Source organism: Sturnira hondurensis, unplaced genomic scaffold (assembly GCF_014824575.4).
Source record: "Sturnira hondurensis isolate 20B ecotype Veracruz unplaced genomic scaffold, ASM1482457v3 Scaffold0004136, whole genome shotgun sequence".
Lineage (NCBI taxonomy): Eukaryota > Metazoa > Chordata > Mammalia > Chiroptera > Phyllostomidae > Sturnira > Sturnira hondurensis.
This window is the reverse complement of record NW_028076767.1, coordinates 30,570,386-30,640,937: the sequence shown is the minus strand read 5'-3', so window position 1 is coordinate 30,640,937 and position 70,552 is coordinate 30,570,386. Positions and strand designations below refer to the sequence as shown.

General features: G+C 52.8%; 1 protein-coding gene across 2 annotated transcripts; it reads left to right on the top strand.

The window, feature by feature from the left end:
* Positions 1–15,123: 15,123 nt before the first annotated feature.
* Positions 15,124–46,650, top strand: ANGPT4 (angiopoietin 4). 2 transcript variants are annotated; one of them, XM_037044266.1, is made up of 9 exons: positions 15,124–15,903; positions 29,550–29,705; positions 31,020–31,141; positions 33,966–34,207; positions 37,698–37,813; positions 39,866–39,967; positions 41,738–41,904; positions 45,445–45,575; positions 46,281–46,650. In XM_037044266.1, exons 1-9 carry the CDS (start codon positions 15,595–15,597, stop codon positions 46,439–46,441), a joined length of 1,506 nt encoding a protein of 501 aa, XP_036900161.1. In that variant the 5' UTR covers positions 15,124–15,594; the 3' UTR covers positions 46,442–46,650. The 2 variants fall into 2 exon arrangements, with proteins under 2 accessions (XP_036900161.1, XP_036900162.1); XM_037044267.1 differs by having other exon boundaries at positions 15,125–15,903; positions 33,966–34,198.
* The last annotated feature ends 23,902 nt before the right edge of the window (positions 46,651–70,552 follow it).

Genomic DNA, 70,552 nt, shown 5'->3' with positions numbered 1-70,552 from the left:
ATGAAGACTGTGGGGGAACCCTGCCGCTGGGACCCCGTGGAGAGCCCAGTCGTCTTCTTGGGGGCAGCAAATGCTTGGGGTTCCACTTCCTCCGTCCTCCCTTCCTGCCCCTTCCTGCTCCCTTCAAGGTCTCACAGAAAATCTTCGCAAGTAGCCATTTAGGCCTCAGGGAGGATTTCCTGTGCTGGCCTCTCTACCTGGAGAAGATGATCTTTTTCAGGGGAGCAAAGCTAGGGTTCCCTCAGAAGGGTGTCAGGCAAGGAGAGCCACAGAGCTGGAGCAGAAAGGAGGGGAGTCAAACCCTGTTCCCCACCCCGGCCCCAGGCAGAGCCTCCGGTAGATGGGCAAACAGCCCCTCAACACTGTCCGAGGGGTGGAGAATAGGTAACCACCAGGCTGATCTGAAAGCCAGAAGGGGCCTCAGGAAGGATCGACATTAATGCTAACAATAACAATGACAATAACAATAGCGATAGAATGGTAAAATAACAGTAATTACAGTCATTGCTAACGGTTACCGATCACCCATCACCGGGTGTTTAATTCTCACCATAACCCTGGGGCTGGGCCCTCCCTGTGGAATCTGAGGCACAGGGAGGCTAAACAGCTTGCCCACAGACAGACAGACAGACGGACGGACAGCTGGAAAACAGTGAAGCCAGACCAGCTCCCTTCTCAAACGGAGGAGGAAAGGGAGGCCCAAAGTTGGACAGTGAGGAGCACCAGGCGCACAGCAAGTTAGAGGCAGGGCCGGGCTGCGAGGGCTTGACTCTCAGGGCTGTCTGTCCCTCGGTTCTGTCGCAGGCTCAGGACCCAGGAACGCGCCTGTGCCTTTCCAAGGGTCTGTGGACTCAAGCTCGGGCTTCATTCTCCCAAGAGATCTAGCCTCCACTTGGGCGGGGGGGCCCGGGGAGAAAGAGAGAGATCAGATAGCAGGAAGGAGGTAAATTTGGACTGAGACCCCTGTCTTCTCCCCTCCTGTGAATACCCCCTGCCTGTACCCGCAGAGCTGGCACCCAGGTGAGCCCTTTCAGGTGTGTCCCTATTCCTCCCACCACTGCCCATCCAAACCTGTCCTGCGTCCCACCCCTGTGCCCTCTACAGCCTCACCACACCTCTCCCTCTCCTACTCACTCCATTCCAGCCACAATGCCCTCCTTTATGTTCCCTGAAGATCCTGGCTCATTCCCGGCTCATTCCTGCCTCAGGGCCTTTGCACTTTGCAAGTGCCTTTGCCTCTGCCAGGGACACCTCCCCCAGAACTTCCTGTCGCTCACTCCTTCTGCTCTCAGGTTCAGGTCAGGAGGTCTCCTCTGACTTTGAAATGTGTGACACCACCTCCACCTATTGCCACCGGAAGCTTCCTGACAGTGTCTGCATGTTACTCATCCTTATCCAAACCCTCAACTTCTTGGTTTGCCTGTGTTTCCCTGATGATTTATTGCCTGTTTCCCCGATGAGGGCCTGGACGATGAGGGCCTGGACGCTTGTCTGTTTTGTTCAATGCTGGGTCCTCAGCCCTATAAACAATGCCTGGCATGTAATGAAATGAAGGCACAAGCCCTAAGGAAAGGTTGTGCTGAGGGAAGGACGTTTATCTCGTGGGAATGATGCTAATCTAAGGCATATGCATTTCGGAAAGTGTCCTCAGACACCCTACAGGCCTCTGTTTTCTCATCTGTAAAATGGGACTGACACCAGCATTGCTGCCCCTGCTGGGTCATCATGGATATTAAATGAGACCAAGCCTAGACCAGCAGTAAGTACTCTGGAATATCGGCAGGGACCCCCCCGCTATTATTATCATTGTTGTTTGCGTTATTATCAGTCTCTTAGCCTGACTCTGGGCTGGGCACCATGAGTGGCTGTCTGCTGGTCCAGGGAGGAGGGCTCAAGGAGAGTCCGGTCTCAGCACCAGCATCGTCACTGGGGCTCTCAGTCCTCCTCGCCTCCCACCTGCTGTCTTTGCTCACACCCACGCAGGGTGCCCTCTCTGACTGGCCACCCATCGCTTACCCTGCAGGCCTTCCCAGGCCACCCCCTGGGTGGTGGATGAGTTAGGACAAGCTTGGGATGGGTGGGATGAGTTAGGACAAGCCCCGGAGGTGGGATGCATGAGACACCACAGCGGTTTATTTCTCACTCCCCGGAAGTCCGACATGGGTGTGCCCCGGGAGCACTTTGCCAAGCAGTGCTTTCTGGACCCAAGGTCCTTCCACCCATGGCCCTGCCACCTTCCACTGAGGCTCCCAAGGGGAGTGGAACTCAGTCGTGTGACCACTTCCACAGGTAAGAGAGGCTGGGGAATATGGCCTTGCCATGAGCCTGGGTTGACTCGATGCTGGGTGGCACCTGCCGCAGGGGGGAGCAGATTTTCTAGCTGGGGCCCTGGGATTCCCAGGGAAGGGTTAGCAGAGAAGAGCCTCCTGTGTTGCTGCTGGCCGCAGGGCCACCATGGGCCAAGCACTGGGTCCACTCTTTCTCACACTATCCTCCCCATGGAGGGTCCTTCTGTCCCCAGGGCTGGTGACACAAAGTAGAGATAAGATGACAGCCTGTGGCCACCCACGTGCTAGGGTGATGGACGTGGGTTTAAACTCAAACCTGTCTGGCTCGGAAACATTCCAGGGAAAGTGGGTGGGGGTGGTCTGAGAAGGGGGAGGTGTGTCTTCCTCCTCCTTTAGGGGGACAAGGAATGAGATGTGATAGGTTGGAGTCGGACATGAGCCTGGCCTGGCCTGGGGCACAGAAAGGACACTGTGCACACGGCATTTAACATGGACTTCACGGCTTGCCCTTTACCCCTCTCTGGACAACTCCACTGAACTGTCCCCCTCCCCTCCCCAGTAAAAAGCCTGCAGGATGAATGAGCCAAAGTCTCCGTGATCCAGGATGTGATGGAAGAAAGCTTCAGCCAAGTACAAGGTGTCTCGTCTCCATGGATCCTGGGACACAGGGAGTATAGGCCCCCATTGGCCTCCCCTGCTGACAGCCCCCCATTTTTCCACTGGGGAACCAGCCCTGCCCACTCCAAGCCGATGAGGTGCAGGCAGCAGCTGGAGTGGTCAGTTATCTTGTTCCATCTCTGCTGGCCACCATGGTCAGCTCAGCAGTCAGGTCAGGACCCCATCGGAGCCAAGGCGAGGCCCTCCATGGACTTTGTGTGAACTTGACAGAGAGGTGTAGCCACCAAGAACATTTCAGCTACAGGTAACAAGGAACTTCACCCAGTGGCTTACACAATAAAGTGTTTAGTTTTCTCTCCAAGGAAAAGTCTGACAGTAGTCGTTCAGCAGTTTGGCGATGTCAGGACTAACGCCGTGAGGATGTTCAGACTTTTCCCTCAGGGCTTCAAGATGGCCCGTGCCCCCCATCACGTTCCTGCCCCCGCCCCTGTTGTCAGAGAAGCCAGTTTCTTCTCCTGCCCACTCGTGTGAGCTCCCATCTCATTGGCTACCACTGTGTCACGTGCCCCCCAGCTGCAGGAGAGGCCGGAGAGGTGGGTATTTGGCTGCATGGCCTCTGAAGGGAGAGGAACTTGATGGGAATGGGTGCTGGATTAGCCAACACCAAAGCTTCTGGTGGGACATTCTTGTTGCCTCAGGGTTCAGTTCTTTGGGGAGGTGAGAGGGGGTGGGAGGGCTGGCATTGCAGCATTGCAGGCTGTCATCTTGCCACTGTGACTTGAGATGCCATCTGAGGATGGAGCCAGTTCTGGTGATGTTGTCTGAGACCCAAGATCCAGCCATGCCTGAAGGCCACTACTCTTGTATGTAACCATTACATGAGCAAATAATAATAATATTATTATTATATTACATTTAAATTATTTATTTTATAGGAAATTTAAAATGCAAAAATATATTTTAAATATTTTCTAAGGTATTTATATATGATATACATGATTTACTTTATATAAAACAATACATACATTTTTTGCTTGCCCCCTTAGGCTGGACTTAACTTCTTTCTCTTGGGCAAGAGAGGCCTCATGGTAGGAGAAATACACTCAGAGTTCAGAGTCAGGCCACCTGGGTCCCAGCCCTGGTTCTGCTGTGAATTTGACTTTGGGTTTGGCCAAGTCATTTCACCTCTCTGAGTTGCTGATGCTTAATCTGTAGAGTGGGCTGCTGTCTGGATCAAGCCAAATGCGATGTGCAATAGGTCCTGCCACGGAGCAGGCCCTCAGCACACGTAACTTCCTCCTGCCTCCCTTCCATTTGCTCACGTGAAGTTTGCAGCAGCTAGAGGTGAACTTCCCAGCTCTGCTGCGGCATCTGTCCAGACTTCTCTCCCCCCTGTTGACCAAGACCTCCCTGAGGGCAAACACTGTGTCCGAGTTATTTCCATATCTACAGCGCATAGACCATGGGTGCTCAAGAAATGCTTGAATTAGATTAGATAGGACAATACTCCATTCACCGGTTTAACAGGTGTTTATTGAGCACCTGCTGTATGCCAGGTCTGTTGCACACAATAGGGACACAGAAGTGGACACCTTAGATACAGTGCGTGCTCTCAGGGGCGCACAGTTGAATGGGGGAGACAGACAGCAAGTGGGCAAATGCATTAAAACACCACGTCTGATCATGAAACGGCCACGAAGAAACTACAGTGAGGAAAGGGATAGAGGTTTGTTTCACAGGGCACCCAGGGAAGAGCTCTTGGAGGCAGATCTCTGAGCCTTGTTAGTGTAATAAGGTGATAGCTAGCCACTGAAAGAACGGAGACCCAGGCAGAGGGAACACCAAGGACAAAGCCCCTGGGGTTGGCCTTCAGTGACTGACACATGGGAAGTGCCTAAATAAATGCATGACCCTCTGGACAGCAGCCCCGGCGAAGCGCATTCCTCTTACCCTGATGTGGGATGAAAAAATGTCCCAAGGCCAGTTGGCGAATATGTCACTCATAGACTTTCATCTTGCAGCCAGCTCTCAAAGAATGGTTTCTGCCAAGAAGGTGACATCTGTGCAGAACATGTGCTTGTCCTCCAGGATGTCCAAGGCTGTCGTTCTCGCTTCTACCTTCCCCATCAGCCCCACTGTGCGCCAGGCCTCGGCTCAGCCTTCCCGTCCTACCCATTTACTCATTTAACCCTCCCACAGCCCTTGTGAGGTAGGGACCATTGTCTCACCTTCTGAAGGCAGGCCCTGGAGAAGGTGCGTGGCTGGCCCAGGGCCACTCTGCGGGAAGGAGGGATGAGCCCCAGATGTCTGAGGCCAGAGGCCAGGGAGCCTGCGGCCCTCCTACAGCCACTGTGTGCAGCAGCATGGAAGCCCCACCCACGGGGGCTCAGAATAGGCTTTGTCAGGGCCCGGGCCTCGGTGCCCTGCTCATCTTCAGCGCACTGCCGGGCCCATGGTGGGCACACACTAAATAAACATGCAAGTAAAAACAACAACTAAATACTGCACATGGAGCACTAAGCATGGCACCTGGTGCACAAAAATTCACACTAAATAGACGCCGTGATGACTGTACACGGCCACCTTCACCGACTGTTGTACCAGCCAAGATAAGGTAGTACACTGGTTTCCCCAGCTGTCGTAAGGAAGTTCAGTGAACTGGGTGGCTTAAAACAACAGGAACGGATTCTCTCACAACTCTGGAGGCCAGAAAGCAAGATGTCAGCAGGGTCATATTCCCTCTGAGACTCAGCTGAGAATCCTTCGTTCTGGTGGTGGCCATCAGCCCCTGGCGTCTTTGGCTTGCAGTTGCATGACTCCAATCTCTGTCTTCATCAGTCACACAAAACTCTGCCCCCACATCTTCCCACGCTCCTGTGAGGGCATCAGGCGCACTGGGCTAAGGGCGCACCTCTTGTAGTATGACATCATCTGAACTAATTCCGTCTGCAATGACCCTTCTTCCAAAGAAGGTCATGTGCTGGGCATTAGGATTTCAACATATATTTTGCGGGGGGACCGAGTTCAACCCCAAATAATTAGGTTGAGCTGCCATGACAAGCAGCTCAACACGACAAAGATTTTTCTTTCTTTCTCATGCTTCTTGTCCCCAGTGGGGAACATCAGGTAAGTTTGTTGGAATCACACGGGAACCAAAGATTGTGCCCATTGGATGTTGTGGGCATCTCAGCACAAGTCTCCAGCTCTCTGCAGTCAGGGGAGGAAGTGTAGACGGTCCTTCAAAGTGTCCAAATTCAGCATCAGAGCAAGTCGTGTGGCCAGGTGCAACCTCAAGAGGGAGTACTCTGGAAGGAGATCTGGAAATCTAGCACTAGGGATGTTCCCACCACTGCCCTTAAACCCTTACGTCTTCATGTGCGCATCTACGTTTAAATATCAATACCTTCCAGAAAACCTGCAAAGATGAGTGGGTTATGGATAAGGCAGGGGGCAGTAAGGAGAAGCAAGGGGAAATGAGCAAAATCACATCTGAGACCATCAGGATGTCAAAAAGGAGTCCCCCTGTGTGATGCTGTCCTCCTGTCTCCTCAGGTCCTCATGACTTTGAGAGACAAGGATTATCCCCCATTTTACCGAGGAGGAACCTTGCTACACAGCCAGGAATGAACTGAGCACAGGAAGACCTGACTGAAGCTGTGTCAGCTCTTAGTATCCAACAAATTATTCCCAAACTCGGTGGTTTAATACCACAAACATCTATTATCCCCCACCTCCCGTGGGCCAACTGGACGATTCTTCTGGCCTGGGCTGGGTGGTCTAGGATGGCCTCACTCGTGGATCTGGGGGTTGGTTCAATGTCAGCTGGGGTGACAGGATGGCTTGGTCATATGTCTCTCACAATCCAGCGGTCTAGCCAGGGCGGCTTTCACACCAGCGAGCGCAAGAGCCAGTATGCAGCCCCTTTAAAGCCTGGGGAGACTCACATTGGAAAACATCCCATTGGCCAAGCAAGATGCACGGCCAAACTCAGATTGGAGGAGTGGACGCATAGACTCTGCCTCTTAATAAGAGGAGCTGCAAAGTCACATGGCAGAGGCTGGTGTTTACAGGGATGGCAGAAGCCTGTGCTCCGTTTTGCAATTCCCCACGATTCACCACAATAACAAAGCCCCGTGTCCAAACACAGCGATCCAGTTAAGAAAATCCCAGCAGTGCCTCAGCGGAGGCTTAGGCTGCGTTTTATCGTGCGCTTACGGAAGAATTTCTCTTGCTGAGAAAAGTAGCTGATAAATAAAAAAAAAAACAGGCTTTAAAAATACGCTGTTTTTATGCACTGTTTCACAGCCATCCCACTGCCACAAAAGTAAAGCCTGCCAAGTCTGAGGGGGGGCAGGCATGCAGAGCAATGGACACAGCCATGCCCAGCGTGGCGGTGTCCCTGGGCTGGCACTGAACACACCGAGCATCCCAGAAGGAGCGCTCCTCCATAAGCACCCTAGAGAAACCGCTGATCACAGGCACAAGGGCGCATGTAGAAGACAGCCACAGCCGCCTAGTGAGAAACAACAGAATTGAGTCAACCCAAATGTCCCCCCTTCGTCGGCTGGCTAAAGAGCGGTATTGATTGAGACAATGCTGCACAACAGTGAAAAAGGCATGGCCCTGGTCACAAGGTCTGTACGTGGAATTTGGATGAAGCTGGGAAACATACCATGCAAGCAATACGTTGCTCATAGCTTAATAGTGTAACCTGGTGCAGGCCTGGCTGCCCGCAGCTTCAAAAGCCAGTACTGGACAGGGAGGTGCTGAGGTAAAGGAACGTGGTTTTATCCAGGTGTCGGCAACCTGGAAGAGGGACTCTGGACTCAAGCTCATCTTAATGTCTCACTGCAGGCAGGGGGTTTTGTATGGAGGGAGAGGAGGGGCCCAGAGAACAAAGAGACGAGGGGAGAGGCTGTGGATGTGTAGGTAGGGTTAGGGTGGTTGGTGGTGCGGGCTGTGAAAGAACTCACAGAGAGAAGAGAGTGCAGAGAGTAAAGTTTTTATTCACTCTCAGAGAGAGGAGAGGGCCGTGGTGTGGAAAGATACACTTGCATTGGGGGTGGGGCCTTTAAGCTTTTACCGAATTACAGATTACAGAAGAGGGTGCTGTCGTGAGGCCCCTGGACCACTGGGGGCGCTGTAATACGAGGTTTTGAATAAGCTGCCGTTTTCGTCAAGGTTATCTTTCGCCTGAGGCTGTGGGGGGCAGTTAGTCGCATTCTGTTCTTGCTTTCCAGTAATTTCCAGCCCTAAGAACCTAAGCTCAGGAGAGCGAAATGGCAGTCGTGAATAACAAGGTCACAGACCTGCAGGGCAGATGTCAGCACTACAGCAAACAGCGCGGGCTTTGGCCTTTCAGGCGGATTTCTTTCAGGTCCTGATATGGACCTTTCATGTCAGTATCCTGGAGCTGCTCCAGGCAAGCCACACTCCTGCAGGTGGGCGACCTACGTCACCTGAAGTCGTGGCCATGGCTTTTTTGTACAAGCAGGACCTGGAACTGTCTGCAATGTGCTTACAAAGAAACCCTCAGTATGTGAGCTCCTTTTATCAGTCTGTTAGGGCATTTATTCTAGTTCCATTTCTTGGTAAGCCAGAGGAGTATGAAGCTTTTATTCCCTGTTACAACTGCATGTACTTAAATTTTGAAAATACTTAATGTGCATTATTTACGGATACATGTATCTGGGCCCATAAGCAAGGAGGGAGAGGAAATGAGAGAGGGGTGGGAAGGAGGAAGTGAGGGTTGCCAACTCAACCTGTGTTAAATTTCATTTCTTTAAAAATGTGGGACAAATCTGCAAACTGTTAACATGCAAAATGTTGATACGTGCTCATTTGAAGGGATGGTTATGTGGGGTTATATTATCCTGTGCGCTTTTCTGATTCCTTTTCCAAAACATAATCCAAAGTAAGAAAACTTTTTAAAAGTTTAGAGAATGCTCCTTTATTTCATTTTTTTTTCTAGAAACCCATCCAAAAACATAGGCATCTCTATGTAGAGAGAAGTGATCGGGAGGAAAATGCTCCGAAATGTTGGCTATGGGTTTTGCCTTAGGCTGGTGAGAACACAGGCAACATTTATTTTTTCCCCTCTTGCTAATATATTTATTTCTGACTTTTCTATGAGGGACATGCTGTGCTTGTTTAATAAAAACAAACAAAATACAGAGGGCCCATTCGTTCTCTGGGTCACAGGCTCCTCTGAGCCTCCACGGGGTCCCAGGTTCTAAAATAGATCTGCGCTCTGGCCTGGCAGGCTCATTCTTCACGTCCTGGAGCGAGCGCCAGATGGGCGCAGAGGCGGCCGAGCTCCCCAGGCCTGCGCAGCTGGCAGCCCAGGCTCAGCAGCCCAGCTCAGGGTGCATGGCCTCCACCCTGGACCCCTCAGCCTCCTGGGCAGTAAAGCTGGGACTCTCCATTATTCAGAGGGGAAACCGAGTCTAGGGTGGTTACCCCATGGGCAAGAGCAACAAGTGTTACCGGCCGCAGAGGCCTGTCTGGCTGAGGATGGACCAGATGCTCAGATGCTGGGAGACTTTGGGCAAGTCCCAGAGCGTCTCTGGGCCAATTTCTCTGGCAGTGTCAATGGAAATAGCCCCGCTTTCTGCTTCACCTTTAGCTACCAGAGGGCCTGAAGGACATTTTTTTACGCAGAGAAGCTAGATCTTTTCAATGATATGGATAATATAGTAATAGCTACCAACATATGGAGCAGTTACTTACATGCTGAATACTGAAGCGGCCTTTTCTCATCCTCCTTCCTCTGGTGATAGTATTTTCCAGCATCTCCCATCCCACTTGCTCTTCTGAAACCTCGCCAGTCTCCACCCAGAGGGATTCTGCCCCTCTTCCCCCCCGAACTTGGGTGGGGCTCTGTGACTGCCTCTGTGAGGAGAATTTAGAAGAATTGACCCTGTGTGATTTGTGAGGTCATAAAAGGTCATATGCCTTCTACCTCTCAGCTTGCCCTTGGAGCGCGGCCACCATGCTGTGAGGGAGCCCCGGCCCCATGCGAAGGCTGCAGGCGGTCCTTCTGGCTGCCGGCCCCAGCCCGGGTCCCAGATGTGTGAATGGATGAGGCTTCGAATGGTTCTGGGCTCTGGACTCCAAGCTGCTCCAGCTGGTGCCAAATGGAGCAGAGTCCCCACTGAACCTGGCCAGAAATGCATTTATGAGTAATCTAGCTGTTGCCCTTGTTTTAACCACTAAGTGTTAGGGTACTTATTTACACAGTTCTGGTAACTGGAAGACCCTCCCCCACACCTTGCTAATGAGGGACTCTTCTCCCCATTTTATAAGTAAGGAAACTGAGTCTCGCCAGTAAAGTGGAATCAAGATTCAGTGCCAGAAGAGTGGGGCTCTTAATCGTTAGGCCTGGGTCACAGGGGTGACCTCGAAACTCAGCCTTGGATCCCTTCTGATCTATCAGCTGCGTTGTGGCTCTGGGTGTGGGGCGGTGGAAAATGGAGGTGGGGAAGAGCTGACAGACTGGGTGAAGTTTCTCTTGGGACACAACCATTCTAGCTCCACAGATTCACCCCTGGACCTCTTGGGGACCCTGACAGATTATCCCCAGGACTGTCAGCAGCCCCAGAGCTTTCTTCTAGGACCTCACTCTGTTGTCATCGATGGCCCCAAGACACCCAGCTCTTGAGTAACAAATGTCCTGAGGGATGTGAACAGCACAGTACAAGAGGCTTTGGGTGTGCTTTAAGCTGCCAGGCTTGCCCCTCTTATTTATAACCCTGGGTGTTGAAATGCGGGTTGCTGAACAGGGAGGGGGCTGGGGAAGAGCTGGGTTCTGGAGAAGAGGCCAGGAGTGGCAGATTCAGCCTGGTGACTTCATCCTCTTCTTGGGATCCAGATGGCCAAGGAGCCCCAAATCGGCCAGTGCCTCTCCAGGAACGGTCTGTTTACCTGCCTTTGTTCCCAGGTTCAGAAAGATCAGTTCTCCCAGGAAAATAGATTCCAGTGTGTGACTCCAGGCAGGTTGCCCCCATCTCTGAATTCACTTCTCAGGAGCTAAACGCTACATACGGGTCCATTGCGTGCTGGTCCATTGCCGATGCCCCACTGGATCAGAGTGGGAAGCCGGTTCCCTTGGTGAGTGGCCAAGATGGGGAAGCAAGCGGGCAGGTGTTTTATGCCCATCCATACCCATCTCCTTCCTGGTCACTCCACCCCAGGTTTCCTTGAGAACCACCCTGTCCTTCCCTCAATGCCTTCGGGTCTCGTGAGGCTGACCCTACCCCTGTCACCAGGTTTCTGCCTCAGGTGCTTGGTGAAGGCTGAGCAACTACCAGTGGTGGGAGAATCCAGGAGAAGCTTGTTTGGCAGAGTAGGGGAGTGAAAATGGGGAGCTGTGTTTGAGACCCTGAGGGTCGTGTCTACAAGGCAGATGGCTCTGCGTCTGCAGCTCAGAAATGAGGTTGGGGTCATAAATTCATGCACAGAACACGGTGGTCACCAAAGGCCCTTCCAGGCCCAAAGGTGAACGCTGCCTTCAGGCACCGCTCCCGGAGCTTGCCAGCTGAGCCCAGATGCCGCCTTCCGGGTCCCATCTCTGGGCCCAGCCACCAGCTCCACCTGCCTGCTACCATGTGACACACGGCAACGGCTGGCCCCCATTTCCCTGAGAGCTGGGAGGTCATTCTGTATGGCTTCTGTCTCCAGGCCGGGCTTATGCCCAAACCACCTCGGACACTGCCTGGGGGCCCTGTGTTTAAATGTCCTCAGCAGCTTGACAGCTTATGAACTTCCCCTGAAGCTTGCCTGGGCAAGGCCTCCGGGAGATGCGGCCTGAGCCTGTCTCCAACTGAGGAGGGGAAACTGGCCCAGAGCAGCTGGCCATCTGCCCAAGGTTGCCCAGGCCTGTGTCAGCCAGGCTAGCCCTGCTGGTGAAGCCCATGGTGGCTCCACAGTGCCCCTCTCGACCCCTGTGTCCTGGCAGGGAGAGCTGGGCACAAGTGTTGCATTTATTCATTCATCCACTCATTCACTCACCCATTGGGCAGGCATTCACTGAAAATGCACTGAGTAGCAAATGCTGGGGCAAGCCAAGGGATGACTGATTACCCAAGTATTTGACCTCTTAGCGCTTCAGGAAGGGTTCAGATGAAGGGCTAGGGCTACAGGGGGGCTCTGATTTCAAACTTGAACAGGACCAAGGGGCCCACATGAATATGTGTCTGCAATATTTAAGAAGAGAGAGAGAGAAACAGAGAGAGAAAGAAAGAAAGAAAGAAAGAAAGGGAAAGAAAGAAGGAAGAAGTGAGGTTCTCTTGCCTGTAGCACTTCCCAGAGATGGCCACAGCCACACACACCCTCCTGAAAGTTCTTCCTGCGACAATGACACCCTTCCATAGACAGGGAGGTCTATGGCCCCTGCCTCGAACCTGGGAAACCCTTGATGGATGGAATGTACAAATTCCACTGAATGACTTCTGAAGCCAGTTCACAAAAGGTGACGTAACTGCCACCTGGCTCTCTGGTGACATGCATCTCTGTAGCCTCAAGTGGCCGTATGAGAAGCCCGGCTGCTGGAAGCCACCATGCTGGAGACACCCTCTGAAGACACCATGACTGGGGAAGGGGGAGTGCCACGGTGCTGACAGGTGAGTTAAAGAAGACTTCAGCCAGTACCTGACTGCAACCCCAGGAGAAACCCCAGCAGGCTGCCCAGCAGAACGGCTCCCAAATTCCTGATGCACAGAAACCCTGACAGGTCATAAATGGCTATTTCGGTTTCAAGCCACCGAGTGTTGGGGTGGTTGTCGGCAGCCACTGAAACCGTAAAACCGATGCGAGGTCGGAGTGAGAGTGGGTGGGCAACAGTGCTCTGAATGAGAAAATACAGCTCATGCAAAAGTCCAGAGGTAGAAGGGGAGCTGAAACGAAGGTGCAGAGGTTGGCAGGGCCATCTTCCAGGCTTTCTAGAACTCTTCTTTTGATCCCATCTGCATTTCCTCTTTCATACAAAGAGACCCTCGTGTAATTTCAGGACCCATGACTAGTTAAGCCTGTGCAGGGGAGGAAATTACATTCATTCATTCTTTCCATCAATAAGACTAAAGACATGGCCTGTGCCAGGAGCTTCCCGCCGTCATTCTGATGACCCATGAGGAAGTTTAATACTCTCCCTGGTGCACCCGATGAGGAGCCTGAGGCTGAGGGGGGCTGCTGTCCTTGCACACTGCCCTGGGAGGGTAAGTGGGAGAAGTAGGCTGGGCTCTGGGGCCAGCCCGGAGGCGAAGCCTATTCTCAGTCCTCAATTTAGGCCAAGCACCTCCAGGCCGGGTGCCTTGGGCAAATCCCTCTCCTACCCCGGGGTTCGGTTTTCTCCTTTGTAAAATGGGAGGATAGCAACGCTGGCTTCATTGGGATTATCACGAAGCTCAGCCTGCTCAATCCTAACAACAGGCTTTTACTCCAGGCTCACCTGTGCCCCCACCGTGACAGACTCCCAGCCTCTGTGAACCACTTCCTCCCTGCAAGGCCGGAGGTCACAGTTGAGGCAGAGGAGGGAACAGGGCTCTCGGCACATGGAAGCTCAGCGGGTGCCTGGTAACCAGCTGCCTTTCCTTTTCCTGCCAAAGCCGCGCACCTGGTTGAATAGTCCCCCGGATGAGCCCCTGTTTGCCACTCTCCCAAGCAGCCTGCCCTGTTCAAAACTCGGACAGGATTTGGGAACACAAAGGGGACAAAACAATACCAAACAGCCAGCTCTGCCCCCACTCTGGGAAAAAGAACAAAGAACACCAGGAGGCNAGCCTGCTCAATCCTAACAACAGGCTTTTACTCCGGGCTCACCTGTGCCCCCGCCGTGACAGACTCCCAGCCTCTGTGAACCACTTCCTCCCTGCAAGGCCGGAGGTCACAGTTGAGGCAGAGGAGGGAACAGGGCTCTCGGCACATGGAAGCTCAGCGGGTGCCTGGTAACCAGCTGCCTTTCCTTTTCCTGCCAAAGCCGCGCACCTGGTTGAATAGTCCCCCGGATGAGCCCCTGTTTGCCACTCTCCCAAGCAGCCTGCCCTGTTCAAAACTCGGACAGGATTTGGGAACACAAAGGGGACAAAACAATACCAAACAGCCAGCTCTGCCCCCACTCTGGGAAAAAGAACAAAGAACACCAGGAGGCAACACACCCAGGAGAGCCCCAGCCAGCTCCAGGCACCTCCTGCCCAGCAATTGTGTCCCCCAAGCCCTTGTCCTCCTGGGGTTAGCGGTGCAGTGGGTTGGGGGAGGGGAGGCAGACAATAACCGTGACACGGACAACAATGGAAAGTAATTGCTTGGTGCCCACCCAGTGCAATGGGTGGCATTACACGGGTGGGCAAAAGTAGCTTCGCAGTGGCTTGTGTGGGAAAATACACGCAGGTTGTAATGATTACAATAGCTTTATTAACTCCGTGTTTCGTGTACTCACAACTGTAAACCCACTTTTGCACACCCCTGCATTTTCCTCAGTTTACCAAGAGGAGTAAGAGGCACAGAGAGGTGAAGTGACTTGCCCAAAGTCGGACAGCTGGTTAGCCATGGAGCCAGGAGTCGGGGCGGTAAGCAGGTAAGTGAGTTAATCAAAGATCCCTTGGTATCCATGCGGAGAATTTACGTATGTTTCTTGTTCAAGAGACAGAGTTAACCCAGCTGGGGATGACCAGGTTATGGAAACCCGGAGGGGTGAAGCTGCCCACCTGAGGTCTCAGGGCCCGCAGATGGGGCTGGGGAGTTAGAGTCAGCTGCCTCTGACTCGGGGGCTGCATCCCCAGCTCTTCTCATGACCACCGATCTCCCCACCTCCAGGCAAAGGCAGCCCCCAAACAGTCTGCCGAAGGACAGGACAGGACAGTACTGTCACAGGAACTGAGCCAGGGCTACCTCAGGGCACAACATCCCTTGAGGCCAGAGAGAGAAGGGAGGACAGAGCCAGCTCCCCGGTGAAGCCACTTCCCCGCCTTGTAAGGATTTTCTGTCTCCTGAATCAGATTGGACCGGCTGCCTCCTCCCAACTTCGCTCCCCTGCCCCCGCCCTTCACTCTCTCTGGGGGGCCACTTCACTGGTGTTCCAAGTGCTAACAGGGAACCAGAGCGGGAATGTGCTGGATTGGGGGGGGAAAGGGAAGGCATGGGGTGCTGAAATTTGAGATTCCAGCCTCCGCTGGGGGGAGGCTGGAGGGAGAGACAGGGACAGAGACAGGAAGAGAGCAGTTGTGTTTGGTTTTCTGCAGCAGGCAGCGCTGGCGTCCCAGCGTGTGTGTGCGCGCACGCTGGAGTCTGAGTGTGCACACGTGTCTCCGTGCTGTTCTCTTGCCTGCACTCTGGCTGGGAGGCCAGGTCTCCTCTGGCCAGTAAAAGGGCTCAGAAGCCCCGAGGCAGAGCAAGGCCGGAGCACAGACAGGGTAGTAAGCGGGCGAGTGAGGAGGAAGGAAGGAAAAGAGGGAAGAATAGAGGTGAGGGAGAGTCGGGAGTGGGAGCACGAGGCGGTGGGAGGAGCCGAGCAGCTGTGGCTTTTGGAGCAAGTATAAATAGCTGTCTGGGTGGAGCTTGGCCAAACAGGGGTTTGCAGCTGCAGCAGCTCTGAGGGCAGACCTGCCCACGGGTGGCCGAGGTGGGTGCCTCCTGGGCTCGGAGTGGGGCCCTCTGGGCTCTGACCAGACACCCATCACCGTCCCCACATCTTTGGATGCTCTTCCATCCAGCCATGCTGCTAGGTGGCCTCCTCCTCACTGTGGCCGCAATGACCGTGGCCCAGCGGCGGGGGCAGGAGGCGAGAGGGCGCCGGCGGGCACACCGCGTCCAGTATGGCCAGTGCAGCTACACCTTCGTGCTGCCTGAGCCTGAGCCCTGCCCTCCAGAGCCTGAGGCCTTCAGGGCCTCCAACAGCCTCCAGAGGGACTCACCAGCCTCTGCCCTGAACCTCGGGGACTGGCCCACCAAGCGGGTGCAACGCCTGGAGAAGGTGCTGGAGAACAACACGCAGTGGCTGCAGAAGGTATGGCTGGGCTGCAGGGGGCGCTGTGCAGGGGCTGGCAGTGGGAGCGTCTACCTCAGAGGCCTTCCCTGGGCACAGAGGGCCAGGTGATGGACCCTTGTCTCTGAATTGTACAGAGTGAGGTAATGAGGCCCCGAGAGGGCCAGCAATGGGCCTAAGGCCACATAGCAAGATGGGCAGGGTCAGCACTGGAAACGGGACTCCCTGTCATTCATTCATTCACCCAATGAAAACTGGCTGACAGCTGCCATGGGCCAGGCCCTTCCTAGGTGCTGGGATACAACAGCAAACAAAGAGTGCATCCCCCTCTGGACTAGTGGGGGTAAGAGGCATAAAAAGATGAACGATACGAATCTACTATGTCCGATGGGGAGCAAAATGACAGAAGGAAAAGGCAAGAAGTGATCAGGGGTGGGAATTTGAGGTCAGATAAGTCAAGAGATGACATTTGAACCCTGAGAGCAAGTCAAGTGAAGGGGCAGCCCATGCAGGTCTCCTGTGGGGGCAGGGGAGGGAGGCCTTTATGGCAAAGGGACCGGCAAGGATGAAGGTTGTGAGGAGGCAATGCAATGGCGGTGCCTGGGGAACAGCAGGTTGGCCAGTGTGGCTGGAGCAGAGAAGGAGGGGGACCAAGGGGCCAGAGAGGGGAGGGGAAGGCAGTCTGTGTTGGAAGGACTTTGGCTCTTGCTCCGAGAATCACGAGAGCCGCTGCAGGTTCGGAGTTGGGAGACACACACCTGAATAGGTTCTAACAGAACAGACTATGGGGGGAGGGGTGGAGGCACGGGGAGGAGGCTGCTGCAGCCACCAGGCAAGAGGTGATGGAGGCCTGAAGCAGGACAGGGCTGCAGAGCAGGTGTCTCGCTCAGATTCTGTTATATTATGAAAGGGAAGCAAATGGGCTCTACTGAGGAACTGGATTCGGGATGACAGAGATCGAGGATTTGAGGACACCACCCTCAATTTTTGGCCCAAGGCCAGGGCCACTCTGGCATCTCCTGTCATTCAGCAAACTCTGCCAGCATGTTCTGTGCCTGGCCCTGGTGAGTCACTGAGGTACGGAGGTAATGAGGCAGGCTTGGCCCTGGGCTGGGCATGGGAGCAGGAAGGGCACCTTGCAGGGCTCCCTGCATGGGCCTGGCTGGCCCCATGAGTAAAAGCTACCAACTGAGAGAACAGGCCCCAGGCCCCAGGCCCCAGGCCCAGGAGACAGTCTGACTGATGGCACGTGGTGGAGGGAGCAAACCGATCCCCGGAGCTTTCAAGCATGTTAAACAGCAGACAGCAGCTTACAGAATGAGGTACGAGCAGAGGAGGCAAGAAGGTTCCCCCAAGTGCCTCTCCAAAGAACGGTCCCTTCTTACTCCAGGGTTTCCAAATTGTTCCAATCATGTGCCCAATCAGCAACGTCCACTCCCTAATATGTGCATATTTGTTTAATATTTATGTATGTGTAGAAGGTGAGACAAATGAAAATGAATATTAAAAAGATGTCCCTGGCTGGTGTAGCTCAGTGGATTGAGCGTGGGCCTGCGAATTACACGGTCGCAGTTCTATTCCCAGTCAGGGCACATGCCTGGGTTGCAGGCCAGTTCCCAGCAGGGGACTCACGGGAGGCAATCGTACCTTGATGTTTCTCTCCTTCTTGCCTTCCCTTCCCCTCTAAAGATAAATTTTAAAAAATTAAAAAAGATGACACACAGCCTTGGCCAGCAAGGCCTAGTTGGTTGGGCATCATCACAGAAACCAAAAAGTTGTGGGTTCAGATCCCACTCAGAGCACTGTGTGCGTTGCAGGTTTGGTCCCCAGTCTGGGAGCATGCAAGAGGCAACAGATTGATGTTTCTCTCTCACATCCATGTTGGTCTCTGTCTTCTTCTCCTTCCCTTCCCCTCTGTCTGGAATCAATAAAAGGAAAAACAAGAGGACATATAAAATCATGTAAATTGAAGGCCTGACAGCTCCCTCCTGATTTCCAACGGATTGCCTTGTGCACACCGGGAGTTGATCCACCCTCAAGGTGGAGAGGCTGCACTACCCCTATCTAACCAACCTGCTTCACACACACGTGTGTGCACACACGATATGAAGTCCTGTTGCATTCCTGCCCAGACCCTCTGTCTCCTCAGCCCACGCTCACCCTCTTCTCATAGTTCTCTGGCCACCAGCCCTCCCACCGCCTGCCTTGCAGCACTTCCAGCCTCCACTAGCCCGCCGTCAGCTCCCCCTCCAGGGAGCTCTTGGCCTCACACTCTGGAGCTGACCCTTTGGGGGCTCTGTGCCACCTGAAGTCTGTGGGTGCCTCTTCAGGCACCTGTTTCCAGTCCCATAAGGATTATTCCAAACCTCACCCTCCTCGGGCCTCCATCTTGAACCCCACCCGTCCTCTCCCCAGAACGTGGACCTCCCGCTGCAACAAGAATAGGGGCCCAGGAGAGAGGTGACCCTCGGCAGCCTGCCCCACGCCTGCAGGTTCACCTCCAGTCCCCGAGGCCTTTCTCTGGCTCAGAGAGAGGGGCCAAGACCATGCCCCCCCCCCCCGCCCACCTAGGCTGCAAGGCCCACCCTCTGCAGCCCCGCACCCTGCTCAAGCCAACCATCCCCTCCTGTGTCTTCATCCACTTCTCCCTCCTACTGGTCCTTCCCCTTCACGCTGAATCATATGCAAGTATCTTCCGTGTTTCGAAGGGAAGAGGAAAAGGACAGCAGGGAGGAAAGGAGTCTCCCCTCCAACCGAGAGCAATCAGAGGTCCACGTGTTCTTCCTCTGCTTCCTCACTCCCCCCTTCCTCCTTCCCCTGAGGCCGCCTGCCAAGTCCCACTTCCCAAGTCCGATGGCCACAGCTCAGTCTTCATCACACTTGACCTCTTGACAAATTGAATTGTCAAGTGGAGAAATTGATGGAAACGGTCTCCATTAACAAACACTCACCTATAAAGCACATAGTGCTAGTTTTTTTCCAACTTCCTGGCCCCACTCTGGACAGCCACCTGTGTCTCCTACCTAGACGGTTGCCATGGCCAGGGTCTGAGACTCCCGGTCTCCACCCTGGCCAAGCCCATTGGTCTTTTCTGCACTCAGCAGGGACAGGAGTCCTATTCAGTCCTCAGTTAGATCCTGTCCCTCCTCTTCTCAAAGCCTTCCCAGGACTGCCATCTCTTCAGAATAAGAGCAAAATCCTTAATTCCTGGAATACCTCTCCCCTAGACAGCCATGTGTCTCAACCTTGACTTCCCTCATATCTCCGCTTAAATGTTGCCTCTGAAAGGCCCTCCCTGTCCACCCTGTTTAAAATAGCCACCCTCCTGCCATCCCTTCCCCTAGCTTTGGTTTTCCTCTCTTAGCACTTACTACTCACCTGTTCTTAAAAGCATTTCCTTTGCTCTATGAGCTGCAGGGAGGCAGGGACCGAGCCTGTGTAGTTCTCTGCTGGGTTCCCAGGGCGGAGAAGAGTGAGTGCCTGGCTCATCCAGCACTCTCAGAACTTGCCTCCCGTTTGCACAGTGTTCCTCTGATCAGATCTCTCAGGTGGCTCTGCTCCTCCCTGCACCGCTTAGAATGTGGGTGTTTCCCAGGACGTAGTCTCAGCTCTTGATTGGCTCTTGGTTTGGCTCTCACACTGAGTGGCCTTGTCCTCAGGCCTGCCCCTACCTACACTCCTGCAGCACTATCTCCAACCTGCTCCATGGTGACTCCATATGGGCATCTGATGGGCTCCTGTGCCCTGAATCCAGGACCCTGACCCGTCCCCCTCCACCATCTCCCCTCTGAGAGCTCAGAGTGTCCTGACTCCAAAGTTGTCTGACTCTCAGCTCTTCCCACCCCTGCCCACCTCTCTCTCTCTCTGTTTAAGGTATTACCACCTTGGGGCTGTTCCTCACCGCCACCTCACCCCCACACCCCAAGCAGCAGGGCCCATCCATCCTGCCACTCATCAGCATCCGTCTCCCTGGCCACTGCCCTGGCTCAGGCCTCATCAATTCCCACCTGGCTTCTCCACCCAAGTCTCACCCTCTCACCCATCTTTGGCTCCCCTGGGTGCCTGGTGCTTGGGCAGCACTGGCCGAGCCAAGGGATGGATTTAAACCAAAGGCTTTCGAGTCATGACCTTTGCCCATCCCTTCAGCTCGCAGTGGAATGTGCCCTCCAGGGGCCCATCCACCTACACTGACCACTGGGGCTGGGGACACTGAGGGGCAAAGGTCACTGATGTAAGAGTCAGGGAGACCTGAGTTCACATCCTGACGCCGGCAGTTACTTGCCACATCGCTGTGCATGAGTGAACCTCAGTTTCCCCATCCACAAACTGGAGAAAATGGCAGCATGTCACGGATGGCTGGGAAGACCGATGGGATGGTCACATGCCGCTGTCAGGCTGCTGCTGGGCTGCCTGAGGACTTCGTGCAGCCCACCTGGGCAAGAATGCAGTAGCTTGGTGGGCTTTCATTTAATTCAACATTATTTCTGTTTTGAGCTTTACTCCACTGGGTAGGGGAAGTTCAGCCAAGTCAGTCCAAGGGTGGCAGATACCCTCAGGGTTGGGAATATCGCTTGTCCATGCTAGTGCTCCCGAGGGGTCCCCAGCATGCCTGGTCTTTGGTGGGGTTCATGCAGGTGTTTGCCGCGTCATCTCCTTGGTAAGGGGCCTTTGGGTTGAGTGCTCCCCTCATGCTCCTTGGTGTTCAGGTCACTGCCAAGTCACTCTGTGCCTGTGGAGCAAGTTCAGACCCACGGGCCTAAACATGCCTGGCAGCCCCTTCCCCTTGGGTCCTGTGACTGGGGTAGCAGCAGAGCCTGGAAGGTGAGAGCCCAACCGTTGGGATTCGAGACGCGTCCTGGCTCTTCCTCGCTGTGCGTCCCAGGGCACATTGCTTCGCCTCTCTGAGCCTCGCTCTCCTCACCTGTAAAGTAGAGTGATACCACAGATGATGCCCGTGAAGTCCTTGGCCCAGTGCCACGCACGCAGTAAGCTCTCAATAAATGCTGGCTGTTTCCACTAGGTGCCCTCCCTGGAAGTGGAAACACGAGCCCGGTCACTCCTGGGTCCTTCCAACCCCTGTGAGACACATGACCCCTGACGCAGGAACAGGCGGTACCTGAACAGTCACCTCTCTCCTGGCTACTCTCTCTGCAGCCCGGTCAGGAATGCTTGCTACCTTCTGTGGCCGCGGTCATGACCTTCCTCTGGCTCTTCTCTTGTGCATTCTCTCAGTCCAGAGTCTTTGAAACTCCAACTTCTCCTGTGGGTTTCTGCTATAATACCCCTGAAAAGCAGAAAAGTGAGTTTCAAATAGCCTTGTCTAGTAGCATCGTCATCACCACCGTGGCCTTCAGGGACGACCAGGGCTGACGGGAGATAACCTGCCCCTACACCCAGCAACACTCTGTTCATCTGGGTAAGCACTGGGGTGCTGCTGCCAGCTCCCAGTGGCCCGCACCTGCTCATCCCATGCCCCCAGTTCCTCCCCTGTACCGGTAAGGAAACTGAGGCCCAGGAAGGGAAGGGGCTTGCCAGCAGCAAAAGCCAATCATGATTCTCACTCCGCACTCCAGGTTCTTCCTCCCTGGAGGGGGTCAGGGAGGTGGGGGAAGTGGATCTGAGAGGTGGTGGCTGTTCCCTTCTGCATCAGCATCCCCGAATCCCCGGCTACCCACTCTCCTCCCAGCATGCAGCTGGCTGTTGTCCTTCTGCCCTGTGCTCAGATGTGCATGGGGTAGGGGTCAGGGGGTGCCCTGTCTCTCGCTCCCCTCCATTGAACCCCTCTCCCTTTCCTTCCTTCTACTGTTCTCACCTTCCTTCCACCTCTCTTTCTTCTCCTGCTCCTTCCTTCTGGAAAGCCTCTGCCCCAGTGACTCACGTCCGGACTATTGGGGAGCTGCACATGGGCTCCTGGCAGCCGCCAGGAATGTCGAGGGGGTGGGGGGACATAGCTAGCTGGGGGGCAGGCTTCCGTGGCTGAGCCGTGTGGTGCAGTGGTTAGTCACATGGCCTCCTGGGGTCACCACAGACTAGCTCTGTGACCCTTCACTTGGTGCCCCATCCGTGGGGCATGTGATGTGGGGTCAAGAGCGGCAGAGCTGGGAAGCACCTGCCTGCAGCCTGCTCCCCGAAAAGGCACACTCTCACTCCTGCCGCCCCGCCAGCTCCCCCAGCTCTCCCAGTCGGGAAGTGGCATGCCTTGCCCTCTCCCACGCCCCTAACAAGGGGCCCGTGAAGAGAGTGAGGAACACTAGGGCCAGACACAGCCCCCAGGCTCTCGGCCTGTTCCCAGCACCAGACTGCGTCTCCGGGGCCCCAGGGGGCTGAGCAAACCCCAAACCCCAAAACTGTGGGATTTTCCTCTTTCTCACCTGTACCAGTGACGACTGGCCTATGTCACTGTCTGTCTCTGTCTCTCTCTTTTCATCCTGTGTCCCTCTGCCTCTCTCGAGTCTCTCCACGGCTCTCACAGTGGCCCTCTGGTCTCTGTGTGTCTCTGTCACTCTCTGATTCTCTCTCCTGTCTAGCTAGTGTCTCTGCAGGTCTCTCCTGGTCATCCTCTCAGGTTCTCCTCTAACCACTAGGCAACCTGTTCCCCCCCACCACCTCTACCTCCCCAGGTGTCCACATTCTCCGTCCACACTGGAGGACACACTGGCCTGATGGCCAGCGCCCACCCCTCAGTCCGACTGCTCAGCTGGGATCTCTGTCTCCTCCTTTTGCCTCCAAAGCCGAGGGGTAGGGCTCCGGGGCTGGGCAGGAGCCTCCAGCCTGGCACTGCCCCTGGGCTCTGCTGTTTGCTCCAGGTCCCTGACGTCAAAGCTCAGAATAGCTCAGCCCCCCAGCCCGGTGGTTGCCAGGCCTTGCCTGACTGAATATGGGTCAAAAGCACATCCATCGGGGGTGCAGTGTGGGGTCCTGGCCCAACCCAAGACCCTCCCTCACTGGCTTGGGACTCCCAGCTTCCCCGACCTCCCCAGACTGCCCTTAAATTCTTGGCATTTTCAGTCTTGGGTTATCCAAACAAGAAATGAATCTGGGTTGCCAAACCAAATCTCTGGGGGTTTGATTTCCTAACCTTACCGCTAGCTGCTTTCTGTTTTGGACTGGGGGGTGGAGAGGAGAAAACAGCATCTGTTTCTTGGAGGAGGAAGGTTATTTTTCTAAGAAGAGAGCCTAGAAAGGCTGGCACAGATGCCCTCGGCCCAGGCATGGGCTGGGAGCAGCGGCCGCAGAGGCCCCGAGCACGGCTTCCCCCAAAGGATCGAGTTTATTTGTTCAAGCAGTTTGGCCTGGCTTTCCTTTGAGGCCCCAGAGCTCTGCAGGCTGGACATACACAGACCCTCTCCCTCTCTCTCCTTGGGCAGGAAATGTGAGACAACAGGCCCTAGGTCTGTCCCCTGAGCCTGCAACCCTGGCCTCTGAGCGTTTGCTTAGCCGCAGAGCTGGCTCTGAGATGTCTAGAACGGACCCCGGGAACCCTCTGTGGGATCTGAAGCGGGCTGAGTCCACGGGTCATGTCCCAGTGGTGCAACTGACCAGCTGTGGGGCCCTGGGGCAGCCACCTGCATCAGTTGGGTCCTCAAGAAAGTGGAACACAGAATACTCCTGCCTCCCAGAGAGAGCGTAGGATGACAAAGATACCAGCATCTGCTGAGCACTTCCTGTGTGCTAGACCCTGTGCTATGTGCCTTGAGACATGTCCATTTTTAATTCTCATGACAAGCCTGTGCAGCAAGATTGCTTACCCATTAGTGGATGGAAAAACTGAGGCACCAAGAGGTGAGGTGATTTACCCAAGTCCACACAGCAAAGAAGGGTGAGGTCAGAGTCGCACTTACCTACACCAGACACCCTCCCACCTCAGGCCTTCGCACGCACCTTTCCCTCCAGCCGGAGTTCCCTTCCTCCCGGCTTTCCCACAGTGGGGCCTTTCTCTCCTCCGAGCTCAGCAGCCCCCTCAGCTGAGGGTTTCCCTGCCACTCTGGCTACACTTGCCCCTGACCTTGATCATTACCCCATCTCCTGCTCTTCACAGCACCCACAGCTAGTGGGGCTTAACTGGTGGATTTAGCGGCAGTGCACTGGAATCAGATAACACGCTGACTTTACTTCCTGATTCGCCAGGATTGGGTTAGCCAAAAACTCCATCTAGCTTTTTTCTGTAAAATAAAAGACACATTTTTCATTTTCACCAATAATTTTATTAATTTGGATATTTTGAGTATGTCAGCTATCTCCTGCTATTGGTTTCTAGTGGGTAGAGGCCAGGGGTGCTGCTAAACATCTTCCAATGCATAAGACAGCCCCACAGCAAAGAATTATTTGGCCAAATTGTCAATAGTACCAAGAAACGTCACAAACCACTTTTGACACTTTCCATCAGTCACAGCACCTTCTCCACACACTGCACAGATCTTTTGTGTGTGTGTTCAGTTGTGTTTTTACCTCTCATGAAATAATAAAGCATAAATATGCTCCATCTTTAATATTAAAATGGTTGCGCAAAAATTCACCAATTCTGAAAAAAATTTTTAAAGCCAGCTGATATGACAGCTGTCTCAATACAATCTAACGAAAGTGTTCTGAATGAAGTTCAAGACAACTAAGTGCTGAGAGAGCTGTTGTACAGAAAAAAACTAAACGAACTTTTTGGCCAATCCAATACCTAGGAAAGTGCCTGGCATGGAGCAGGTGCCCAAGAAATAATTCCTGAGAGAATATGTGAGTGACACTCAGGGTGAGGGGTTGCTGTCAGGAAACATGTTCATTATGATGATATTATGATTATATATATATATATATATATATATATATACATACATACATATATATATATACATATATGATGTTGGAAAGAACCTTGTATTGGCAGGTTTGGTTTTCATTGTTTTTTATTTCATATGCAGTGAAATTCACCCTTTACACACAGTTCTGTGCATGATGACAGATGTGTGCAGTCATGTAAATCGCCACCATAGCCATGACACAGACATCACCGAACTCCGAAAGTCCCTGTGTCCCTCTATAGTCAGTCCTTGCCCCTGGCCCCAGCCCCCCGCAATTACGGACTTTTCCAGAAAGTCATTTAGTGAATCAAACAGCATGTAGCCTCTTGAGTCTGGCTTTTCTCACTCTGCGCAATGCATCTGAGAGCCTTCGGGTCGCCATGAGAGTGCCTTTCTATTGCTGAGTGGAGTCCATTGGATGCATGGACTGAAGTTGTTTTTCTATTGGTCAGCTGAAGTAGCTTTTATTTAAATAATGCAGGAGAAAAGAAGGCTTGGCGCTGAGACTATACATCCATAGATGCTCACCCGTTGTCTTTCTGAAATATCTTTCTTCTTCTCCCAGCCCCACCCGTCAAAACCCCTTTCCTTCCCTTTAAGGCCCTTTTCAAATGCCCTCTGCCCCATAAGAAGTGGGGTTTACTGTCTCCATGTCACAGACTGGTAAAGTGAGCTCAGAGAAATGTAACCCTCAACTATGAGAGACCCACAGCAGGAGTGGAACAGAGCCAGAACTCAAACCCAGGACCAGGAAGAAAGGGGGGAGGCCAAGGGTCAAAGATCAGCCTTTTTGCAGGCTGGAGGGGTGCTAGGAATCCAGGCCCCCATTTCCCATCTGAGACCTGACTGAGAACTTTCCAGCATGAGGGTGACAGAGAAGAGGCAGGCCCCACAGTGTAGGTGAGGCTGTGGAAGACCTCATTCCCTGCCCCTGTGTCCATTGGGATCCTTGCCTCACCCTTTCAGCTGTCTCCTGAACACCCAACCCCCACCACACAGACTGACATTAGTCACCAGAGCCCCACCTTGGCCATACTGGTCCACCTGGCCGGGATCACCCATTCCAGAGCTCATGCTTGGTGTGGCAACTTGGGTGACAGGCCCCAGCTGCAGGGGGCCTTTCCCACCCAGCCACTAGCAGCCAAAGGACAAATGAGAGACCAGTGAGGGTGCTGAGGGAGCTCCTGTCACTCAAGATGACCTCAAGCTATCCTGAGGTCCTGCCCCACTTTGCAGACCTGAGGAAGCCCCCAAGCAGGGAGTCTTAGAATCTAGCCCACCATGTAGTGACCTTAGGCAAGTCTTCCGGGCCCCACTTTGTCCATCTGCACATGAGAGGCTTGAGGGAGAAGCCCAAGAAGGTCTTGTGGTAGGAATGAACTTGCCGTTTCACAGCATGGAGCAGGAACTCAGGGCCTGGAGGCCTGTATTTTAAACCAGGTCCCAGGGGGTTCGTGACTCGTGGGAAAGTCCAAGAGCAGCCTCAGTGAAGCTCTGCTTGCCCTCATCCGCCCTGATGCACCCTGACCAGCCACATGCTGGACCCCCAGGGAGCTGGCTGAGGTGTGGTGGGGACGGCATGAGGGTGTGACCCCTGGAGATGATGATGGCTGGGGACAGAGGGGGGCGAGCCAGTTCAGAACTTGCATTGGGATCATAGTGGCTGGAACTTCCTAGTGGACTGAGTGTGGCAGGTGAGAAAAAGAAGGGTCCAGAATGAGGTCTGGGTTTGGGGCTTAAGGACTGGGGGTGGGGGGCGGTCCCTTTACTGAGAGGGAAAAGATGAAGGGAGAGCAGGGTGGGGACGCAGGGACAGGGTGGTGGGCTCTGAGGAGTCAAGGGTTTCATGTTGGGTGCTTTTTCTTGAGATGCTTGTTGGAAACCCCTGTGGAGACAACAAGTGGGTGGGATATTCAGGGGAGGAGTCAGAAGGGGGCATGAAAGTCCTGGGGCCCACAGGCACCTACCCGCTCAGGGCCCCAGTACATTTGTGGCCTCAGACACCTTGGCGTCTGATCCTGGGTAAAGCATATGGAAGCCTTTTCAGAATAATACTTTCAGATGCAAAAAATAAAAGCATAAGAATACCCAGTGATGTTGCAATTGTAATCAAAATATTAAAACTAAAACTACCCTGGCTGGTATGGCTCAGTGGACTGAGTGCCGGTCTGCAAACCAAAGGGTCACCAGTTTGATTCCCAGTCAGGGCACATGCCTGAGTTTCAGGCCACACACCCCCCAGTAGGGGGCGTGAGAGAGGCAACTACACATTGATATTTCCTCCCTCCCTTTCTTTCTACTTCCCTTCTCCTCTCGCTAAAAATTAATTAATTGTTTAGAAAAACACCTAAATCTGTGTTCTAGCTATAGCATTATTGAGTGTTGGGTCCAAGAATGTCCATAATTCCAGAGTCATAGCAAAAAACGGTGTGTTAAGATACTGTAACACATATGCTGTGATGAAAGTATGTGTGATTTCTGTTGGTAATTAAGTCCCTGGATTGGCTAATAGGGTGATGGTATGTGGCCTGGGCGCATAAATAAAGTGCCAAATTTTAATTACAGGTTAGAGAACAAAATATGTCATTTTTTGATCCACATTCATAGACCCTCCAGAATTCTCTTCACATTAAGGTCCCTTGATCTTAGGAGAGAGCCTGCAGAGAGACGAGGGCCCAGCGCTGAGCCACCACCCTCAAAATGTGGGAGCCTGGTTAGGGAGGATAGAGAGGGGAGGTGATGGGGCAAGAGAAGGAAAACTAGAGGAATGTGCTGCCAGCAAAAGCGAGTGGTCATCTGGGTTAACTGCTGCTGAGAACACAGAGGGTCTCTCGACCCTGCCTTGTCGAGGAGGCCAGACCAAGGCCAGTTAAAGAGTGAAGGGCCCCCCGGGGGGGCAGGGGAGACAGGCAGGGGCTGGAGCGGGGTGTACAGGATTCGACAGGATGGCTTATATTTTCTTAAGTGTGATAAATACACAGCTTTTATCAAATTATTTTTATGCTTTTTTTTCTGTATGTGTCAAGTACACCATAATAATGTTCTTAAATATGTTTAAGGTGAGGGCGAGGATGGAGATGAGAAATGAAGGCAATTTTCTTAAGAAGTTGTGCTGTTGAGAGCACAGAGAAATCCGAAGCACAGTTGAAGGGGTCTCTGGGGTCCGGGATGGTTTTTTCTTTACTTTTCAGATGGGAGCTATTGTAGCACGTTTGTGTGCTGCAGGGGACAGCGGGTGGGGGGCTGCAGATGCAGCAGCAGAAGGAGCCAAGGGGATAGGGGCTGGAGAAGCTCAGAAGTGCTTGTCCCCCTAGTCCCCAATCCCCTTTGTGACTTGTATGCCCACTTGAGTGTGTATCAGATTCACTGGATGGCTGGGCACCACCCCGAAGATTCTGATTCAGCAGGTTTCGGATGAGACCTAGAAATGTTCATTTCTAACAAGCTCCTTGGAGATGCTGCTTCAAGGACCACACTGGAGAACCAGCGTTCTAATCAGTACCAGCGCGCCCAATGCGCCCCCTTCAGGATTTGACCTCGCACTACAGTGGAATGTGCTCATTCAAAAGCACTGTAGGGCAGAAGGGATGACTGAGATGGTAGGGGGGAGAAGAGATGGAGGAGGAAGCAGCCAGAGCCTGGCCCCCCAGACAAGGTTACCACCTCTCTCCCTGGGGACAACCAGTCTTCCCAGGGCCCCTGAAAGCTGTCCCGCGGGACCTCATGGAAGACCGAGGGAGAGAATGAAGGAAGAAGGTGGGAGAGAGAGTGGAGGAGGGGCACGGAGCCCCAAGAACGCACTGTTCACCTTTGCAACTTGACCGGGTGTAACAGCCTCACCAACCCCTCTTGCTCTAGGGGGGTAAAAAGAAAAAGAAAAAAACCCAGCCCTGTCAGAGAAATGAACATTATCTTGTCTGGTCTCAGGACTTTCAAGCTCCCCCTTGGAGACTGGCTGGACCAGCCCGGTTTGGCAGATGGAGAGGGCCAGGAAACCAAAATGTCCAGTTTGGCAGATGGCTCTGCAACCTCTTGTCTGGGAAAGATGTGTCCTCGCCCTCTGCTGCTGACTCTCCCCTAGGAAGCTGGAACATGGACATGGCTATTGCTGACCCTTGTGGCTATCCTTTTCTATCAGTTCACTGCCCGCACATTTACTGAGCATCCAGCATGTGTCGAGCGTTGTCCTGGAAGACACGGAGATAAGGTGGTGAGCAGCACCAGGTTCCTGGCTTTACGGAATTGACGTTCCCAGAGTAAAACAGGCAACGGACAGATACATAGGCAATATAAAGTCAGGGATTGCTAAGAAATCTTGCCTGATAGGTAAGAAAAACCTGAAATGACATGAAGGAGTGAGCCATGCCAGAGGGGATGATGGGAAGAGGGGGTTCCAAGCCGAGGGAACAGCACAGCATGTGCCAAGGCCCTGAGGTAGGCACATGCTTGCTGTGTTGGAGGGTGTCATAGAGGCCAGTGCTTCTGGAGCGAGCGAGGAAGAGAGGAGTAACAGAGAAAACCAGAGTGGCAACGGGAGGTCCGGGCATACGAGAAGCTGTAGTCGTATCAGACTTTGGCTTTTCCTCTGAGTACGAGAGAAACCCGGGAGCATTTTGAGCAGAAGAAGAATGTGATTTAACTGAAGTTTAACAGGACCCCTCTGGATGCTGAGCGGAGGATGAACTAGACAGAGAGACAAGAGTAGAGGCAGAAAGCCCAGGGAGAAAGCTGATGAAACAGTCCAGGTGAAAGGTAATGGTGGCCTGGTATGGCAGGGAGGCCCCTCCTGGTTGTTCTGTGTCCTTCATGGACTTGTGGAAGGGACAGGAGCCTTCCCTCAGCCCCTGCCCATGACCGCAGCCCATGGTCTCCCTACAGCTAGAAAGGTACATCCAGAGGAACCTGAGGCCGGAATTGACGCAGGTGCAACAGCACATGGTGCAGAACCAGACGGCCACCATGCTGGAGCTGGGCACCAGCCTCCTGAACCAGACCACGGCCCGGGCCCGCAAGCTGACTGACGTGGAGGCTCAGGTACCAGAGGGTGTGTGGGCGGCACCAGGGGGCCTGTGGCCAGCCAGGCTGGCTCACAGCCAGCCTGGGTCATCTTGCCTTGACCTCTGTTCTTGGGTGACATCAGGGCCTCCTCTGGGCCCGCCGCAATCCCCCTGGGGCCCCTTCCGAGGACCCTGTCACAGAATCGTCTCCCACCAGGCCATGAGTCCTGGGGTGACACTGGCTTTGGCTCCTTGGTCTGTGTGACTCCAATGCCCAGGTCTATGCTGGGCACTGGGATGAAGGGGGACTCACAGTGCTGCAGGGGAGATGGATAATAAACAGTTCATTTGACCTCAAGAGGCCAATGACTAAGAGAGGAGACAGCTGGGAACATGGGAGGGTAAGTAAGTGAAAGATGAAAAGGGGACTGACAAATGGGCATGCATTTGGTGAGCCCTACTATGTGCCAGGCACTGCTGGAGGTGCCTGGTTGAAGTCTACACACTAAATAACACAGGGGTCTATCCCTACCCCTGCGTGTGGTGGGAGTGGCCTCAGGAGTGAGCGGCAGGTTGAGGCAGTGAGACCAGGAAGGCCAGGCAGGCACCACTGAGAAGGCAGGATTGGAGCGCTTACTGGGAGAGCAGCCCAGGCAAGGAACACAGCACGTGCAAAGGCCCAGAGGCAGGACCAGGCTGCCAAGCTCCAGAAACATCAAGAACACTGGTGTGGCTGGAGTGGCGAGGGGGCAAGTTGGGGATGACGGGTCAGAGAGGTGATGGGGCAGATGGCATCACAGGGCCTTGAAGGCCACAATGGGGACTGGGATTCTCCACTTAAAGAGTGAGAGCCACAGGGAGATTTTGAGCACGGGGGCCACATTTTAAAAAGCTGCCTGGGACCACTGAGCAGAGAATGGACTGCATGGGACAAAGGCGAGAACCGGGGACCCTGTGAACAGCTGACACAGGACACAGAACGAGCAATGATGGAGGCCAGGGCCAGAGTGGGGCCATGGAGGGGGAGGGAAGGAGTCAGGTAGCCGTTTGGAAGACAGAGCTAATGGGCCTTGCAGCTGGATTAAGTGTGGAGGTCAAGGGTGAGTTCCCCTGGGATAGGAAGAGCAAGTTTAGGAAGCAGATCATGAGCTCAGTGAGGGCCTGTGAGTGAGTGAGTGAGTGAGTGAATACATAAATCAATGAACAACCACAGATATTAACTACTGGGAGGGGGGAGACAGAGCAGCAAGGTTCTGGAATGGCAGAACCTGTGGCCAGGTAGGCAGCTGCTGGGCCGGCCCCCTACAGGGCTTGCATAGCAGCCCCCACCCCCTCCCGCTTGCTGATGCAGGTACTGAACCAGACATCAAGGATGAAAATCCAGCTGCTGGAGACCTCACTGTCCGCCAACAGGCTGGAGAAGCAGCTGTTGCTACAGGGCCATGAGCTCTACCAGCTGCAGGGATACAACAGGTGGGCATGGGCACCGGGCCAAGAGAGGGGCTAGGGCCCAAGCTGAGAGCCAGGGCTGGGCAGGGACCTGAGTGAGCACAAGAGCCGGGGCTGGGTGGGTGCCAGGGCCAGGATTGGGGGCTGGACTTGGGCTAGTGCCCGCGACAGGGGCTGAGGACATAGCTGGAGACTTGGATTAGGACCATAGTGAGGGACCACAGTGAGGGACCACTTGGGGCTATGGTCAAAGCTGCAGCTGGGACTAGGCCCGGGCAGGGGCAAGGACTAAAATCAGGGTTGGAGACCAGACTGCAGCTAGGAGTGGAGGTGAACACCGGGGCTGGGCCGAGGCTGGGGCTGGGCCAGGGGCCAGGCAGTACAGGGCGTATCTGCCCAGTGCTGGGTGGGGACAGGGACAGACACTATCCTGGAGCTCAGAACACCCAGATTCTTTCCCCTCCCTCCCTCCCTCCCTCCCTCCCTTCTTTCCTTCCTTCTTTCCTTCCTTCCTTCCTCTTTTCCTTTCTCCATTTATTTATTTCATAAATTTTAAACAGCTTTATTGAGCCATGATGGACACACCATACAATCTGCCCTGTACATTTTAATGTGATCTCTTTGCTTGTAAATAAATGGATCTGATCTCATTCACCAATTTCCCTTCCCAGCAGCAACCACAATGACCAGTTTCCTGTCTGCACTGGTGGGGAATCTCTGTATTTATAAACAAAGTTGCACGAGAGGAGCACCCTTGAAATTACACGAGGAAGAAGGAGTCATGGGGTATAGCTAAGGCAGAGAAGCAGACACCCGAGGCTGATTTCATCCCAGTTTCCAGCTGAGTAGAGAAAAACCCGCCGAGGTCAGGGTGCCAGAGGAGGCCAACGCACCCGGAGAGGCGGCCTCGGGCCTGCGCACAGGGCGAGGTGTTACTGTTGCTCTCGTGAGAGGCCCAGATAAGTTCCTAGGTGTCACCCAGCTCCCTCTGACCGGGGTGCAGCTAATGGTAGTTCATCACCTCCTCGTTCTTATTTTCCTGCCCCAAGGTGGAGGGACGGGGGGAGAGCAAGGACTAGGATACTTTCCATCACTCAGAATTGGCACCAGGGGCCTGGAAACCAGTGAAGATGGATGTCATCAATAAGGTGTCAGTCCGTGGAATTGGCTGAAATTCTAGAATCTGAGTGTGCCCGGAGACTCTTTCTTCCTGCGACGTGATTTGGGATCCAGGGGAGATTCCATCTTCCCCAGGCTGGACTTAGTGTTTTAGTCTGGAGAATGGGCCGGCATGATCTGACAATGTAAGAAAATCTCTCCCTTGCCCTCAGCCACCCACTCACCTGTAGCAGAGGTAGCCGCTGTTCCTGGTTTTTTGTATGTCTGTCTGTCCATTCAACAAACAGTATTTGGGGGGGGGGGGAGAGGATTCTTTTTTGAGCTCTTACCAGGCCTCAGGCGCTATCATAGACCAGGGTTACAGAAGTGAATGAATACACAAAAATCCCTGTCTCGGTAAAGCTGGCATTCTCTAAGCTAATATTCCAGGTTTCTTATCAATAGGCACAAATAACCCCTTTTTTGTCCTATTTAAACCCAAATGTAGCATTCCACTCTTCTGCACCTTGGTTTTGGTTATTTTTTTTTCTTTTTTCAGTTATCCAGGAAATGGCTCTGTAAGTGCATGACACCCTGGTGTGTTCTCTTCTCCAGCACGTGTGTTGTATGGCCACCCCTGCATTTATTCCCACGTCCCTAGTTAGTGAGCACTGAGGTCGTTTCTGATTGTGTACAGTTGTGGCCAGTGATGTGGTAAACATTCCATGTCTCACCGCACACACGGGAGCAAAGCTGTGGGATAAAAACACCAGCCATGAAAGAGCAGAGTCAAAAGCGTTTCTTAAAAAAAAAACAAACAACAACAAAAAAAACCTTCTTTTTAAAAGCTCATTACAAAAAAAAAAAAAAGCTCATTACAAAAATGCCCCCTGTTCGTATCATCAGACAACGGAGACCCGTGTAAAATGAAAAGGAAAGCCGGCCCCCTCCACACAGTCTCCCCCGCCCCAACCCCGCCTCCTCTCCGACTCCGTCCACTCCACACCATTCTGCAGAAGTGGCAGCGCTCAGGGGACGCGCTGTCCCTTTTCCGCCTGCATAGGTACCACTGTGTCCTCCCGCCGTCTTTCTGCACCTCTTCCTGTAAGTCCCCCTGCAGCACTCAGTGTTTACTTTTTCCCTTCTCTCTTTTTTAACCTCCCACACACAGGGTTAGACAAGGGGCACTGATATGCCAGGGTCCTCCCGCACCAAGTCCCGAGCATCTTTCCAATTCTGTACGTGTGGCTCCGCCTTCTTCCCCTTCGTGGCTCCTGAGTATTTCCTGGGACACCAACCAGAACAGACAGACTCTGCCAGCCTTGGCTACTGGGCGTGTAGGCTGTTTTGTTTTACCCTATTACAACCCCCCTCTCCACGGGAATTCTCCCCACTGGCATTCTCGCCCTCGCTCCCAAGGGGGCGTTACTTCCTGAGAGCGGACTGCTGAATCAAAGGGCAGCAGATTTGGGAATTGATCCTGGCCACCTGGTTGCTGGCATGTTCCTCCCACCCCTACTTCTTTTCTGAACTGGACCCAAATCCATCTTACTCTTCTCTCCAGTCCTCAATTCTCTGCCACCGACCTCTGGGCTTTGCAATCCTGAGCTGGACACTCTACCTCTCTGAGCCTCAGCGCCGGTCTGTAAGGTGGACTCACCCTGGGACCCAGGGGAAAGCATGCAAGTGTGGCTGCCTGCTGGGGACGTTAGGCTCACCTCTGTGCGCCCTGCCTCGCCCCTCCCCGCAGCGCGCTGGAGATGCGGGTGGAAGCGCTGGAGACGCAGCAGCAGGCAGAGCTGGCCAACCTCCGCGGGCAGAAGGAGCAGCTGCGGCGCCTGCTGAGCCGCCAGAATGGCGCCCTTGCTGACCTCCAGCGCAGCCTGCGTGCCACCAGCAGCAACTCCAACCTCCTACAGCTCCAGCAGCACCAGCTGCTGGAGTCGGTGCAGCACCTGTTGAGCCTGGTGGCTCAGGGCACTGGTGAGCCGGGTACGTTACGCGTGGGGCGGGAGGAGAGCGGAAGGGGCTGGCCGCAGACACCGCTTACCCACGGGCCTGGAAGCCGCCACCGGAAGGCCCTTGCCTTTCTCCCACCACTTGTGAAACGGAAATAACAACAAGCAGTGACACTACTGTGTCGACAGTCCCTACAGGAACCAATCCAGCCTCTTCTCCTGGACTCTATAACTCTGGGCATGCCCCCTGCCTCTCTTGGCCTCAGTTTCCCTATTCGTTTAATGGAAATGATGATAATAACAAGGACTCCACCAGCTTAGACTAACAATTTTGGATTCTAGGACCCATACTCCATTCCCACTCACTTGGGCTTGCCCCTACTTCTCCCTGGGCCTCAGTTTCCCTACCTACAGAATGAGGAGGTCGGATCCAGTGCTCCCCTGGGGACTTCACTCACCCTGATACCCTAGCCCATGAGCCCAAGAGCATGAAACAAAAGTGACCGGTCACCCCTGGCCCTGACTTCTGAGAGGAGAGAACAACACATGGGCCAGCTCCCTATCCCTCACCGGCTCCTTCTCACGGGGCTCCCTGGGGGTGGCCAAGGCACCCCTGGTTCCGGCTGCAGTCACTGAACCAGCAAACACTTCCTGAGCACCCACCAAGGGCCAGGCCCAGGGCTGGGTGTCGGGCTGACAGCAGCGAACAACACAGTCATGGCCTGTGTCTCTTGCAAAAATGCCGATGACCCCTCCTGTCTGTGGGTCTCAGAGGGAAGGAGAAGGAAAGGCGTAGTTGTTGAGTGCCTACTATGTGCCAGAAGTTCTGCTAGCAGTGTTTCTGAACTTTTCAGACCATGAAAGGCCTAAAAAATGCTGTGTTAAGGAAAGGGAACTTTAACCTGGGGCCAGTGGGGAGTCCCTGGAGAAGTGTGAACAGGGCAGGACTGTTTTAGGGAGCTTGATCGGAACCTCGGAATGAAGGAGAGAAAAAGATACAGAAAGGGGCTCCTACTGCTCTGGGTTGAGCTGAGGAGTCAGGAAAGCCTTAAGAGCACCCAGAATCTGGCAATAGTATTGGATGCCAGGCACCATGGCTGGCAGCAATTTGGGAGCGGAGGATGGCACCATGGCTCCAGCTAAGGCCGGCAGACACTGCTGGATGGGGTGTGAGACCGGAGGAAGCCACAGGCAAGAGAAGCAGAGACGTCCAAACCATGAGCTACAGAGTGACCCAAAGCCATTACCAGCTGGCACATCGCCCTGGCAGGGAAGCTGCCGAAATGAATCCCACGTGTGGGTTTCTTGTAGCTCAGCCCGGTACATGGGGTCCTGGCGTGACACCTCTCCCCACGGGCTCACCACTAACCCAGTCTCCAGCTGTGGCCCAATGCCTGCTCACCGGGCTGGGGGACAGTTGTGCTGGACACCTCACCTCGGGCACCCTTGGCCCGAAGGCCCTGTTCTCCTTCCCCACTGTCACCAGGGATGGGCAGTCGGGTGTCGTTTCTCTTCTCGTCTGAATGGAGACACTGAAAGAGAATTAGCCACCAGGTTTAGAACCAAAGATTGGATGGAGACAGGTGCCGGAACCAGGCATCCTTGAAGCTCAGTAGAAAGCCTGTGTTGCTTTGTCCTGGGGGGGGGAGGCTGGTGATGGGTGGAGAGCTCAGGGCCTTTAGAAGGTTAGGAGGACAGGGACACAGGCAGGAAAACCCCAGTGCATGCCCGACGTCGGAAGCAGCATTCGTTAACACAGCCCGTGTGCTCAGCCTTGTGTGGGCTCAGTGGGGGAGACCCAAGGGGAAGTGGGTAGTGGGACGAGCACAGGTTTTACAGTCAGACCGACCAGAGTTCAAGCCCTGGCTGCTTCACTTACTAGCACTGCGACTTTGCCCTAGTCATTAAACACCTTAGAGCCTCAGTTTTCCTCACCTCTGTAATGGGAAGGATAATAACACCAACTTCACAGAGTTCTTGCATGGAGACCAGATTAAGTTCAAGTATGGGAAGGGGCTGAGCACGGTGCCTAGGACCGAAATGGGACTGTGCTGTACAAATTACCAGCCTAGAGATTCAAAGGGACCCGGGCTGCGGCCAGCTCTGCCTGCTGCATCAGCACTAGCCCATGCTTACTGTTAAACCCCCTGAAAACATTTTTCCTGGCCTCGCGCTGCCCCTGGCAGCACCTGGCTAAGAAATGCTCCAGCACATAATGGATATTTCACTTTTATTGATATTATTGTTATCCTCGCTCACCTCTACACCCACACCTTTCTTGGGCTTGACTGGACTGCAGTTTCCCACAGAACAGGGACCTGAGAGCAAGGGCCCCAGAGACTCTGCCCAGGGAATGTTCTGTGCGTGGTTTGGTGCCTTAGTCATTTCATCTGTGATCCAGGAAAAACTGCCTCCTTCTAACAAGTGCCCCAGCTCCAGGACCTAGGATCTGGTTCCAGTATGAGGTCAAGACAGGAAGTCCTGCCCCCTGGTAGCCTCCTGGTTCTCATTGGTGGAGATACCTATCCATCTGGAATTTTAGCCCCATTCTTGGATGACCACCTACCTAGAGAGAAGATTCTGTGGCAGACTCCCAGCTCAAACTCTAACTGGATCCCACTAAAAGGGGACAGAGAAGGGAATTTGAAGCCTTCTCTGTTTATTTGTCAACACTCACTTTTCAGGCCAGGCCTGAAGCCCCCAGGGCTCTCTGGGATTTGATCATTAACAGTCTCCTGAGAGAAGAAACATGGGCTCTTAAGACCAGTGGTCATCTCCCAGGGCTGCAGGGATGTCCAGCTGAGGGGTGGCCAATGGAGGGGACCCCAGGCCTCCCACCCAAGGGAGCTCCAGGGACAAATCCTGGGGTGAGGGAAGGCTCTGCCCTGCCAGCCTGTGTCCTTGAGCCGGTTACTTCACTCTTGGGCCTCTGTCTTCTGGTCTGTGGAAGTGGGGAGTACCCTCCCCACTGTAGCAGCCTCATCTCTGGCCTCCCTGATTTGAGTCTTAATCCCCCAATCTCCGTTCCACACTCCTTGGCCCAGTCTGAGCTACTTGGCCTGACATTCAAGGCTGACCTGGCCCCTGCTGAAACTTCAGCCTCACGTGTCCTTCCCTGTGGCCCTCTCTCAACCCTACTCCCCTCAGGTTGACCAAACAACCCGAGCTCTCTCTGGCCTCTGCCCTGTTCTCGGGTGTGAGTCGTTTCCCCGCCTGGCCTCACTCCGTTGCCCTCACCACACCCTGTTTGCTGCACACACGACTGTTCCCACCTTGGAGCCTTAGCATATGCTGTTCCCTTTGCCTGGAACACCCTCTCCAGCACCACTCAGGGAGCTCCTGCTCTTTACCCAGGTCCCAGCTCACTCTCACTTTCTCTAGGAAACCTTCCCAGGTCTGATTCCTCTCCCTGTCCCCAGGGACTCCCAACCCAGAACCTGGCACAGAACAGGCGGGAGTGCCGGCCTGGCCCCTCCCCTCTCTCCTTAGTTCACGCTGGTGATTTTCGGTTTGTCCCACTGCAGCCTCCGTCATGGCAGCCGAGCAGGTGTTCCAGGACTGCGCGGAGATCCAGCGCTTCGGGGCCAATGCCAGTGGCATCTACACCATCCGCGTGGCCAATATGACAGAGCCCAGGAAGGTGAGGGGGTTCTTGGGGGGCTGAGGCTCTCAGAGGTGCTGAGCCAAGGGCCATAGACAACCCCCCCCCGCCCTCATCAACTTCAGGCCAGCCCAACATTTTAGACTTAAAAGAAGGTGGGCAGCCCTCCCTTCTGACCCCCCACCCAGCCCGGGGTCATCAGCTGGTGGGGTTAAAGCAGAAGTTGCCAAACGTGAGTATATCCTTCTCCTGCATCTTCTCCAGAGATGCTGTTACATTGGAATCACAGGAAATACTTCTCTGCTGAAGGACATGTCAGCTGATGTAGCAAACAAACCCTGAAATTCCGGGGCCTTAACACAAAAAAGTTCCCTTCTAATTGACACAGAGTCAGCTGAAGGCAGGAGTGGGGGCTCTCTGCTCCGCGTGGGAAATGAGGGGCCCTCTCCCATGAGTGGCTCTCAAGGCCGCACTGAGCTTTGAGGTCCAGTGATCAGGTGGGAAGGGGGGTCAAGGGAAAGTGTGGAGGTCAGGAGGGAGGGTTTGGGGCCCAGGCCCGGCAGTGGAAGGGTATGGGGAACAATTTGCCAGTATGCACACTTGGTACTTCTCTTTTCAATTTCCTTTCGACCCTCCTGAATATATCAAGGAGAATGGCTCAGTCTGTTTCCAGATCATCTGTAACACCCAGCCACACTACCTTTTCAACACAGGAGAGCAGACTCACAATTTCTAGCTAGACTTTCACAACATTGTTTTCATTTATTTTACAATTATCTGAACAAAGGCAAGTGTCACTAGTTTTAAACTTAGGATACTGACGTCTTTTTAAAATACATTGAGGCTAAGTATTACTTTAGCGAAAAAAATTTCAAGTAGATATTCTACATGAATATCATTTTTAAGTAACTATTCTATATTTACTTAAATAAGCATTTAGTTTTGGTGGAATCTGGGAAGGTGTGAATGGTTGAAATTTGGGGACACTGATAGAGAGGGAAGAGCTGGCCTTGGAGGCAAGAGATCTGGAATCAAACCTAAATTTTACTTTAGATTCACTTGCCTTGAGCAAGTCCCTCCCCCTCTCTAGGCCTCGGTTTTCCTTACTGTACCCTCTACTGCCCTCACTGCAGATGCCACTGTCTTCTCTCACTCAGCAGAGCTTTACCATCTCAGAGCCTCTACTCCTGCTGCTCCTTCCACTGGAAATGCCATTCCCACTCATCTCTGCCTGGCAGACACATTATCAACCAAAGCCCTGTTCCAATGCCACCTCCTCTGGGAAGCCTTCCAGGGTTTTCCAGTGGCTCCTTCTTGAGGGCTCTCCTTGTAGCTACCCCAGTGTTTGTCACCAGTAGTCTGCCTGCACCGTCACAGCCTCCTCCAATCCAAGTCAATGCTGAGGGTTGATTTACCTCTGATTTGTCTCTGACTCTTTCTTATCCAGGGCTAGGCACCAAGTTTGTCCTCACTGAACATTGGACATATAATGAACTGGTTGGAAAAAAATAATATGTGAACAAAGATAGACTGAAAGATGTGATTGCCCATAGATGGTAAGCGTTTTGAGAGAAGGAACTCTGTTTTTCTCATCCATATTGGCGTCCAGTGCCTTGAATGGAGCCCGGCACATAGGAAGTGTTCAGAAAACATCTGTCCACTGAACAGAAAGACATTTCTTGAGTCTACACTGTGTGCCAAGCACTTCACACCTATCAGCATTTAATCCTTACGCAGCCCGGCAGGAGAAACGAGTGAAAAGCCTGTGTTTATTCAGAATGTTCGTTAGATGATTCTTCTCATTTAATTCTCACAACCACCCCAGTTTGCAGATAAGAAACTGAGGTACAAGGAGGTTAAGGTATTAATATCCCTTTTCACAAATGAGGGAAGAAAGGTTATGAGAGGGCATCACTTGCCTTCTAGAAAAATGATGACAGTGGATGGGGAACTTGAGCCTGGATCGTTCTGATGCCCTTGACCACCAGGCTCCCCTGTCATCTTGTTGGCAAGGTCACACTTGAGCTGGCCGGTACCTGGCTTCCGGCTGCCTCCAAGGGCTCCCAACCCCTCCCCCACCAATTCCTTCAGGTTTTCTGTGACATGGATACCAATGGAGGTGGGTGGACCCTCATCCAGCGCCGTGAGGATGGCACCGTGAATTTTCAGCGGAAGTGGAAAGATTATAAACAGGTAACATTACTGCCTTGAGGTGGGGGGTGCTTTTCAGCCCTGAAACCTGGTGTGGGAGATGGGTTGTGGACAGGGAAATGGTTTGTCCTTAAGCTTTCTGGGACTCCATGCTCCAAAATGTAACCTTTTCTTGCAAGTTCTAACATACATTCTAATAATGAAAGTTTAAGTTTATGTTTTAGTTTTTGGAAACTATAACATATATTCATTGCTTTCAAAAAATTTAAAGAATACAAAAAAGAAACAGAAAAATAGTAATCATGTTCTCCCACCCCTAGCTGAATTGCTTAAATGAATTTCCTTGTCTTCACACACATACGTGACCACGTGTGCTAGAGAGATTTTGTAATGTGCAATTGTTGGCTCAAAGACCATGTGCGTTTTACAAGATGAGAAATAGTGCTCAATTGTTTTCCAGTTTTTTAATTAAATTTCGAATAAAGGACTTTTGGCAAGCTGACTGAAAAACCCAAGGTTTTCTAAANAACATATATTCATTGCTTTCAAAAAATTTAAAGAATACAAAAAAGAAACAGAAAAATAGTAATCTTGTTCTCCCACCCCTAGCTGAATTGCTTAAATGAATTTCCTTGTCTTCACACACATACGTGACCACGTGTGCTGGAGAGATTTTGTAATGTGCAATTGTTGGCTCAAAGACCATGTGCGTTTTACAAGATGAGAAATAGTGCTCAATTGTTTTCCAGTTTTTTAATTAAATTTCGAATAAAGGACTTTTGGCAAGCTGACTGAAAAACCCAAGGTTTTCTAAAGCAAAACAAATGAACAAAGACACCCACAAGGCAATGCAACAATATTATTTTTTGTGCCTGCCGGCTGTCCATTTGGTATAAGCTATGAGTGTTCTTGAACCTGTTGGGTCTTAAACAGTCGTTAGAACAGCAAAGAGATACAGGGTGCTTGGATGCAGAAACACACAGAAGAGTGCTGAATATTAGCGATCCATGGCTCGGCAAGACTGAAATGGGGAGTGGGGCTGAGGTGTGCCCTGTCCTTGGTGCTGAATTCTTGTTCTGGCTAAGGGCATTGGTTTGTAACCTAGGACACCGGTGACTATTTCTTTACATTTCTATGTTGCTGAATCTTCTCTCCTTCAGTATTTAAAGCGTTTTTTCTTTTTTCTTATTGTATTTCTCCATTACCATTTACCCCCTCATCCTCCCTCTCCCTCACAATCACCACCCTGGTGTCCATGTCCATGAGTCCTTTTCCCCTTTGGCTGTGTGTTGCAGAAATTTTACAGTGACTTCCACGTCCTCGAACAATGTGTGCTCTACCATTTATGCAGCTGAATAAAATCTTTAATTGTCAAATTGGGATTTAACATACATGCACCAAGTGCACGAATCCTAAGTATCACTCAGTAAATGTTTCCATATGTGTCCAGCCATGTGGCCACCCCTGAGAGGTGGACACAGGGCACTCCCAGCACCCCAGGAGCCCCCTGCCCTCCAGTCTGTGCTCCCCCAAAGGAAATCGTCATTCTAACTCCTATCGACACAGATGAATTTTGCCTGTTCTCAAACTTAATAGGAATGTGGTTCAGTTACTTTTAACAGGCTTTTACATTTGCAAACATCTTAGTCTTTTTGCTCTAGAAGTTGGGGAGCTGCCTCCTCCTCAAGTCTGCCCACACTGTACTTTGTGAACTTCATCATCAGGCTGAGTGGTTTTGGATAAGTGGCCCCAGACCCTGGCCCAGCCCAGCTCTTTAGCACACGGCCTGCCCTGACCCCCCTCTCCTCCTAGGGCTTCGGTGACCCAGCTGGGGAGCACTGGCTGGGCAATGAGTTGGTGCACCAGCTCACCAGCAGGGCGGCCTACTCTCTGCGTCTGGAGCTGCAAGACTGGGAAGGCAACAAGGCCTATGCCCAGTATGAGCGTTTCCAGCTGGGCAGCGAGGAGCAGCTGTACAGGTGGGCTCGGGGCCCAGGCTGGTGGGTGGGCCGAGGACCCTTGGCTAATGGCTACCAAGTCTGCACCAAGGGTCAGTCCCTGGGCGTTTCCTGTTCCTACCATCTGTCCCCCATTTGGGCACACGTCACAGGATCTGGAGGCAGCTGGTGAGCACTCAGCACATCCCAGCCACTGGGTGGGGTGGGGTGGAGGGAATGTTGCTGATGCTGCCATCTCTCAGAGCGGGAAGGGTCTTCCAAGGTCAGTCACCGAAGAGAGTCGCCTCCAGAGGCCCAGAAGGGGAGAGGTGACTTCCCTAGCCCGTCTTGTGCCATGGGGAGAGATGGAAAGATCCTGGGCTGGGAATCAGAGGACCTGGGCTCATTCCAGCTCTGCCCCAGCTCGCTTTGTGAACTTGGAGGAGTCAAGGCTCTGGCTTCTCTGCTCCTCTGCTTCTTAACGACAAGATGGGCTTAAATACGAGCACACCATAATATGGTCAAGGTCTTCCTCCCTCCCTCAGCCTGGCCCTTGGCTCTGCTTAGGAAAAGGAATGAGCATTTACTGAGCACCTACCCTGTTCCAGGCACATTGCTCTACTTAACCTCCCGCAGGACTCTGAAGTGAGCATTGCTGTACCCTTTTTAGTGATGTGGAGACGGGGGCACTGAGGTGATGCCTATAATGGGTGGGCATTCCCCAGACAAAGTAGGAAGGGCATCTCAGACAGTAAGAATATTCTGAAAAAAGACAGAGAGTTGACACTCAGCTGGCCACAGATACCTAAAACCTGAGCAAGCCCCTTTCCAAGGCTGCTGAGATCATAAGGAAGAGTCCCTGCTCACAGGAGAAGTTTAAGGCACTGGGGGTAGGTATCCCAGAAAGCACAGTGGGGTCTGGAAAGTGCCAAAGGAGGGCCGGGGGAGAGTGACAGAACAGCCGCTGGTCCCATGCCACCACCACACAGAATCAGCCAGCTGGTGAGGTGGGGTGGAACCGCTAGGGAAGCCAGAGGCAGCAATGTGTTGGCACAGTTAGCAGCTGGGGCATGGGCATCAGGGGCGGGAGGGGCACCCTTATTTGTCAGTCACAATAATGAGGACTTCTAGAGCCCCGCTGGGGCGCATGCGTAAGCCGGAAGAGAAAGTGGTTCACAGGGAGGGAAGAGGGGAGGCACAGACAAGATGTCGGGCACACACAGACTCCGGGCCTGTGCCTCTCTGAGGCACTCACCCACCAGACATGACTACACGTCCAAGCATCACACATGCACATGTGCAGGGGCTTACCACACCCCTGGAGCACACGCAGGGCACATCACACAATTGCGCAGCTACACAAACACGCATAGGCACACACCAAGACACTCGTACAAATGTCCCCCATAGAATCCCTCGCAGGTAAATCGCACACAACTGCAGGCACACAGGCCAATTCCAGAGCGCACCCTTGCACCCACCACAGATATTCTAGCACAAACTCAAACAAGACACACATGGGCAGAATGGTGGCATCCAAATGTGCACACCACAGACACCTGGACTCAGGCGCAGGTCCACAGACACATGGAAGATGCACCTGCTGTGTCTAACTCGGCGATCCCCAGGGACCTGTGGGCTTGTGTGGGTTCCCCGGAACTGAGCTACGAACATACTCAAAGCACATTTGAACAATGGGTCAAGTGGGGTTTCCTGGTCCATGACTTGGGGGGCCCCCAGGGGTCATAGATTCCCATGCTGGCTCCTAAAGGGGAGAGGAAGAGAGGCAGAGCCTGAGCTGAGAACTTGGACACAGTGGTGAGACCAGGACTGCTGGACTGGCCCACGAGAACCATTGGCTTTGTTCAGCCCTGATTTTACACAGCCCTAGACTGAGTCTGACCCCCAAACATCACCCTGCACCCAAACCTGGCTCTGAACTGACACCACTGAGCCCTCAAGAGGAGCCCTCCATGGCAGGAAGGAAAAGTCAGGACCATATTAGTGGGTGGGCCAGCCTGCCCGCCCCACCCTGGGAGCCCCTGGACAGACAGGCCTCTTGGACAGGCAGTTTGCCACACCAGTCAATTGAGCCCCCGGTGGCATGTTTAAGGGAACAGTCAGAGCCTCATGGCTGGTCACAGCCATCAGGACCCTGAGGGACATGTCCCCATCTCACCACAGACAGAGCCCATGGGTAGGAGGTGCAGGGACCTCCCCAGGCCATATGCCCAGGCCCCACATTCCTTCTGGACCCCACTGGGAAAATCTTCCCGGCCCTGCCCTGGAAGAACCAGAGCTTCCCAGTGCCACCCTGACCACATCTGGCGTCCACTTGCCTTTACCTGTAGGTGCTCCCAAACTGCTCCCAAACGGGCTCCTCGCCTCAGCAGCAACTGCAGCCCCTTCTCTGCTGCAGGCACCAACACTCTCCAACCAGGCAGGTGGAAGCCTGTGGCAGCTGTGTGCAAGGGAGCACAGGGACAAATGACACGCAGCGTTGCCTGTGCTGAGCATTTATCACGTATCAGCGCTGCTCTGCACCCACCGTACACTGAAGTCATTGGATCACAACAAATGACCAAAGCTTCACTGTGGGGTGTTTTTTTGTTTGTTTTTTTTAAAAAATGCTTTACGTATTTATTTTTAGAGAGAGAGGAAGGGAAGGAGAAAGAAAGGAAAGCACCAATATGTAGTTGCCTCTCATGCGGCCCCTGCTGGGGGCCGGACCTGGCCTGTAACCTGAACCAGCGACCCTTTGGTTCACAGCCCGGCGCTCAGTCCACTGAGCCACACCAGCCAGGGCCCCTCACTGTTCATATACTATCGTTACCACCTTAACAGATGAAGAAACTGAAGCTGAGGCGTGAAGTGGCCTGCCCAAGGTCAGGCAACTGGCGAGTGGCGGAGCTGAGACTCACGGCCCTGGCAGAGAAATATAAACCCTCCCCAGCTGGCTGCAGATGGGAGGTCACAGGGATAGGGGCGGGGTTCAGCCAGGGCAGAGACCCAAGCGGGCTGGTGTGGTCAGAGAAGGCTTCCTGCAGGAGGTGGGTGGATGTAAGGAGGCGTGATGGGGCTGGGTTTGCAGATGGTCAGCCGGGCAAGAACATGCACATAGCTCGCAAGTCAGGCTCCAGGGGCCGGGACCCTCGTCGTTCTGAAGCCTTAGGCAGGCTCCTTGGGTTCTTAGGGGTGTGTTTCATCATCTGTACAATGGGAATAACCAAGTGTTATGAGAATTAAATGAGACGAATCAAACCATGTAAAGTGCTCTGAACAATGCCTGGCACAGGGGAGATGTTTTTTAAATGTCAGCCATTGTCCTCACTGTAGTATTATCGTAATCATGCTCACTCCTGTGTAAGACTCGGGTTCAGTGAGATGAGGGAGGCCTGGCACACCGTGGGTGCTCAGTCCCTGAGAGGCAGCAGACAGGAAGGCAACTGAGGAGGGGAGATGGGCCAAGCACCCCAGTCGGCTGCTCCCCCACCCGGACCAACAAGATCGGAGCCCCTTCCTCAAACCGGCCCCAGCCTCACTCTGGGCCCCTCTCCCACCACCCCCTCTGGTGGCTTCCAGGCTTTCTCTGAGCGGGTACAGCGGCTCGGCGGGGCGCCAGAGCAGCCTGGTCCTGCAGGGCACCAACTTCAGCACCCAGGACTCAGACAATGACAACTGCCTCTGCAAGTGCGCCCAGATGTTGTCTGGAGGTGGGTGCCAGGTGGGGGGAAGCCTGGGAAGCCTCCACCCACAGGTGGGAGTTAGGGGAGACCACCGGAGACACGGAGAAAAGATGGAGACAGATAGAAACACCAGAACTGGTGTGGGCACAGAGGGTGGGGACAGGGAGCTACGTGGAGAAAGAACTACAAAGGGAGAGGAGATGGAGAAGGGAATGCAGACCAGGGGCAGACAGAGAGGAACACGGTGTGTAAGAGATGGGCGGGCCCAGAAAGACAGAGACGGTAACCAGTAACCGGATTGAGAGAGACGAACACGGACTAAGAGAGACCCACGGAGTGACGGGCAAAGACAGAGACCACCAGAGAGAGAAAGAGACTGACCCCGGGGTGTGGAGACTTGAAGTGACAAAGAGCATTAGAACCCCATGCAGAGAGGGAAACAGAGACTTTGAGGGAGCGGGGAGGAGGTCATGGAGGGAGAGAGGCAGGGATGTGGAGGGGTTAGGGAAACGGTTGGGGGTGGAGGGGCCAAGAGGGGCAGCCTCCAGAGGCCTTAGGCTGGGTGTCTGGGAGTCTCCCTCCCACCGCCCATGCCTCTCCCACCCAGCCCCGTCTCCCAGGAGCTGGCTTCCCGAGGAGGCAACAGCCCCGATTAGTCTTTGGGGTAGGGGCCTGCCTTCACCCCACTGGTGGGCCCCCAGCTCCCCAAAGCCTCTTCCTCTCTTCCACCAGGGTGGTGGTTTGATGCCTGTGGCCTCTCAAACCTCAACGGCATCTACTACCCAGCTCACAACCACGTGCGCAAGCTCAACGGCATCCGCTGGCACTACTTCCAGGGCGCCAGCTACTCCCTGCGCGCCGCGCGCATGATGGTGCGCCCCGTTGGCATCTGACGGCAGCTGTGCGTGGAGGCTGGACCCACAGGAGGAGACAGGACTTGGTATTCCCTGGACAAGCAGGACCCAAAACACAGGACACAGTGCCAGGGCCTGGGCTTGGACACCTGGGTCTCCTGAGCCAGCCCTCCTTGCCCGGGGAGTCCCCAAGAGTCAGCTGCCTCCCTGTCCCCTTCAGGTTGTGAAATGGTGGGCGTTTAGGGGTTCGCCTCCTGCAGGATCGCTCCTCCTCTTCCCTCCAGTCTTCCGTGGGGGTGGGGGTGCTGTCAGTGTGAGGGTCACGTTGCCCTGAATGAGCTGGGAACAGCCCGCTTGGCTCCTTGGAGGAATGCTTGGCTCGAGGTAGAATTTCAGGCAGGTGGGAAGGTCTTTGCAGGCAGGAAACTGTTTAAATGGAGACCCAGATTCTGTCCCCAGAGTTAGTGGGAAGGCCATCTCCTGTCCCAAGCTTTCTCAGCTTTGAGATGTCCTTGAACTTTCCGTCCAAGGCTGCACATACCCCATAATAGGGGTCATTACTTTCACCCCACACTGTCGACCGCTCCTTGGTGTCAACATCCGGAGCTCAGCCCTGGTCTCGCAGGGGCTCCAGGAGGTCTCAGAGAGATTCCTTTACCCCCAGCAGGTCCCAGAACGTGCCCCACAGAGAATAACTCCGACTGCCCTCTCAGAGTACCCATGGTCAAGTGCAAGGGAAGCACCAGGCGAAATCGATGTGAACAGGCAGTCTTAGCCACAGGACTTGGGAAGCCTGTATGTGACTGCCCAGGTAGGGGCTAGAGCAGGCGGCTCCGTCCAAATTTACTTGTTTAAAAATGGGCCCTGTTTATTCCAGAGTGTTTCCCGGGGCTGTGGATGCCCCTAGAAAAGGCTAGTCCTCAAGTGTCATGAGGAGGAGCCCCAGGGCGCCATCCCCCACCCCCAGCTACTCACCCTTTCTGGCCATCAGAGCCACAGTGGCGGCCTCAGACAGTCTCTAAAAACAACTGGAAGGGAACTTTGGATTAAGGCAGATGCACACCATCCCCGAGGAAGGGCCTAGAACTGTTTCCTGTCTGTGCCCTGGGCCAGTGTTCTCCAAGGCTCCTTCTGGCCCAGGAGGCCAGCTCACTGCGTAGGGCTGCCCTCGACGCTCCGTGTAAGCCCAGCTCCGCCCAGCACAAGCACAGGCACAGCCGGAACTGTCCTCGCTGCCTTGGGCAGGACACCAATCTCTGGGTCCCACCCTCCCAGGTCTAACCCGGGCCGGGAACCCCTAGCCCCATCCTCCTTCCCCAGCCAACATGGTGCTATAGCTGGGGCCTGGGGGACCAGGGGCTCCTCATGAGCTTCTTTCAGGGGACAAGGTCAGAGAGGGGCCACAGCCACTCTGCCACCCACCCCCGTCACTGTGTCACGGTCTTCAATCCCAGTGAGATCAACACCCATCTACCGTGTTATTGAATGTCCAATCTGCAGCCGCAAGCCTCATGCAGCCCAGGATGGCTGTGAATGTGGCCCAACACTTACTTAAAACACTATGAGATTTTCTTTTCGTGAATACATGTCGCAATGTATTTCATGCATGGCCTAAGACAACTCTTCTTCCAGTGTGGCCCAGAGACGCCAAAAGGCTGGACACCCCTGGGTGATACTGTGGGCAGGGATTAGAGTCAGTCTAACCTGCTCTGGTTCTTGGACTTGAGGTCTATGGTTCAGCCTCTTGAGCCCCCATTGCTACATCCATGAAATGGAGAGGATGACACGCGCTCTTCTCCCGGCCAAGGCAAGGAGGAGATGAGACTGTGTGTGTCAGCTTCAGAACAGAGCCTGGCACGAAGCAGGTGCCTGATAACACTAGTTCCCAAAGAGGCCATGGGGGGAGAAATCGGCCCCTAGTGCGTGTCTTCCCCTCTCCTGGACCCAGCCAAGGCGAGCATCTGTTGCTGTGGCCACGGCGTTTATTTTCACTCTGCCATGTGCTAGAGAGAGGAGGAGGGAGAAGCTGTGAGCACCAGGCAGGGGCAGACTCCTCTGGAGGGGGCGAAGGCCCAAATCCCCGTCTGCGCTCGAGTTTTCTGAAAAGGCCTCGAGGCTGTTTCGGGTCACTCTCGGACGCCTGTTCTCAGACACTCACCGCTCCCTCTCACCTTCCTTCCTCCTCCCAGCCAGGACTCTCCAGCTCAGGGCATCCAAACCCTGTCCTAAGGAATGGATTGGCTCACAAAACACGAAGTCTAGAAATGGATTCAGGTACAGTTAGATCCAGGGGACTCAAATGACGTCCCTCTTCATTCTCAGTTCTGCCGTCTGCCACGTTGACTTCACTCCCAGTCATGTTCTCTCCTGACAAGACGGCCCCACCAGTCCTGGGCTTGTGACCTCCCAGCTCAGCATCCCTAAGGCAGAGAGCTCACCCATCCCATCAAAAGGCACAATCCCCTCCAGCCGGGCCTGGTCCTGTGCCCACCCTATACTAGTCACCGTGATTCTCACTGACCAGACCTGGGCCGCATGATTATGCCCAGGACCAGGGGAGCAGGGTCAGTCCCACCCAAGTCACTTGGATCAGCAGTGGGGAAGCAGGTCCTGTCTCAGGAAGCAGCGATGTGGGAAGGCAAGAACCGGTGATCACTTTTCCTCCCTCCGTCTCTGTGACTCCCATCTCCTTCCTCTCCATCTCTGTTTCCTCTCCCAGCCTCCCTGAGCCCCAAGGCCTGGCGTCCGACTCCAGCTCATCCCCAGGTTGCCCCAGACTATCAAGGTCACAGCTGGGTCCTGCCCAGGAAATGTCAGACCCTGGTTCATAGTACTGGCTCTGTCCCTGGACCAGAGCCCCTTGCCCCTGGATGAGCCTCCGTTCTCCACCTGTGCAGTAAGGATGGTGCCCTGCAGACCTCTGAAAGCCCTGGACAAGACCAGCTGAAGGACCCCAAGCAGCACAGTGCCCTGGGGGCAGGGGGCAGGTGCACGGCTGGTGTGTCTCCTGGGGGCCACGGCTCATAGGAACTGGCGTCTGGGAGGCCTGCACCTGCAGGTTCCTATGCAGACTCCTTGTCACCTTTCCCCCAGCAAACCAGTGTTCTCCCCATTTTAGTGACAAAGCAATTCAAGCTCAGAGAAGGAAAGGGCTTCGTCTAAGGTGGCACAGCCAATCACCACCCCCAGTGCGCGTGCGTCTGTAAGCTGCCTCCTTGTCCAGAGTTCTCTGGAGCCATCTTGACACTGACCACAGAAATGCTGGAGTGGCGTCCCCTCCACCAATACCAAAGGCTGAGGAAACTTTCTGGAAAGCTCTTGGAGCCCTGTCTGTCTTTCCCACTGGAACCTTGTAGGTCCTGGTGGAGCCAGACAGACAGAAGGAGATCTCTGCATGCTCCCAGCAAAGGCAGTTTCCACGCTGGGGGAGAGAGGTCACAGTGCTACCCCAGAGACGACAGCCACCAGCCAGGTAGAAGGTGGCCCTTCCAGGGAACAGGGGAGGAGCCAGTGTAAGGATGGATTGCCTTGGTGGCTGGGCACTTGACCCCTTTGTTCAGATTTTGCACCCCTCAACGTCTGTGTGACCCTTCACCCCTGCCATTTAAAAATGCTTCGGGAAGCCATCATTGTTGCCTTGGCAATGCCAGCAGCAGCATCGTTTGACAGAGCAGCCCTTTGGAGAATGGAGTCTGGTCCAGGCCATGTCCAGCATAAATATGCTACTTCCTTGTGTGGGGCTAATGCGGGAATGCACGGCTGCTGTCCTCGTGTGGCCTGAGGGCAGAAGTGCAAAGGCCTTAGCGTCCAACCCATCCCTGCCCTACCCGGTGAGGCCCCCCGAGCCCCCCTTTCCGCCTCTGCAACAATGAGGAGACTGGGATCTTGCACGGGGAAGTTATGCAGGTTTAATGTGAAGGTGGACACGCAGGCCTGGCACATTCATTCACACACACATTCATCTGTTCACACGGCCACCAGGTCTTGAGGACCCGCCTGGGTCAAGGCCTGGAGAGGTGATGGGAATGGAGGAGTGAACAAGGAACACGTCCACAGTTCTGTACTCACGCAGCTTGACAGTCTAGAGGGAGATACTGGCCAAAACCAAGCATTTCAAAAAAAATTAAAAATGAATAGATTGCAATTGAGGAAGATAAATAGGAGGTAGAAATAAAAGATTACAAAGGGCCCAACTTAGGGTAATCGGAAACAGCCTCTCTGAAGAGGTGATTCTTAAATTGAGGACAAATACGGTGAGGAAGAGGCAGCCAGGAGAAAAGCGGTGGGAAGAATAGGCCCACTAGAGAAACAGCAAGTGCAAAGGCCCTGGGGTGGTCACGGGGAGGCCAGTGTGGCTGGAGCGGAGTGAGCAAGGGGGAAAGTGGAAGAAGAATGTGCCCCCCAAACACCTACATCAGAGATCGCCCCCCCCACACCCCCCAAAGCCTGCCAAGGATCGGATCCAGCTGCCACTCGGCCCACATCTCAGGGGAGCTGGAGCAAACCCCTGCCTTTGTGTAGGCCTCAGAGTTCCGCCCTGTACAATGTAGAAAAGGGCTGTCTGAAAGTCACCCAGACCTGGTTATTGTGTGTACCTGGGGCCAGGGCCTTGTTGCGCCCATGGGCCCGAGCTGAGTGCCACTGAGGGAATCAGAAGGAGGAGGTGAATGGGGAGTTCAGAGTGTCTCCTTCATGGGGTCAGCCAAGGGCATGTGGGCAGAGATACTGGGCACTAATTATAAGCCTTCTCCAACCTGGTTCTACAGCACCATCTCTGAATCCTGGTAGGTTCTATCATTATCCCATTTTACAGATAACTGAGGCTCGGAGAAGTCAAGTGCCTTGCCTAAGGTCATGCAGTGACTTAGGAGACAGCTAAGTTGCTGTAGCTAAAAGACCCCAAAATGTAGTGGGTTAACTATTTCTCTGCCATGTAAGTTCTTAAGCTGGAGTTCAGAGGCTTTGGGCCTGAAACATGCCTTCTGAGGAAAGTGTCCCAGATGTCCATCGCTTGTCCTAGAAGAACTGACCATTGTCACTAGAACTGAGTTGTCCATGCTGGTGGGTGGCTGTGCCATCCTCCACCGCAGCTTCCCCCTCCGAGGCCAGGGCAGCTGTCCCCCGAGGCGCCATTTCCCATCTGGCATGAAAAGACCCAGGACACCCAGCACTGTCCCCCTTCCGGAACCCACCTCCCACCCTGGCCTCTCCTTTTTCCTGGGACCCCAAAGGTCCCAGCAACCTCACAAGAGGCCCCGTGTGCAGGTTTCCTCACTCCTGGCCTAGAGTCAGATCCCTTCCCCTGCCTAGAGTCTTCAGTGGCTCCCCAGTACCCCGAGAATAACTCTAACAGGCAGCTCACAATCAGGGCTCTTCACCACCTCGCTTGGTCCTTCCCCAGCTCCACCTCTGTTGCAGGGGGTCTCAAAGTGGACTTCAGAGGCTCGGGCCTCAAGCACGCCTTCTGAAGAAGGGGTCCCAAATGGCTGCCAGTCGTCCTGGAAGGACCGCCCATTTCCACTTGACCTTTATGTTCCTATGGCACAGAACACAGGGCCCAGCATGCAGGGGCTGTTCTCTGTAAGTAACACTTTTACTGGTTCCGCCCCCTGGTTCTACAGAAATCTGGGCCCAAGTCCCACTAGTGGCCCTTACAAGATTAACACCTGAGCCTCCAAAATCCCATCCGGGTTTAGTAAATCGTAAGGCCCCCAGCACAGGGTCTGTGTGTAACAAGCTCTCAGGGATGTTGTCTCTGGATAGTTCTCTGTGCCCGGCACCTCACGAAGAACTTCCCTTAGAGTAGCCATAGAAGCCCCCAAACAGCCCAATGGGATAGCTATTATCATCTCCCCCTTTTATAAATGGGAAAACTGAGGCCCAGAGAAGTGAAGTCACTTGTCCAAAGTCAAAAAAGGAGAGGTTACAGAGGTGGCTTTGGACCCAAGTCGCCTACTCCAGAGCATGCTTCACCTTGATCTCATGTTCCCTGTGACCAAGGTTAAAGGAATAAATAAATACATAGGCAATTGCCAAGTTCAAGCAGGCCAACCAATGCTTGAAACTCACAGGAGAAGATGAAGGCCCACTGTCCCCACTGGACCCCCATGGGGCAGGGATAGGACCTTCCTTCCTGCTCTGGCTTCAGGGCACATCGCCACAGGCCCACCACCGTCAGCTCGTTTCTGAGCAGGACTTAGTTCCTTGTCCACCTCCTTGGCCTTCCCCCTGTGCCCTGGGCAGAGGAGGGACAGGCCACACTTATTGATTCTAATCTGGAAAGGCCAGAAGCCCCCTGGCTGGCCGAGGCCCCTTCTCTCAGCCTTCACCTGTCCTTTGGTGTCTGGGAGATGTGTCGGGACCATAGTCACCTGGGTCTGCCTGTGTCCATGAATCAGAAGGCTAGACCAGCCCCTTCCCTCTCGGGGCCTCACTCGCCTCCTCCACAAAATGGGAGTGAGCCTCCCAGGCCTGCTCACTTCACAGGGTTGCCATGAGATTCAAATAAGATGGTCCCTCCCCTTGACAAATATGTATAGGGTACCTCCTACGTGCCAGCAACTGTGCTAGGCCCTGGGAATATAGCCAGGAGCGGGTGGGAGGAAACAGAAATTGAATAGAAAGTAACCAAACAACAAAAAGTACAACGAACATGATGGGGAAATAAATATACAGCGCTCTTGGAGTAAGGACGTGAACTTAATGGGGAAAGGTGTTCTTGTTGGATGAGAAGAAATTAGGTGAAGGGGTGGGGAGGGGGAGGATTCCAGAGCTGGAGGAGGGGAAAGCTTCAGGCAGAAGAGGCCAGAGCTTTGGTAGGGGCTGGGGTAGGCGGGGCCAGGGGTGGGCGGGGCCTTGGGCGCTAGATTAAGAAGAGGACAAGAGAAGATGTGGCCCAAACTTCAGGAAGCCAGCGTCTGGGGTAGCTCCGAGCATGCAGGCTCTTTCATCCGCCAATACGAGTGTGTGAATCGAAGCAAGTTACTTCCCCTCTCGGAACCTGGGTTTTCTCCCCCAGTGAAACGGGAATCACGATACCCATTTTGCCAAGGCTTTAGAGAAAAGCTACCCGCCCAAGACCTCTTTATAAATGATGACCACCGTTATTTTCAATGCAGCCCGCGGCATTTCTCGGTTTGCCCATTATTGCCTGTTGCTTGAGCATTTGTTGTTGCTGAAACTTGGTAGCAGACAGCTGGGAGTGGACCCCAAAGTTTTTAGGGAAAACTTTAAACTGAGAGAAGCCAGGCCATGCATTTGTTCATTTCCTGTTGTTTGGGAAAGGACTCCAGGATTCCACGGGAACCTGGTTTGAGAATGAAAGGTGAAGGCGGAGCTAACAAGCCTGACATCTATGCAACAGGTTCTGAGGGCCCTACTGGAGCCCAGGAGTACAGCTCGCATCAGCCCCTCACTGGGAACATTAGGAGGAAAATGGATAAACAATGATACATACCACGGGAGTGAGTATTCCCTGAGAAAGGGGACCAGGGCAGCTTTGGGGGCACTAGGAATGTTTGTTTCTTGACACACTGAGGATGCGCACATGTGTTCAGTTTGCAAGACTTCATCAAGCTGTACCTTTAATTGTGCACTTTTTTCTATGTGTGTTTCTCTGTTCGTGGGCATGTGGGGGAGGGGGGTTGTACAAGTATACACAGACTGCAAATACAAAGAAAGCTATTTGGAGGAAAATAAAGTTTAAAAAGGAATTTTTTAACAGCTAAAGAAATTACATATGCATTTACCCTTTGGTACAGTAATCCTCATTTCCAGGAATCTGCCTTGAGTATGTATAACATGCACAAAGTTATTTATTGCAACTTCATTTGTGTTAAGAAACAATGGGGACCAACCCAAATGAATAAACCAGGTACATTTATTTCTGCACTTCAAACTTCCCCATCTTAGTTGCGAAAAACAACATGTTTTATTTCACTCGTGGATTCTGTAGGTCGGACAGGGCATGGAGGGCTCAGACAGGGCATGGAGGGATGGCATGTCTCTACTCTGTAGGGGCTGGGCCTCAGCTGGGAGACTCAGAAGGATGGGGGGTGTCTGGAAGTCGGGGTGGGGTTGGGAGGGTCTTGGAAAGGTGGGAGTGACATCATCTGGAGACTTTATTTCTGTCACCTGGGCTGGGGTGACTCCAAGGCTGGGCTTGGGTAGGACTACTGAAGGGGGCACCTCTCCACGCGCTCGGGCTTGCTCACAACATGATGACTGGGGACTGAAAGGAAGCATTCTGACTGTGTGCATTCCCAGCCACCAGCAACATAGTGTGCAGGGCTCACTGCAAAATGAAGCGCCCCTTGTTCCAAAAGTAGGAAAAAAGTGCCAGTTGGGGTACAAAATACAAAGCTTTCACTCTTCTTCTGGTCTCTCTTTCTCAGCCTGTCATGGTGTTACTTATTTCCTACTAAATGTTGTTCCAAATTTAAAAAAAAAATAATTCAAATTAGGTGCACGAGTTTTACCATTCATCTTTATATTGTGCAAGGATGGTTTTAATGCAAATGTAAGAGCATTTAATTAATATGCAGAATCACTGAAATGTTGCAACTGGTATTTCATAACTCATGCACATGTGTTCATTTCATTCTTACCAGACAGTGGAAATGCCGCCCCAGACTCACTGAATTGCGTCTGTTTCCCTTCCTGATATGCACGCGTCTGCTAACACTCTCTACTTCCGACCTACCGATGAGTAAGGGGGACTGGAGGGAAAGGGAACAATGGGATGCCCCCTGTCTCCCCTTCCCTCTGTGTCATTTGTAGTGGTTGGCTGACGCAGGAGAGCAACATGAATCACAAAGGATATATGATAAGTTTCCTTGGTTGTCTGTGTGTCTTAGAACGCCACGGCTTTTTTCTGTGATGAAAGGAACTTCTGGTTTGAACAAAAGCGTGGCTTCCTTGGACTGTGCCCCAGCTCAACCACAGACATCACGGGCTTCCCTGGTGCTCGCCGGGGGTCTCTCTGAATGTCCGTGCACTGTGGTCTCACTGAAGTGCTATGCTCACAAGCACTGTGAGCACCATATGTGAACGGACACCCACCCATATGCATGATTTATTGCCCCATCGGACTTCACTTCCAATACACAAGTTCAAGGATAAAATAATTTCATGATGGTGACAGTAGAGCATTAAGACAAGAGAGGAGTGCTCTGAGCTTGGGCCATACGTACAAGGTAAGTGTGTTCATGGAGGGCACGAAGCAGGCATCAAAAATGCACATACTGGCCCTGGCTGGTGTAGCTCAGTGGATTGAGCTCGGGCCTGAGAACCACACGATCGTGGTTCAATTCCCAGTCAGGGCACATGCCTGGGTTGCAGGCCAGTCCCCAGCAGGGGACTCACAAGAGGCAACCATACATTGATATTTCTCTCCTTCTCTCCTTCCCTTCCACTCCAAGGATAAATAAATAAAATCTTTAAAAAAAAGAAAGAAAATGCACATACTAATGATATGGGATGTAGGGCGGGATTCAGAAAAAAGCCTCCACAGCCTTGGCTTGGGGGATGGGAAAGCAGAGCACAGCTATTTGGAGATTTTGCATAACTGTGGCAACTTGGCTAGCTTCATAATTATGTTAAAAATCTGTGCTGCCAGGGAGACGGGCGTTACTCTAACCTGAGACGTGGCCCGGGGCTTGCTGCACCTACCCAAGAGCAGGAAGCCGGCTGTGCATCACGGGGCCACGCCCGCGGGGACTAAAAGGGCGGCCGGAGAAACACAGAGGATACAGAGAACAGGCAGATGTAAGTCATCGTGGGAGGAGTTGGAAATGGGGTCATGCCAGGAGATCCAGACAGGATTTAAACCAGGCACGGCAGACATCCGCTCTCTTCTCTTGACCCTGTGGGGAGTAGCAGTGAGGGAGAAGGCAAACTGTCTGCAGTAAGGGACTTTCAAGGTGCGACTTGGAAGGGAGAAGTGAGCCAGTAGCTGTGTAGTGTGCAGTGAGGAAGGAGGCCATGCGGCCCAGACAGATAAGAAGGAGATGCTGCTACTGTGGAGGTGCCTGCTCTAGCTGACCCCGAGCTGCAAAGGACTTCCTTGCAAGATGCTGCCTTGCTACACCTGGATTTTACCTGGACTCTCGGGACTTGTGCCTTTTCTGGGCTATTATATGGAGGCTGACGGCCATGTACCCCAGACCTTGAAGGAGAGCGCTGCTGTGTGAGGATGGCAACTTTGGTACCTTCGAGAGGGGCTGGAGAACTGTTTGCGCCGCCAGATTACCACCAGATAAGAACATGGGAAACTTTGGGGGATTTTTTGGCTAGTAGCCTGGTGGGCAGCATGGGAAGTGCTGGGTCTCGTGGGAAAACTGGGCCCTGAGCTGAGGTGCTGAGCGCCCCCTAAGGTTGGAATATTGTAAATAAAGCCCTGCTCCTTCTAGCATTAATTGTTGGGTCATACACCAGGGCACCATGTGGGCGTGCCCAGGTGTGCTCAGGAGCCCTGAAGGGTGGCGAGGAGCTAGTGTACACGTATCCTCTTACACACATCCTCTCTGTGGGCACATGCTTCATCATCCCCACACTCCTCTTACAAAACACAAGTTCAAAGATAAAAATCATTAAAAATGTCAAGACTATNAAGCCCTGCTCCTTCCAGCGTTAATTGTTGGGTCATACACCAGGGCACCATGTGGGCGTGCCCAGGTGTGCTCAGGAGCCCTGAAGGGTGGCGAGGAGCTAGTGTACACGTATCCTCTTACACACATCCTCTCTGTGGGCACATGCTTCATCATCCCCACACTCCTCTTACAAAACACAAGTTCAAAGATAAAAATCATTAAAAATGTCAAGACTATGGCCGTGCATTAAAAAGAGTGAATAAGCCTCTGGCACGGGGCCAAGTCCAACCAACTAGGTCGCACACCCAGGAAGCTGTTCTGGTTCCCAGCCAAACAGGCAGAAGCTGCATGGCCTTCTATGACCTGGTGCAGAAATCAGGGTACAGAATTTACATTTCCACCCAATTCTATTGGCCCCAATGGCACAGAGCCCACGGCCCAGGTTCAGGGGATGTGTGGTCATAGACCCCACCTCTTGACGAGAAAGAATATCAAAGAATGTACAGCCTTTTTTTTAAAAAAAAAGAAAGAAAACAATAAAACCACACACACCATTTTGGGTTGTAATGTGCACAATTAAAGATGGTATTTCCCAGACTCCCTTGATATTAAGGTATGGCATGTGACCAGGTTCTGGGCGATGATATGTAAGAAATGTCATGTCAGAAAAGTGGGAAAGCTGGCCCAATGCAGAGGCGGGCCCCTCTCCCCTCCCCCTTGCTTTCATCCAAGGTGCAGGTGTGATGGTTGGAGCACCAGCAGCTTGGACCAGAGGATCGAAGCTATAAACTGAGCTGGGGCGGGGGCGGGGCGGGGGGGGGCCTCGGGAGGGTTGGGCAGGACTAGAGAAGAAGCTTGGATTTCTCTTAATCTTGCAGCTGCTACACCAGCCCTGGACCACCTTACACGAGAAGGAAACAAACTTTTATCTTATTAAAGCCACTGTTAATTGGAACTTAAAATCTTAACTGATACACATTTTGTGGGAAGACACGAGATCCCACAGATGGAACCCAAAATGCTGCCTGGTACTAACTCTATTGTGATTCCTTTAAAAGAAAGGGTTTTTCCAGCAAGATTTTTTAAAATTGCCCTACTGTTCTGGCTGTGCACCACAGCTGGGGTGATCTTCTCAGAATTCAGCCTCGTGCTAAAAATCCCTTGCAGCCCGCGCTGCCACTTGACTCCAGAGTAAAGAACAAAGCCCCAGGGTCTGTCCCCTCCCTCCCTTTCCAGCCGCACCTCACAGGCTGGTGCCCTTGGCTTTCCTGTGTGGAGTCTGCTCAAGGCAGACAAAGAAAAGCAAGGCCTAGCGGTGAGGTCTGGAGTCCCGAGTCAAGCTGCACTTGACCAGATGCACTGCAGACTTTTCAGCTCCTTGAACCAATAAAAATTCTGGTTTTGCTCAAGCAACTTGGAGTTGTAATTTTGTCACCTGAAGCTTAAAGAAGCCCTAATGGCACCCGGCTGTGGCTGTGAGGGGTTTCAGAAATCAGCAGAGAACGCACAGGTGTGTGGCGCAGTCCTTCTTAGGCTTAGCAAGTGGCCTCCATGTGGTGATATGTACTGGTCAAATTGCCTCATCTTTTTTTTAACAATTTTATTTATTTATTTTTAGAGAGAGGGAGGGAGAGGAACATTGATGTGAGACAGGTACATCAATCGCACGCACCCCAACTGGGGACCCAGCCCACAACCCAGGTGTGTGCCCTGACCAGGAATTGAACCGGGGACTCTTTGCTCAACGGGGACGATGCTCCACAAACTGAGCCACACAGGCCAGGGCTATTCTCATCTTTTCTGAAAATCACAGAAACACGGGAGTTCCCAGAGCCGCAGTTCAGAGACAATGATGTCCTCTAAATGACACAGGTGGCAATATTCATGGGTAATGAATATGTCCACTGTCCTAACTATGGTGACAGTTCAGGGGTGTACACATGTTTAAATTTATTTAGCAGTTCCCTTCAAATATGTGCAGTTTATCACATGTCAATTTTACTTTAATAAAGCTGTTTTTAAAGTGATTAAATCAGACATTAGATAAAATACAAGTCATTATGTTCTCCTTGTGCCCAAATTTCCTCGGACATAGCGTGGACTGGACACACGAAGTCTGTCTGGACAAAGTCCAGCCATTGTTCATATAACGAGAATGGTTTGCGCAACATCCATGTAACCTGGCAGCCAAGGAGAGTGGACTGGAATGTGCTGCGCGTGTGCACGATGGCGCCTTCACTGTACTGTGAGTGTGGGAGGTAGACCCAGGAGTGAGCATGTGTACTGTGTTCGAAATGACTGAGCAGGGAGAGCAATGAATCTGCATCAGATTTTGCGTTGAGCTTGAACATTCCTCCACAGAAACTATTTGGATGATTCAGAAGGCCTTCGGGGACAATACAATGCATGCAGCGCAAATGAAAATGTGGCACAAATGCTTCATATCGGATGGTTGAGAATCTGTTGCAAGTGATCCACGTTCTGGAAGGCCAGCACCGAGCAGAACCCCTGAGAATGTTGAACAGGTACAGCTGGAATCAACCAAGATCTGCAACTGACAGTGCAAGAACCAGAACCTGATCTAGGGATTCCACAACTACAGCGCCTGAGATTCTGACGCAGGATCTTGGCATGAGAAGTGTTGTGGCAGAATCTACTCCACGGCTTCTATTAACAGAGCAGAAGGAACATTGTGCCGCAGTTGCTAGTGACTTGAAAACCGCTACTCAAGAACCACATTTCCTCAAGAAGTTCATAACCGGAGATGGGTCGTGGGTGCCTACTTTGAAGGGGACTGAGGCACCATTATCCTATGTGCAATGTTTCTTGTCTTTTATCTTCTTCAATAAATGCCTCTATCTTTCACAGGACATGGCCGAATAGTTTCTGGAAACACCTACCATTTAGAATTGAGAACATAGGATATTTTATTAAATCCTCACAATTCAGCTCTGGCTGGTGTAGCTCAGTGGATTGAGCTCAGGCCTGCGAACCACACGATCGCGGTTCAATTCCCAGTCAGGGTACATGCCTTGGTTGCAGGCCAGTTCCCAGCGGGGAACTCACGAGAGGCAACCATACATTGATATTTCTCTCCTTCTCTCCTTCCCTTCCTCTCTAAAGATAAATAAATAAAATCTTTATTTAAGAAAAATCCTCACAACTCAGCAAGTAATTTCCCCTGTCCTTTAAACGAGCTACTGAGATGAGGCGACGAGCCGTGACATTTCCATCCCGCCCCCACTCCTTAGAGTGCCCACTGCACAGCTGTAACAGCGGACCCAGTGTGGCACAGGTGTGAGAACCCGCAAATGATGGTCACAAATGACCCATGTGATGGGTTCATTTTCTTCATTGATACCACTTCGCTTTGGAGAAGAAAACAACAATTGACCAGACTTGTTGGCATTGTGAAGGCTATATTAAGAGGCACGCCTGGGGGAAGGGAGGAATGGATACTCACAGAGAGGGGAGTTGCTGTCACAGGGACCCTTCTGGGGGGCTCCTGCAGGAAGAGCCCTTAGCTCTGTGGGTGGCCCACATCCAAAGACCCCTCTGAGGACTCACTCCCCTCAGGCTAGGGGCCCCCGGGTCCCCATCCGGGTAGGGACCTGGCATTGCTAAGCTCCTGTGATAGTTGTGATTCGTAATAAGAAATATGTAGATTTAGTCTCATGGAAGAAAAGGGGCTACATGCAAAACCTGACAAGCTCAAGGGAGTTCTGTGTGGCAGCCCTACAGGGTCAGAGACCTAAAGTAACTACAAAGGACGGTCTGAAATGAGAATTTCTAACCAACCAGTCAAAAGCAGTTCGCAGCGGTAGTCACGTTCCAGGCCCCTGTCTTTCCCTAGCAAAGGTCAGTCTTTACCTTAACCAAGCCTGTCTGTTGTTATTTTGCATCTAAGATAACGAACCTCTGGAATGTCAAGATGGTTTCCTTTTTCCGGAGCCCTCTGGGCACAATCTCCCACCAGAGCCGAGCGCCAGGAGTCCCTCGCTGTAATCTTGATCTCCTGCATACCATCTCTGTGTGTGGGTGCTCATTGTTAACTGTGGTGGACCCACCAAGGTAAAAGAAGCATGTGTTTTACATTTTACTTTCTATCCAATCCCAGAGATCTCCCTGCTCGGCTTTCTCCCGCCTCCCTACTCTATCGCTGGTGAATTTCATCTGACCCCCCCTTAATGTCTCCTCCTTGGAGGATGCATTGTAATGCATCAACTATGGTGCTAAATGGCTGTTCTCCAGAGCATTCACTTCTCAGTCTGTTGAGATTTTGCTCCCCAGCAGCTGTCATCGGTTTGGCTCAGATAAACTCATAACAAATTCTCTAGAGAATTTTTTGAATATTTCTTACCTTGACAGTCTTCATCCCCATTTCTGGCTCAGAGCTCCCCAAAACCCTTGGGATTGTCTAAGCAATGCAAGCATCTTTTGTTATACTTGGTCTTGCATCGTTGGTTCCTGAAATTGCCCCAGAGCTGAAAGGAAAAAGGGATGTCTTGTTCTGTCACCTGAGTTTGTATCAGTGAGGTGACTTTTGGGAAGCCCCAAAGAATGGTAACAAGTACTGGTAATCTTTGGAACTTCCAGCCTCCCCTTACCCACCCAGAAGACACATTGAAGGTTGAATTGATCACCAATGGCTAATGCGTTAATGACTCAGCCACGACTATGTGATGAAGCCTTCGTAAGAACCCAAGAAGACGGGGTTCCGAGAGCCCCTGGGTTGGTGAACATGTGGAGGTTTGGGGAGAGCAGTGCACCTGGTGAGAGCCCGGGAACTTCCACATACCTTGCCCGATGCACCTCTTCCATCTGGCTGTTCCGTGTCGTATCCTTTTTCCATAAGCCCACAGTCTAGTAAGTGCACTGTTCCCCTGAGTCCGTGAGCAACTCCAGCAAATAAACTGAACCCAAGGAGGGGGGCATGGGAACCTCCTATTCATAACCAGTTGTCAGAAGCACAGGTGACAACCTGGACTTGGGACTGGTGTAGGAGTTGGAGGAGGGCAGTCTTATGGGATCTCATGCTAACTCCAGCCAAATAGTGTCAGTATTGAGTGGACTTACAGGACACCCAGCCGATGTCACAGAGTGGCTGGGTGTGTGGCAAGCCCACACGCCTGGCATCAGAAGTGACGGGAGCAGCACTGTAAAGGCATATGGACAACAGAGGCGCCCCAGGAGTGTGGCTTTCCTTTACAGCCCGCAGCACTCACGCCACGCACACGCAGGGACTGTGCTCTCCGATATTCCTCAGTCACGAGTCCCGGGGAGGACCCTCCATGGGAACGGTATCCTCCGCCCTCCAGACTCCTTTTCTCCCTCAAGCTGTCCCCACTGACACTTCTAGACTCGGGCCAGAAGCCCAGCCCTGGGGCTATGCCTACCCTCCCACCACCTGTTCTTAGCCCGCTGCCCCCTTGGCCCTGCCTGGCCCCTCAGGCCTCCCCCAGCCCAGCCCTTCAAGCCCAGGGCCCAAGGGATATGAGGATGCAGTTAACTAAAGTGATCCCAGAAGTGGTGGTGGGGGGGTCCCCAGGGATGACAAGGATTTGTGGTTCCCCTTTCCACAGTATGCACTGCACACATCCCTGTCCAGAAACAGACCCGCGCATCCAGGTGCCTGCCACCCGCCTCGGGGTGTTCACATGCAGGTCCCGGATGTAGAGAAGGAGCCCACCTCAGCTGCAAGGATGTAAAGGCAGCTGGCAAAGCTAATAGTGTACAACCACTCCGCGTCTGTGCGACCCGAAGCTAACCACGCACGCTCTCTGTGCCTCGTGTCCCCTTCTGTGAAAGCCGGAATTAAGAGCTGCTCACGGACCGCTGGAGGACTGAACATGTGTCGGACGTGGGTCCCTTTGGCACCTAATGAAGCCACGGAGCCCTTCTCAGAGTGATGTTTTCAAATGTTGAAGCAACATGGATTGTATTATGAAGGAAACAAATTCTGTTAAAGACATGGTCATCAGAACATTTTTAAAGAGCACAACTGTGATGTGGTACCACACATGCTTCTTTGTTAATGCTCAAACAAGACCAGGTGGCGGAGCTCATAAGGACTGTTATTTATTTCAAAGTCACGATGTGTGTTAACATTTTGAGGTATCCATAGCCACTGCTAGAGTATGAAAGTAGCTGTGTTTCTGATGGTGAAAAAGTCCCAGCCACTACTGATACCACGTGGTTTGTGTCGCACATGCATAATTAAAGGAAGTGCTGGGTTTAATTAATGCCGAGTGAGGACAGATTTTATGGATGAACCCATGGACCATTTTATTCCATGGACCCAATAAGATCCCGGGTTAAGAATCCTCGAATTAATACATATAAAATGCTTAGAATACTGCCCTGGCTGGTGTGGCTCAGTGGATTGAGCACCAGCCTGCAAACCGAAGGGTTGCTGTTTCGATTCCCAGCCAGGGCACATGCCTGGGTTGCAGACCAGGTCCCCAGTAGGGGCGCGCAAGAGGTAACCATGCATTGATGTTTCTCTTCCTCCCTTTCTCCCTCCCTTCCCTTCTCTAAAAATAAATAAATAAAGTACTTTTTTAAAAGTAATATAAAACGCTTAGAATACCACCTGGTACATAGCAAGTGCCTGATAAATGTTGTGATTAATATATCAGATTAGTAATATAATCCATGCATATATAATTAAAATGATAACTATATGATTAAGATATTTTAAATATAATATATAAGTAACAAATAAAAACTTCTGGGAGAAAAAGAAATACCTAAAGACACCTGTCCAGCTGGAGCCAGACTGAGATCGTTGATCCAACTTGAGCACTACCTGGGCTCTTTAAACAGGGGAGGAGTCCTCCGGGACCGCTAGTGCTGACTTAGACTGAGAAAGGAAGGCAGCGACCAGCCAGGCCTGGGTGCTGCTACAGGTTGTCTGACGCAGGTGGTAGCTGACGTCCTGTTGACCGTAAACGATGTTCAGGAACGCCAATGCCAGACAGGCTGTTCTGTGACTCATGAACTGAGAGAAAAACAAGACCACTCTGTAATGATGTGTGAGCGTAAAACGTGGACATTTCCAAGCCACAGAAATAACCCAGCTCCCCACTGTCCTGGCTCCCACAGCGACTGCGGCCTCTTTATCACCGAACAGCTCAGCCCAGCTCTGCCTTTTCTACAGAGCAGATTTGTCGAGATCCCAGTGATATTATTAATTACTCCCATTGCCCGACAGCATCCAATCCTGAGGAAAAGCCCATGTCTGTGAACTCAAAGCCTCCTAACACAAGCCCCACCCTGTGTGAAGCCCTTTCTAACGCCCTGTTACGGAGACGCCCAGGGCTCCCGAGGCCTGCGTTCTGCCACAACGAAGAGGGCGCACCCAGCCCGCCTAACTTCAGGGGTGTGCCTGGTGGTCTTAGCCTGGCAGGCAGGACCAGAAGACTACTTATTTGCCTACGCTCATAAAATGAGGTCTTAGCTCCTTAAGCTTATTCATTCCCAAACAACTAAAATCTGAAACAAAATTACAAATTAAATACTAACACACTACAACACGTTGTTATTATTATTACACCAGGTGGCACTGTTACATATAATGTCCCTGCTTCACTCATTCACTTCTCACGACCTCCCTGTGAAATAAACCTCTGCCCATGTAGAATTAGGTCTGACTTCATTTAAGAGAAAAATCAAATAACAGACTTGCAGAAAGACAGTGGCTTGGGTAGCAGTTAGCTTTGCTACATAACAAACTACCTCACAACTTAGCGGCTTAACCTACCCCTTGATTTGCTCTGACTCGGCGGGCGAGGTCTTGGACTGGGCCCAGTGGGGAGGGCTTGCGTCTGGGCCCAGCACCCACCTGCAGTCGGGCTGTGGTCGAGGGCCTCACGCATGTGGTTGTTGTCTGGCTGCAGGCAAGGGCAGTGGAGGTAACCGGGCCACATGCTCACTTCCACTGGCAGGCCAGCCTGCGATGGCTCCTATGGTGGTCCCAGGGCCCCAGGGGCAGCAAGCCCCACGCATGAGCCCTTTCAAGCTTTGGCCCTTTTCTCATTGATCAAAGCAGGTCCGGATCAATGGCCCAGTCCAGATCGCAGGGATGGGGAAAGAGATCCGGGTCTGGACGGGGAAAGCTGCAAGTCACGTTACAAAGGGGTGAGCATGCATGAATGGGCGGCACTTACGATCTTAGCTGCAAAGTATCTACTTCGGGTGTTTTTCTCTTGTGTTAAGAAGTCTGCGGAAAAATGTAACCAAAGACAGTGAAATACAGAACGTGCTGACAGGGTCCAGAGGGTAGAGGGGAGAGAAGCACAGAGTAAAAGGGGATGGACTCACATGAATAAGTATGAAAGACACATGGACAATAACTAAGACGGGGGGCGGAGATGGGAGGGGGGTGGGGAGCACTGGGGGGGTGCAGGGCTGGGAATACAAGAAAGAAAACTGTACTTGAACAAAAGTTAAATAAATTAAAAATATATAAAAATATAAAAAAAAAGAAAATACAATGAAAAAAAAAAGAAAATACAATGGAAAAAAAAAAAAGAAGTCTGCGGAGCCAACTGAAAGAGCTCGCAATGACCAAAGGTGGAACAATTGAAGCAAGAAAAAAAATTAAGTTGTACTGGATTATAACCCAAAGAATAAAATAAATATCTACAAGTCCATACGGATAACAATGAATGAATGAATAAATAAATACAAGGACTGGCTGGTGTAGCTCAGTGGATTGAGCGTGGGCCTGAGAACCACACGATCACGGTTCGGTTCCCAGTCAGGGCACATGCCTGGGTTGCGGGCCGGTTCCCAGCAGGGGACTCACAAGAGTCCCAAAGCACAGATACTTCTCTCCTTCTCTCCTTCCCTTCCCCTCTAAAGACAAATAAATAAAATCTTTTTTAAAAAAATAAATAAATACAAAAGATGACTCTCCCATACGAAAGAACGCCAAACAATTTACGCAGCTACACCACCCATAAGGAGGGAACAGAACTCCCCACTCCTTAAGTGTGGGTTGTGCACAGCAACCTATTCCAAAGAGCAAAGCACAGAAAGGGAGAGAGAAGAAGGAACTTGTGGTGGAGAAACGGACAGTAATCAGAGTTCACACCCAACAGACAAGTTACGTTGAGAGCGTATCCGCCCTCTGTGGAATGGGAAAAGTGTTTCCCTTCGCCTCAGTAATTTTCTCCCCGAAGCACAGAATTCTGGCACAGTTGGAAGAAAATCGTCAAAGCTCAGCTGAAGGACATTGTACAAAATACCCAACGAGGTCACCGAAACAAGAAAAGTCTGAGGAAGCCTCACAGCCAAGAGGAGCCTGAGGAGACATGACCACTAGATGTAATGTGGTGTCCTGGGCAGGATTCCAGAACAGGAAAGGAGCATTCAAGAAAATCTGAGTGCAGCAGTGTGGACTTTTTAGTTAATAATGACATAGCAATACTGGTTCGTTCATTTTGATAAATGTGCCACACTAACATCGGATGTTAATAATATGAGGAACTGGGTGTTGGGTATGTAGGAATTCTCTGTACTACTCTGGCAATAATTCTGTAAATCTAAAACTGTTCTAAAACTAAAGGTTTGTTTAAAAAATGAAAGTCTGGAGAGATCAGTCCAGGCCAGGGCTGATACGATGGCCACGGGGTCATCCAGGTCTTCAGCTTCTGCTGGCTTCATCTTGCTTCATTCTTACCCTGTGGCTTCATCGTCAAGATCACTTCTTCATCCAAGATGGCTGCTGGGGCTCCAGCCCTCATGAGTGAGTCCCACGTAGAACCACAGTCTGTCCTCAACCCCCAACGATGCTCTGTCCTCCCAATCATTGTATCAACCAAAGGGAGTTGGGCGGTAGACCCCAGAAAGTCACTGACCAAGCAGCCCATCAGTGGCCAGGGAGGACGCGCCTCCAACCACCCTCTGCCTGTGTGCCTGCGATTCAAGCTTCATATTCCCAGGAGAAACTCTTACCGGCCCGGCCTGTAGTCAGGGTGGGTTAACACCAGGGAATCCGCTGTGGTCAGAGGACAGTGAGCATTAATCAAACACAGCCAGTGGGGATATTGTAGTGACACCCACCCAGTGCATGTCTGACACACATGTCACCTCTGGCCATTTGCACAAGCTATTGCCATCCCTGTAGAGAAAAACAGCTGTGGTTCCAAGAGCTGGGAGTAGAAATAGATGCATGTTTTCAACGCATATTTTTGCTTACAAGGACCTCGATCCTTGGGGCAGGGGTCTAGATGGGTGCCGGGACAGAGAGCTGAGGGAAAAGAACTAACTTCGTTTTCCCAGAAATGTATGCAGGGGGAAAAAATGTTCCCAGCCCACAAACATCTGTCTCCAAGGAAACCAAACCTCCTTCACCCTGGGAGGCTCTGCCCTGCTGCCCTTTCCAGCAGGCATTGCCTCACTCACCCGCTCGGAATGACGATAACGACAATGAGAAAGCTCACTGACATTTTCTGAGGCACTCAGCCAGGTATCTGACCTGCATCTCTCATGGAATGGTAGGTATTTTTAACAGCCCTGTTTGGCAGGTGAGAAAACTGGGGCTCAGAGAGCTCAAGTGATTTATCCCGGGTCACACAGGAAACAGAGCGAGGAAATTGACCAACCCCAAAAGGGTCAGTTGTTAGGGCCCCCCAAACAAGGTACAAAATCATTTAACAGGTGGGGACAACAGCGCCCAGAAAAAGGGAAAGGTTGGGGGCACGCATCTGCGCATCGACGGGGCTTCTGTCCAGAGTTTTGGACAGAACCTTAGCTCACCCACTGCCTGAAGGGAAGCACTGCCCACTTCCCACAGGTGGACGCTGCAGCTCAGCCACGGGAAGCACCTGGACCAGGGTCCTACCGCTGAGGAGGGGCAGGGCTGGGATGCCACCAGAGTCCCACTGCCCTGAGTTTCCAGATTCAGTCAGGTCTGGCTCCTGCACCCTTGGGCCATGCCACGCTGAGGGGGCGAGGGCTGTAGCTGCTGGCCGCCTGGGGAGCCAGGTGGGGAGCCTGCAGGGAGCCTGCCTGAGCTCGCTCCCCCAGGAGACGAGGGTATTCAGTGGGTGGCCCGAAACTGGCTCTCTGGGGGGCCAGTGCCCCCACAGAAGAGGGGTTAGCAGAGGGGCTGGCACTGCAGCCTCTGAGGAGAGGAGAGGAGAGGCTGGGCCTGGCAGAGCCTCCCAAGCTGGGGCAGCTTCTGCCTGACCTCACCTGCCTGCAGCAACCAGGGTTCAAGTCCCGCCTGTTCTCTGAGCTCTAGGTCCCCCATTTGTACATGAGGAGGTTGGACTCACTGGTTGCTAAGGACCCTCTTAGCTCTGACATGGTAGGGTTTCAGGATGCCTGTATTAGTCATCTCCCTCTGAGTAAAAAAATTCATCACAAACTTGGTGCCTGAAGACAACAATCTTACCATTTCTGTAGATCAGAAGTCTGTGCACCGCACTGCTGGGTTCTCCATTCGGGTCTTCCAGGCTGAGATCAAGCTGTGGCCTGGGTTGCGTTCTTCTATGGAGACGCAGGGTCATTCAGGTGGTCAGCAAAGTTCAGTTCCTTGTGGCTGCTAGCTGGAGGTCACTCTCAACTCCTGGAAGCCACCTTAGGTCCCTCTTTGCCCCACCTCCCTCCTCAATACTTCCCCTGTCGGCTCCACCGTCAGAATAGATACCGAAGCTGAGCCTCCTCACCCTCCACCCAGTCCACCCTGGTCCAGCTCTTTCCTCTCCCGCCAGGACTGTGCAGTGGCCTCCTCACCGACCTCCCTCCTTCCCCCCGCTGCCCTGCAGCTCACTCTCCACCTGGCAGCCCAGGGTAGAGGCTGGGGTGGGTATTAAAATACAAGTCTGGTCCCATCCCACATCCATCTGCTCAGACCCTCCCATGGGTTCTCAGAGGAAAAGTCAATGGCCTTACCCTGCCCTACACTGTCCAGCCCTGTTACACACTGACCCCTCACCCCAACCTTCTCCCCCTCACTCACTCATCTCCATGCTGCTCCTCAAACACACCAGGTGCCGCCCCTCATCTCAGTTCCCCCAGCACCCCCCCACCTCCTTCTAGCCTCTGCTGAAATGTCACCTGTTGGTGAGAGCCGCCCTGACCCCCTATTTAAAAGCAGGATCCCCACTCCTGGTTAAGGTAAACACACACTTAGCACTGGGCCCAGCCACTCCACTCCTGGGCATTTACCCAAGAGCAATGAAAACATGAGCCCATGAGGAGTTGTCCATGAATGCACATGGTAGCTTTATGTGTGATGGCCACACAGGGGACACAGCCCCATGCTGTGACACAGGCTGATGAGTAAATGAGAATGAGACATTTCGCCCACAGAATACTACTCAGCAATAAGAATGAACACGCACACAGCAGCAGGGATGAATCATAAATGTATTATACAGAGAGAAAGAAGCCAGATTCCATTTGTATCAACCTCAGAAAAAGATAAATCCAATTGACAACACAGGAAAACCCACCAGCAGTTTCCGGGAGGGAGTGGGTGGGAGGCGGGGACTGTCTGCGAGGGGGTCGGAGGGGCTTCACAGGTTGAAAGAAACAGTCTGTAGCTTGTCTGCAGTGGTGGATACACAGATGCCTTCAATGCCAAAACCCACTGAAGTAGAGATCTAAAATGGGTCCGTTTTACCACCAATTATACCTCGATAAAAAGGGAAGAAGCCCAGACTCCCTTCCCTGCTTCATCTCTCCGCATGGCATTTCCACTCTCTGCAGGCTCTGCCTGCCTCAGCCCTCACACGTCAATTCCACGAGAACGGGAGGTTTTGTTTTGCTCTCTCCTGTATCTTCAGTGCCTAGGAGAGTATTTGGCCGGTCGCAGGTACTTAATGAATATCAGTGGATGGCTGGGTGGATTTAGTCCCTGAAGGTTCTGAGCAGGTCGTCGGGACGGCTGTTTGGAGGTGCCTGTTCGCCCACCTGGAGGCTGCGAGGCAAGCACCAGAGCAGCCGGGCCTGGGAGACTGTGGGACACGTAACCCTCCCCCCGGGGCTGTGTCGTCATCACTCAGGCATCTGGACGACGCGTACCTGGGCTGTGTCCTGCCCACCACCAACCTTGGCAGGAGGCCCAGCCCGGAACCTGACGCACATTGGCTGGGGGTTCCCGTGGGTGCTGTGCGTGTGGAAACCAAAATATTACCGTGGGGTGGAGCCACAAAACCAAGCAGGGCAGAGCCTAGAATGTGGTCTTTGGTTGCCCCAGGGTGGGGGGAAGGGAGGGAGCTGACTGGGCCTGCTGTCTGTCTGTCTGTCTGTTTTAGGTTTCTTGTTGTTTGCTTTACTTCACTTTATTTTACATTTTTTCTGCATGGCTGATGCATCCACATGATTCAAAATTCAAAAGGTACATCAAGTAAGGCGTGAAACCCCTCCCACCCCTGGCTCCAGCCAGCTGGTCTCCCCACAGGCAGCCGGTGTGTAAGGTTCCCCGTGTGACTCTCCAAGAAGATTTTATGCCGGTACAAGAGTGTGTGGACACATACTCCAGTTTCCACAAGCATAGCACACCGTGCATGTCATTCCACACCTCGCTTCGTTCACTGAGCCAGGT

What these genes read in the sequence shown, in the direction of transcription:
- ANGPT4 (XM_037044266.1), top strand. Translation starts at nt 15,595, where the DNA reads ATGCTCTTCCATCCAGCCATGCTGCTAGGTGGCCTCCTCCTCACTGTG. An exon ending in ACACGCAGTGGCTGCAGAAG is followed by an intron (nt 15,904 to 29,549) that starts GTATGGCTGGGC and finishes GTCTCCCTACAG; the next exon opens with CTAGAAAGGTACATCCAGAG. An exon ending in CAGCTGCAGGGATACAACAG is followed by an intron (nt 31,142 to 33,965) that starts GTGGGCATGGGC and finishes CCCTCCCCGCAG; the next exon opens with CGCGCTGGAGATGCGGGTGG.